The sequence below is a fragment of the Mustela erminea genome, chromosome 19, assembly GCF_009829155.1.
Source record: "Mustela erminea isolate mMusErm1 chromosome 19, mMusErm1.Pri, whole genome shotgun sequence".
NCBI lineage: Eukaryota > Metazoa > Chordata > Mammalia > Carnivora > Mustelidae > Mustela > Mustela erminea.
Window position 1 is genome coordinate 18,585,377 of NC_045632.1, and position 52,390 is coordinate 18,637,766.

The 52,390-nt window shown below is 49.0% G+C and overlaps 3 protein-coding genes across 7 annotated transcripts; all 3 read right to left on the minus strand.

The window, feature by feature from the left end:
* Positions 1 to 20,404: 20,404 nt before the first annotated feature.
* Positions 20,405 to 25,685, minus strand: FFAR3 (free fatty acid receptor 3). Its single transcript, XM_032323714.1, is given in 4 exon segments — positions 20,405 to 21,002; positions 21,005 to 21,952; positions 22,190 to 22,238; positions 25,644 to 25,685. Coding segments are annotated over 2 exon segments (1,032 nt in total). The 5' UTR covers positions 21,942 to 21,952; positions 22,190 to 22,238; positions 25,644 to 25,685; the 3' UTR covers positions 20,405 to 20,907.
* Positions 25,686 to 25,826: 141 nt separating this feature from the next.
* Positions 25,827 to 28,384, minus strand: FFAR1 (free fatty acid receptor 1). Its single transcript, XM_032323723.1, has 2 exons — positions 27,483 to 28,384; positions 25,827 to 27,062 (listed from the first exon to the last, which is right to left on the minus strand). The coding sequence occupies exon 2, from the start codon at positions 26,741 to 26,743 to the stop codon at positions 25,844 to 25,846; it is 900 nt and encodes a 299-aa protein (XP_032179614.1). The 5' UTR covers positions 26,744 to 27,062; positions 27,483 to 28,384; the 3' UTR covers positions 25,827 to 25,843.
* A 2,115-nt stretch (positions 28,385 to 30,499) lies between these two features.
* Positions 30,500 to 42,174, minus strand: CD22 (CD22 molecule). Of its 5 annotated transcripts, none has more exons than XM_032323606.1 (14): positions 41,944 to 42,174; positions 39,610 to 39,683; positions 39,013 to 39,393; positions 37,568 to 37,885; positions 36,176 to 36,442; positions 35,801 to 36,064; positions 34,535 to 34,792; positions 34,069 to 34,332; positions 33,724 to 33,987; positions 32,453 to 32,549; positions 32,224 to 32,299; positions 31,928 to 32,052; positions 31,635 to 31,794; positions 30,500 to 31,321 (listed from the first exon to the last, which is right to left on the minus strand). In XM_032323606.1, the coding sequence occupies exons 2-14, from the start codon at positions 39,659 to 39,661 to the stop codon at positions 31,190 to 31,192; spliced, it is 2,658 nt and encodes an 885-aa protein (XP_032179497.1). In that variant the 5' UTR covers positions 39,662 to 39,683; positions 41,944 to 42,174; the 3' UTR covers positions 30,500 to 31,189. The 5 variants fall into 5 exon arrangements, with proteins under 5 accessions (XP_032179497.1, XP_032179498.1, XP_032179499.1 ...); XM_032323607.1 differs by having other exon boundaries at positions 31,635 to 31,719; positions 41,944 to 42,173; XM_032323608.1 differs by lacking the exon at positions 36,176 to 36,442.
* Between the last annotated feature and the right edge of the window lie 10,216 nt (positions 42,175 to 52,390).

Below are 52,390 nucleotides of genomic sequence, written 5' to 3' on the forward strand. Positions count from 1 at the left end.
GGTTTCCGAGCCCCAAACCAAGGGGAACCCATTCTTGGCTTCATCGCATCTCCCTTCCCTGCCTTACTGAGTGGTGATGGCTGGCCCCTCAAACTGAGTACTCTTCTGCTTTCTCTGTGTCACGGAGAAAGGAAGCCTCCTTGCTTCCCAACCAGATTGTTTCTGGAAGGAAGGAAGGAAGGAAGGAAGGGTCTCCTAACCATCTTGATGTCTTAGAAGCTCCCACAGGAAAGGTTTTGAGGTCTCTAAGTCCCCCCTAGAAAGGACACTTTGTGAGGACAGTGACACCCTCTGTCTTGTTCAGCACTCTGTCCCTAGGGCCTAGAACTCTGCCTGATGCATAGTTGGTGCTCCCATCTGCTGATAAAGGAACAGAGGGAAAGGAAACAGCTGCTTCGTCACCAAGAGGGACTAAGCCTGAGACTGCGTCTGAGTTTTTCCAAGTTTTATTTAGCCTGCTTGTGGCCCCCTGCTTCCTCCTTCCTTTCCTCCCTCCCTTCCTTTTCTCCTCTCTCTTCCTCCTTCCCTCCCCTCCCCTAACCTCCCCTCCCCCTCCTCCCGCCCTCCCTCCCTTCCTTCCTTCTTTCTTTTCTTCCTTCCATTTGTCTCTTTTTTCTTTCTTTTGTCATTGGGATTGAACACAAGACTCTCACCTTCACCCCTAAAAATGGGAATTTGGTTCAGCCTGAGGGATGGTCAGATTGAGCCCAAGGTGACTCCCAGATGCCCAGCTTCTTGATTCCACACTAAGCCATCCTAAGAAAACCTGTAGGTTTGTGGGGGAGGGGGTTGGTAGTAATGGAAATAGCCTGAGCTGGGCCCAGTCACCAGGATCCCATGCCTCATCTCAGTTGTGTGACTCTGGGAAGATCCCAGCAGCAGCGTGTTTTCCTCCATAGCACAGATAATCATGATTTTTCCCAAAGCACCACAGTTCCCAGTCTGCTGCCGCTAATGTTCCCTTTCTCGATGTCTGAAGAAAGCACATGTGTGTGAGATTTATGCTGGTGAAGAATAACTTTTCATCTCTTATTTATCATTAAAAGGTAGACATTTGAAATAAAACTTGAGTCCTCAACCTGTTACCGTTAGTGTATTAATTGTCACCGACCTATAAATCTCATTCCCAAACTAGAGAATCTCAGAGGGCCCGGTGAACGGGGAGATTCCCACCTAGTCGGGGCTGAGCTCACCATTGTTTTCCTGCCCCTCTCGCCTGCACCAGGCCCTCACCAGAACAAGCTCGCCGTTGGCTTATTCTGGCTCCTTTCCCATCTCTGTGACCTCTTGCCTTATCTCCTTGGAGAGTAAAGCCCATACTCTGTCCCCCTTCATAAGTTTGTCTATACTCACTCCTTCCCTAGGTTTGTGTTCCCAATGGCCTCTTCCTGAGCACAGCGAAGTTGGGTGTCTTGCCTTTTCCTGGAGACAGGCAGCTTTTCAAGTTTGTTGGGTCTCAGGAGCAAGGGGAAGCTTATCTAACTGGATCACCTTTTTCTCTTCCACAAATGTGAGGGTTTTATGCCTGGAAGAGTCACATGGTCAAAGAGAGGAAGGTCAATAGGTGAGTTTTTCCCAACGCAGTGTGATCATCTGGATCGCCCACCAAATTCTGTCCCCACCAACTGATTCCTTTCAAAATCCAGATCACACCAGCTCTTTGGGGCTTCCTGCTTCTTCTGCATTTCAAATAATGCATTCTGTTTTCTTTTCCATGGGCAATTATTCCAAACAATTTTGCACATGCACCCACTTCCTGATCCTTCTGGTCTTTCTACACCTGTTCCTTCCCCATCTTTTCTCTCAAGGCCCCTGACCTAATCAGTTTCCTGTTTCTAGGAGGCTCCTCTGAGACTCATTAGTGTCTAAAGCATTGCCTGACTTCCTCTGGCCCATCAGGTCCCTTCTTATAAATGGTTTTCCTTGGACTTGGACTTTCCCAAGTCGATGTTGCTTCCAGGCAAGTAGGGTTCTGAGTCTTCCTCCCTGCTCAGTCCCTCTTCCGGTGGGCTGTGCCCTTCTGGGCCAAACTTCTTTTCACTGATCTCTCACCAACCTGTGTTGGTCTGCATTTCTCCCTGGGGGTGTCTTGAGATAGACCCAGGAAGACTTGGACACTCACTGGGGATGCATTGTTTCTCTTCAGGGAGTGTGTATGTTGTATGTCTTGCCACTGGCCACCTGACCCTGCCAACAGAGACCCTTATCCTTTCCCCTTGACCCCAGAAAAGAGAACCTTAGCCCAGTTTCTCCTCCAGAGAAGATCCATTGTTACTCATTTCTCCCCATGTTGGTAGCCCGGTGATCTCTCTATATCCCTGTAGGCTGCCTTCCCTAACCCACACAGTACCTGTCCTGTCCTGTGAAAGGCACACGAGAATTGGTTTTGATGCTTGAAACACATGGGACAAAGGCAACATTTTGTTCTCCACCAAGTTCATTTGTACCATTTTTGCTGTCTGCCTTTCATTGAGTAACAGAAATTTACCGGCAAGGTACAGATTGTCACATAAATCTTCTCTCATCCTAAAATGCCAGGGTAGGGTCTTCTTTTCTCGTGGGGCTTTTTTGGGAGACAGCCGTCAGGAGAGGCCCAGGCTGAACAGGGATGTTTGAACTGATGCAAGGTGGCAGCTGTGTGAAGGGCACTGCAGGTTGAGGGGACAGCAAACACCAGAGCCCTGCGGTGGGAACAGACTTGCTATGTCAGAGGAACAGAAAGGAGGCCAATTGTGGCTGGGCATAAGAGACAGGTCGGGCTGCTCAGCCTGTGGGCCACAAGAGAGGAGAGGACACAGGAGTGAGTTCGTGAGTGCTGACTGTCATCTGGAGTAGTTTGACTTGGGAGGACAGCTGTCTCATCTGTTGATCTTCTCTCTCTCTCTCCTGCTCTTTGGCATGTCTCGATAAGCTGCTGTTCCAGGCAGAGTCTGACAGCCCCCTTCTGTTCAGAGCCCTTCTCCCATCTTGACAACACTGTCCTCTTCAGCATCTGGCAATCACTGATCAGGGAAAGGCCAGATAGGAGGACACTAAACATGGGATCACTGGGAAACACTGTAAGAGATTAGGGAACAGAGGTGCCCAGCCACACATGCAGCAGCATGCAGCACCATAGGAAGTCAAGAGATGGAACACGGGCTCATCCAGGGAGTGGGGCTCAAAGTAGTCACTATCCCACTTGCCCTTGAACTAGACTGCTATACAGCTGAGCCCACTGCAGTTCCGCTGTACCCCCTTGAAACCACACAGTGTTAGATTGAGAAACCTCACCTGTTAGGAAATTAAGGTTTTCCAGCCCCCTCCCCTCCACCAGCTGCTACTGCTGCAGCCCTGACTCCCCACATCTCAGGGGTGGGACCCAGGTTACACAGACTTTGCCACCGCATCCTTCCAGCTGCTCAAACCAAAACCCCAAGAGAGATCCTTCACTCTTCTCTTACTCTGCCATTTATTCCTTCACCAAATGTCTTCTGCTCTATTTTCAAAATATATCCCCAACCAACATGTCTCAACAGGTCCACTGCCGCCCCCTAGGTTCAAGCTGTCATTCCCGTCACCTGGCCTGTGTTTCTGAGCAATGTTCTGTCTGGTCGCACTGCTTCTCTTGTTGCCCTGTTCAGTCTGTTCTCTCCACACAGCAGCCAGAGTGGTCCTTTTAAAACCTAAATAGGTCACATCTCTCCTCTATGCAAAACCCCTCGGTCTTCCCATCTCTTTTCGAGGCCACAGTCCTTACAGTGGCCTATAAGCTCTACTGTGTTGGCTTCCTGTCCCTGTCACTCTCTGACCTCAACCCCTATTCCTCTCTCTCCCCTTGTTACTTGGGACACTGCTCTAGGGGGTGCAATTTAACTGTATTTTTCTTTTCTTTTTTTTTTTTTTAAGATTTTATTTATTTATTTGACAGAGATCACAAGTAGGCAGAGAGGCAGGCAGAGAGAGAGGGGGAAGCAGGCTCCCCGCTGAGCAGAGAGCCCGATATGGGGCTCGATCCCAGAACCCTGAGATCATGACCTGAGCCGAAGGCAGAGGCTTAACCCACTGAGCCACCCAGGCGCCTCTGACTATATTTTTCAATATTCAAAATCCCATACCATCTGGTCCAACGAGCTGACATTGATGAGTTATTATATGGATATACTTTGCTGTGTGCATGAAGAAGTATATTCCTCACTGTGTTGTTTGTTTGTTCTGTGATAATAAAAGACTGGGGACAACCTATGTTCACCAGTAAGGATCTGGTTAAAAAAAAAAATGGGGCAACCAGTCAATAGAAATAGTATGCGTGTTATGAATAATAGGGCTGATCTCCAAAGGCCAGTGTAGATCAGACTCTGAGGTGTATTGTCAAAAGAAAAAAGCATGTTATAAGAATAGCAGGTTGTATAAGAAAAGGGAACATATACCCACACACTCGCTCAGTAAGGATTTCCTGAGCAGCCCCCACAGTCCAGCACTTGCAAGCTCTGGGGAAGAATCAGCAGCAAACGTGTCTTGCTTCACGGAGCTGACCTTCTGCCGAGCAGCAGATGGACATAACAGCATGCCCAGGGCTAGACTGGGGTTCAGGAGGAAGGCAGATACTGGGAAAACAGAGTAAGGGGCAGAGCACGAGGGCAGTCTGTGAAAGCCTCTCCAAGGAGGTGAGGTTTGAGCAGAGACGTGCAGGAACAAAGAGAGTGAGGTGCGAGACTGTTGTGGTTCTCCAGACACAGGGGCAGCAAGGCCCAAGGTGAGCCAGTATGTTGTTGCAAGAGGTCAGGGAGGCCAGAGTGGCAGCAAGGGGGCCGTGTGAGGGCGGAGTTGTGATAATGAGGTCAGGTGGTCGGCAGCCCCCCACCCCGCCCCAACCACGTTTCGGCCGTGGTCAGGATGTGGCATGACATCTGGAGTATGATGGGCAAAGGCATGATGTTTCACATTTCTAAAGGGCCCCTCTGGATGCTGGGTGAGAAATGGACTGTGGACAGGACAGCCGTGGACTGGTAGCAGTGGTTTGTCTCCAGGTGGGAGAACTGGGTGTTCTGGTGGGAGGGAGACTTACTTTTCTCCACGGTATCCTTTTGTGCTGTTAAAAAAAAAAAAATCCTTTTTCTGAGCGTGTGTAATCTTACTCAAAAAGTAATTTAAATCAAGAGAAACATTTGCAGCTAACATTCATTGAGCATTCATCACAAGCTGGACTGTGTATCCTGTGAACACTCGTGATTAAGCAGAGGTGGGTCCAGAGCACAGCCCACCCGGCCCCACCCCACCTGGCCCCAGCCTTCTCTTCTGTGGGGCTGCCCCAGCTGCAGGAGTGGATGGGACCAAAGTAGGTATAGAAAGAAAAAGGACAGAGCTACAGGTCTCACAGGCATTAGATCTCTGAGCCACATCCCCACCCATGCTTGGCCGTTATCCAGCTTCCGGGTTTTTGCCAGTCAAGTGGATATCAAGCGGTGTCTCTTTGCTGTTTTAATGCAGCCACATTTTATGGATTACTAATGGGTTTCGCATCTCTCACCAGAAGGCAGGCTTTCTCAGCCCCTAATCACTGTACTGGACAATCTCCCAGTGATGGCTCTTAATTGTAGCACCAGAGGCCAACTCAGATAATTTAGGGATCATATGTAACATGTTGGGTAGCTCAGAGATCTCCCAGGTAGCCTGGGGAACCAGGCTTGGAGAAGAAAGGGAGCCATGCAACCAGGACCACATTGAAAGTCATGCCACTGGCCCCGTCCAGTGAGGGGAGCCCCTCCTCCCAAACCCACACATGCTCAACACTGGGCCCGAGAGCCATGTTCTTCTGTTTGCTGTGACTGCTGCCACCACCCAGAGTCATTCCCTGCTGTCCTTCTCTGTACCACTTTGAAGCCCATGATTCTGAATTTGGGCAGGTGAACCTGATTAGCTAAACATAAGAGAGATGTGGGGGAAAATAAGTTCTCTGGTGGGAGCCGGTCTTAGTTCCCCAAGCATGGGCGGAGGTTCAGATGCTAGGAAACATAAGGACAGCCCAGGTTCTTACGCCAGGATCACTCAGTGTCAGGACAGCCCAGACCACTTCCATTTTTTGAGGTTCCCAGTATGTGAAAAAAAAAAAGAAAAGAAAGAAAAGAAAACTGGATGACATGCCCAAGTGGGATTGTAATGGTAGGGGAGCTTCTTCACATGAAATATGATGTGTAGTTGTACCACTCACAAAATAGTTTCAGGATGTTATTTATTTACTTTTTGGCAGAATTCACTAAAGTGTAGAACCAGAAATGAGCCATGGGGTTGAAATTTAGGTCCTGCCTGGGTATCTGTGTGAGGGGCACCTGGGTGGCTCAGCTGGTTGAGCATCTGCCTTCAGCTTATAGGTCATGATCCCAGGATTCTGCATCAGGCTCTCAGTGGAGAACCTGCTCCTCCCTTTCCCTCTGCCTGTCACTCCCCCTGCTTGTGCTCTCTTTCTCTGTCAAATAGATAAATAAAATCTTTATATATATATATACACACACACACACACACACACACCTTTGTGACCATATGTTTAACCTTATCTGGGAATCATGTCCTGAGAGTAACTGTGAGGCCTGGGCCAGATGCCCTGCTGGCAGCACTGGGGTGAGCCGATGGCCTAGGGCTGCCTTGCTCTGAGTCAGGATCTGCCCTGGGCAGCAGCCCCTGCCTGCACAGAAATAAATCTGCTTATACAAGAGCCAAGAACAGCTATAGACCTTGTGCAGAGGCTGAATGCCAGGGAGGTAACTTACTACACTCTGAGCCACCTAAGATGGACTATAACTGCTGCGGAGTGAACTGGATTTGGCAGGTACAAGTGAACCCCGTTTCTTCTTCCTATGGTAGGGCCATGGCCTCTTTGGGTATGCTTAGACCCTAAAAGTCTGGTGGTGTCATGACGTAGCTCCAGCCCAGTGTAATATCAGAATTCCCAATTCTGTTCCAAGGAGCGCTTCTCCCTCCCAGCTCTGCAATGCCTTGGACTCCCAGCCTGCAGAGGGGGGCACGTGGCATGGTGCCATTTCTCTGTCTTTGCTCTACCTTATCTCCTGTGCTCTCCCACTCATTAGCCCCAGGTTTCAGCCCTGCCCTGTGGGCAGAGAGGAAGAGTGAAGGGCCAGGAATGTCTAGCTGGCCTGATATAGTTATGACCTGGGGTTGGATGCCCTCCGAGTGGGATATATCTAATGCTGACTCATTCTCCCGAGGGGACTTCTTGCGGGTCCTTAGTCTTCCCCAGCTGGAACCTCAGGACACAGAGCGCCTCCTCGGCCTGGTCACCCAGTCCAGTCTCTTTCCCTGGGCCTCCCCGCTTGGGATTGCACTGCTTCTCCAGGCTGACTCTTGGGTGGGGTCATTCATGAAAGGACTTTAGGCTGGCTTGTCTAGGCAGGCTTTGCTCCAAGGGGGCCAAGGACCTTATTAATACCATTGTTAGTGGGACAGCAGCCCACACCTGCCCTATTTTGATTTCTCCCAGCAAGCATCTGGCACCAGGCCTTGTGTCCTCTAAACTTCAGGGACATGTCCAGCCTGCTCGTGGCTGTCTTCAAGTCCTTCTATTGTACATTATCTGTGAGCAAGAAGAGCTCCCCGTTTTCTTCCCACTGAGGCCCCAGTGGTCCAGAACAGTCCTCAGTGTCTCTTCTTCCACTTTGCAGCTCCTCAGATTTGGCCTAGAGGTGAGTCTTGAGCCAGTGCTGATAAAACCAGTTTTTAGAGGGATGGCCTAATGCCTCCCATGAGGTCAGGATGCGGTGGCACTTGGTATCTGTTGATCTTTTTTCTAAGTTACCCTTTTAATTTTTATTTTATTATTTACTTTGTTTGGATATAGTTGATACACAATGTGACATTAGTTTCAGATATACAGCATGGTGATTCCACAGGTTTACACATAGATGCTGTCTATCCTGTGCTGATGCGTCCATATGTCCCTGTTACGATCTCATTGACTGCACATCACTGTTATGAAGTCATGTGTTCCTTTTCCGGTGCCTTTTATCCGCATGACTTATTCATTCCCTAACTAGAAGCCTGTACTTCTTGCTCCCCTTCACCCATTTTGCCCATCCCCCCACCCCTAAGTTACCATTTTTAAGTTCCTCTCTCTGGTTGTTGTGGTAGGAGTTTTTCCCCAAAAGGGTGTGACACTGTTTGTACATCAGAGGCTGCTGCCGAATGTCCCAAGAGCTCCCAGGAGCCCTCTAATTTGGGGAAAATCCCATGCCTGCTTTAGCGGGGGTGGGGGTGGGGGGGTCTGAAGATCAGTCCAGGGAGACACAGAGCAATCTGATTGCTTGTTAAAGTCACTGCTGCTGATTCTGTGTGACAGGTTCATCGGCGATCACTCAGAGCTCTCTGTGGGAGTGATTATCCTGGTAGTCACCCTTTGGGGGTCACGTTGTCTACCTCCTATCAGTGGGAGAAGTAGTAGTGTCCAAGGGCATGTGCTGCCCTCCACGAACGGCAGGTATTGAGACTCCCACAGGTGTCTCCTGGGTCATTTCTGAATGGCCAGTCTTGCTCACATTTCTGCATTTCTCAGGGATAACACACTTCAGTTTTCTTAGAGAAAACCCTCTACCTGTTTTTAATGCCTGAGGTTTGAGAAAATTAAACCCCTCCCAGCTCCTAGGGTGGGGACAGGGAGGCCTGACTGTGAAATGATTTATCCCTGTTATCCCAGCTAACCTCACAATGGCCTTGTGAGTTTTCAGGCAACTGGAATTTCTGTTGCCCTTTTCTCTCTTCTAACTTGGTCACAAGCAAGGTAGTGAGTGTTCTTCCACTATTATTATTATTTTTTTTTAATTTAAAAAATGACATAATAGGAGCGCCTGGGTGGCTCAGTGGCTTAAGCCTCTGTCTTCAGCTCAGGTCATGATCTCTGGGTCCTGGGATCGAGCCCCGCATCTGGCTCTCTACTTGGTGGGGAGCCTGCTTCCCCCTCTGCCTCTCTCTGCCTCTCTCCCTACTTGTGATCTCTGTCTGTCAAATAAATAAAATCTTTTAAAAAAAAATGGCATGATAATGTGAGAATATATCCTTACTGTAGGAGAATTCAACAATACAGAAGTGAAATGTGAAATGCTACTTCCCTTCTTCCTGACACTTCTTCCTTTCCAGAAGCAATCTCTCTTTGGTTTATACCCATATATGTACATATATGAACGTGTAGTTTTAAAAAGTGCATAGATGGAGTAATAACATATATATTGCTCTGAAACTTCATTTTTCACTATTTACTATGCCTGGTGACCTTCCATGTCATCATAGTTTCCAGTGTTTTTGTTATGACAAACAGGGCTGCAGTGAATATCGGGTATGAAAGACGGGTACATCCGTCTGTCTTTTTATCTGTCTATCTATGTAAATATGTGTGAGAGTATTTGGGTTAGGTGGATTTTAGATATGTAGTTGATACCATTACTGAGTCAAAGAGATATCCTTTAAAATTTTTGATAGAGGGACACCTGAGTGGTTCAGTCACTGACGCGTCTGCCTTCGGCTCAGGTCATGATTTCGGGGTCCTGGCATGGAGCCCCTCATCAGGCTCCCTGCTCAGTGGGGAGCCTGCTTCTCCCTCCCCTGCTCCCCCTGCTCATGCTCTCTCTCTCCCTCTCTCTCTCTCAAATAAATAGATAAAATCTTTAAAAAATAATAAAAATAAAATTTTTGATAGGTATTTCTGTATTACCTTCCTGAAAATGTTCAGCAATTTACATTCTTACCAACTAGGTATAAAAGTACCCATTTCTGTGTACCTTCTCCAATGTTGGATGTTTTGAATCTTTAATATTCTTTGCTAATGAGATAGGTAAAAATGATGATATCTTTCTGTTATAATGTATTACAGTTGATTACAGTGTAATGGATTGCACTGATTGTATTTTGAGGCTTCTTTCTAATTAAGTGATCAAAACCCATTTCAAATCAGTGGGAAGGGACTGGTTATTCAGTTAATTATGCTGGGACAGTTGGAAGAGTTTGGAAGAGTGGCAATTAGAAAACAAAAGTAAAATCCAGGTGTATTAAAGATCAGTTATGTCTTTAAAGACTATAGAAGTTATATTAAGGTATTAATTAAGTTGTGTAGAAGGTATTATATGAGATCATTTTTAAGCCCCGTAAATGAGAAGGCTTTTTTTCGAGCATGACATAAATGTAGAAGTCTTAGAAGAAATGATAAATTTTAGCACATCAAAATCTAAAGCTCTGGGGGTACCTGGGTGGCTCAGTTGGTTGAGCGGCCTACTCTTGATTTCTGCTCAGGTCATGATCCTAGGGTCCTGAGATCAAGCCCAACATCAGGCTCTGCACTCAGCAGGGAGTCTGCGTCCGGATTCTCGCTCCCTCTGCCCCCTCCCTGTTTGCACCGTGTGTGTATGCTATGTCTCTCTAAAATAATTAAATAAATATTTAAAAAATATATAAAGCTATGGAAAAAGTTATGAACAAACTGAAAGACACACTTTCTACATATGTAACTGATAAAGGGTTTGTATGCAGACTCAAAGATATGCAAGTATCCCACAAAGTAAATAAGAAAAAGGCAACTCTATGAAGAAATATACATGCATGTTTTCAATATGCAGATATTGGCTACCTTAATTTTTATCCAAGAAATTAAAGTTAAATTAGTTCTGAATGGATGTTTAATTTTGTGCATCAGCTTGGCTGGGGCGCAGTGCCCATATATTTGGTCAACCGTTATTCCAGATGTTTCTCTGAGGATGTTTTTGGATGAGATTTACATTTAAATTCTTAGACTTTTGAGTAAAGCAGATTTCTTTCCATAATGTGGGTGGGTCTCATCCAATCAGTTGAAGACCTAAATAGAAAGCTGACCTTCCCTGAGTCAGAGGGAATTCTCCAGCAGACTGCCTTCAGATTTCAGTTGTAAACTTGACTCCTGACTCTCAGCAAAGACTGCCTTTGGACTTGAATTGAACTACAACCCTTTGGACCTGAGCCTCCAGCCTGCCAGCCTCCTCCATCAGATTCTGGGCTCGCAAATCACCATAATCACATGAGCCAATTTCTGAAATAAATCTCTTTCTATGTATACACACATTCTACTGGTTCTTTCTCTGGATCACCCTAATACACTGAGTTACTACAACTTAAATGTCAACTTAAAGGGACTCCTGTGTAGCTCAGTTGGTTAACTGTCTGACTCTGAATCTCAACGCAGGTCTTGATCTTGGGATTATGAATTTGCGCCCCTATGTTGGGCGCCACCCTGGGTATGGAGCCTATTTAAAAAAATTAAATGTCAACTTAAAAAAATGAAAAATGATATTTCCCCTTGTTGGCAAGGTTATGAAGTCTCCTACTGATGGTTAAGGAACAGAGAATTGATTCATCTGGGGAAGGTAATTTGTCAGTACTTATAAAAAATCAAATATATATACTATGTAATATTGCAGTACCCCTTAGGAAATGTATAGATGCACTAGCATTTATGGAAAAGGATGTTCCTTATAGCATTATTTATAATAGTAGAAAATCAGAGATACTTATTATTATTTACTCATTTATTTATCAAAAACCAAATGCTTACTCTGTGCTAGGTACTATTTGATTGAGGCCAGGCCAGCACAGCAATGTCCATGAAGGTGGCCCCCCAGGAGCTTAGAAACGCTGAGAGGTGGGGCCGGATGCACAGGGCCTGGGAGGGGAGAGGAATGAATAGTTGACAATGACCTGATCCAATTAGTGTCCTTCAGCCGGCCCTCTGGCTGTGGTGTGGACTTAATGGGGTTAAGGGCAAGAAGAAAAACCAGGTTGGAAGCTTCTGTAGTCCAGGTGAGACAGATAATGGTTGCCCTGCGTTCTGCCGAGGAGCAGATTCATGCAAAAGGAGCGGATTCATGCAAGGCGTGATCTGGAGGTAGAAGCAGTAGGACTTGATGATAAATTGCCTGTGGGCTGTAAGGAGCAGGCATCAAGGATGGCTGCCTGCCCACCAGACACCTGTCTGAATGGCCAAAATAGAAACACCACCTCACATGTGCTGTAAGGTTGTGCAGCAACCGGATCTCTCGTATTGCTGGAAGGAATGCAGAATGGCACAGCCACCAACACATAGGCTGAAGTTCTCTTTAAAAGTTAAACATACAATTACCAGATGACTCAGCTGTCCGTCTCCTGGATGTCTGACCTCGAGAAATGAAAACTTGAGTCCGCACAGACATCGTATGTGAACGTTTCAAGCAGCTCTATCCATCACTGCCTTAACCAGCAAGCACGTCGATGTCCTTTGGCAGGTGTGTAGATGGGCACATCATGGTAGAGCCAGATAATGGAACAAACCGTGATGCTCACAGAAACCAAGGTGAATTTCAAGGACATTGTGCCCAGTAAGAGAAGCCAATGTCAAAAGTTTAGCGACTGTTTCATTCCCTTTAGGGGGCATGTTTGAAAAGATAGAACTATGATAGGTCTGTGGTTGTTAAGTGGTCAGGAGCCGGGGGGGATGTGACTAGAGCAGTTCTTTATCTTGCTTGCAGTGGTGGTTACAGGAATCCATGAGTGTTCAAATTCACAGAACTGTGGAGTCCTCCCTGAAAAAGTTCCTTTTTTTAATTATATGATCATTTTAAACGTAAGAAAAGAAACCTTTAATAATAATTAAAAAAACCAAAGCAATTCCTGGGTTTCTGGCATGGGCAGATAGGTAGATGATGTTGCTGCTGTCTGTGTTCTTCAGAGACATCTCTCTAACGTGGGAAAGGGGGATAGGGAATGGGAGGGGGCGGGGAGCGGAGAGGGGTAGGAGGGGCAGCTCTCAGAGCCAGGCTGCTAGGCTGCTGGGGCGGAGGGAGTACTTGGGAATACTGAGAATGATTTTAGAAAGTCAGCAGATCTCTGCAACTGTTTGCCAGCTGATCTGGGCAAAGTTATCTCCAAGCTGCCCTTGTGGCAAAATGACACTTCCTCCTACTTCTTTCCCCACCCATTCCCAGTAGACGAACCCTCCTCAGCCTCCCCTGCTGCAAGGCCACAGACTGAATCCAAGCCCAGGCGCCAGACCACAACCCTCAGGTTTGTCTCAGGTTCACCACACACAACACAAACGTTAACATTGTATCGGCTTCAAAAAAGATAAGATTTCAAAACCAGCAGCAGCTTCTGGGTTTTCAACTAGAAGAATGGGAAGGTATGGCAGCCCCAAACGTACAGCCCTTCTTGGCAACAAGACTGGAGTTGAGTTGTGACGAGTGGTACATTCCCTTGTCAGCCTCGTCCCTGCTACACCCCGTGGGTCTCCAGCACCAAGATAAGAGCCGGTTGCCATTTTCTCACCTGTTTGTACCATGGTTTAGGGCCTTTTCCTGCAATCTGGGTCACCCTCTAGCTGTCACTTCAGCAGAGTGGCACCACAAAGGCAGAGACCTGCGTGGCTCGTCAAAACGGGGGAGGGTATATGGCCGACACTATGTACACACATAACATGAAGTGACCCAGAGAGGCAGGGCGATGTGACTTTTGTAACCGTTTTTAGAAAGGCTAAATTTACACACAGTAAAATGCATCCATTTAAAGCATAGAGTTGGATTCGTTTTGACAAATTTAGAAATCTGTGTCACCCCCATCCCAATCAAGTTATAGAATACTTCCATCCCTCTCAAGTGCCACTCAGTCCTCTTCCCCTTTCCTCCCATCCCTGGTTCCTGGCAACCATTCATCTGCTTTCTGTCAGTGTAGGGTTTTGGTACCAATTCTAACCAGGAGTGGGACTGCCCCCCACCCCACACCACCAAGCAATTCTCTGGACACTAGCTGGGTGTCTTGTGAGTCGACTTAATACTGACGCTGTCTCCCTACAGGTAATGTCACATTCCACAGGTTAGGGGGCTTAGTCCTAGAAGACTACCCTCCCCCGCTGGTCCTTCCCCCACCATCCCACCTGTCCCATGCCCCACCATCACTCAAGACACCAATTGCTGGTCCAGCTTGTCCACTTGTGCTTCTGACCCGATGGAGGTTCCCACCATCCCCTTCTAGGATCCGATTAATTTGCTAGAGTGGTTTGCAGAACTCACAGAAACATTTTACTTGCTAGATCACCCATCTATTGTAAAAGGCTATAACTCAGGAATAGCTGGATGGAAGAGACACACAGGGCAAGCGATGGGATGGGGAAGGGGTGCAGAGCTTCCATGCCCTCTCCTAGCATGCTGCTCTCCCCAAATCTCGACGTATTCACCAACTGGAAGCACCTCAGTTGCAGTTCTGCACCCACCCTTTTGAGTTAATATGGAGGCTTCATTACAGAGGCAGGATTGATGAAATCACTAGCCACTGGGATTGATTCAGCCTCTAGCCCCTGTTCCTTCTCCAACCCTCTCATCCCTCAGCTGGTCCCGCTGGCAACCAGTCCCCATCCTTAAGTGGGGGTCCAAGAGTCACCTCAGTATAACAAAAGACCCCTTTGTCACTCTTATCACTTAGGAAATCCCAAGGGTTTGAGGAGCTCTATGGCAGGAATGGGCCGCCGAGCATCCAAGACCCTTGGATGAAGACCAAATCTATTTGTTATTATAAATCGCAGTATCAGAGTCAGAGGCTACATATTGTTACCTAGGTCAGCAGTTCATTACTTTTATTGCCTGGAGGTATTCCGTTGCATGGCTACCTCACAGTTTTTAAATTCATTCTCTCCTGATGGACACCTGCACCATTTTCCATTTGGGGCTATGGTGATTAAAGCCGCTATGAATATTTGTGTACCGTCTGTGCGCACAGAGTTGCTCTCATCCTCCAGAGTAACACCTGGGAGGACATTGCTGCGTTGTGAGGTCACAAGTAATGCCTCCAAAGCCTGTGCTTTTCTCTTCTATTCTCCCACGTCCTGGCCTGATGCCTTATCAGGCTGGCTGGGGTATGGTGGGAGGGCATGCAACAGCAGGAACACTGTCCGCATCCTCAACCGGGCCCAAGCTTGCTGGCCTGTTTGTTCAGTCCACTCTGCAGTGAACTTTCCCGTTTATGTGTTCTCCAGCTGACCTTTTGAGTCACAGCATATAATTTGATGGTTTTCCAGAGGATGAGCAAACAAGGAGTTATTCCAAAAGAGGTTTCTAGGGTGTCAGAAAGATGTGCTCTGAGCACTGAGAACCACTAGGCAACAATTATTAGAAGGGGGGGGCAGGGACAAGGTAAGCCACAAACTCCTGACCATGTACACACATTGTTAAGTGGTGAATTAGGCATCCAGGAAGACACCTTGTCATCGTCATGTCGCCATTATGTGTGTGACAGTGACTCCGCAGGCAAGAAGACTGTGTAGCCCTCCTGTTTCTAAGAACACTGAGGATATCGTTCATGATCCCTCCACCCCATTCAACCCTCTCTTGTTTCCATGGCAATCTGTGTCCCATAACAAGCATGGGAATTTTTATCAATAAAAGGAGAGGTGCTTGCAACGCAGACTATCAGTCAGATGATATTCAGCCTCAAAAAAGGTCCCATCCAGTAAGTTTGGGTTTTTTGTCTTGTAATGCTGTATCCTCACAGACCCAACCAATCAATTCTCATAGGCCTTCGAATGAGGGAGTCCCAACATCGTGGTACCAGAGCTACTTGTTGGGATCCATAAGAAATCTCCCTCGAGTCCAACTCTGATAAGTAAGATAAAACACTAGGATTTCATAGTTCCTCCAAAGTAAATAGTCAGAATTTAGAAATTCCAGGATCGCTAAACAAGTTAGAAGATGAGAAGATGTCACCAAGTGGACTCTAGTAGGACATAGGATGTTTAGATAGAGTCTTGTTTAGAGAGAGGCTTATCTGTTACAGTTAAGATGCATTTGCTACAAGTTAGAGAGACTCTCTAGCTAATAGTGAGTCAGCCATAGGAGTGTTTATTGACAATGAGTGTGGAGGTAGGGATCCCAGCTCAACAAGACCTTTTTATCCTTCTCCTTTGCCACCCTTAGCTTGTTAGCTTCCTTCCTCAAGTTTGTGGCCTTATGGCCCCCAAATAGCTGCCACAGCTCCAAGTATCACATCTTCATGTAAAAGGTTTCCTGGTTTCCAAACCAGGAAGGGGGAGGGCAGCTCCTCACACAGCTATCTCTTTCAGTATGGAGAAAAATCTTTCCCAGACATCCTCCTTCTCCTGCAGACTTTTTACCTTTTGCCATCTAGAATTGGGTCACTGTGTGTACATTCTGAGAGCAGTCGCCAGTAAAGGGGAATGATATCGTCGTGATTAGTGCCAATTGCAATTTAATGCTGGAACTGGGGGTTCTGCACCAGGGGATGGTTGGTTGATCTGCTTGTCTAAATTCAGTGAAATGAGTCTAAATTCAGCGAAATCACCTCCCTTCCAAAAACATTTCTGGAACCCATTTCCTCTTCTACAACATTTTCTCTCCCCTTGCTCCATGCTTCCATGGTTGGGAGGGGGGCGGTGAGCTCTGTGCACCACCCCATGCCCACCCACTTTCTCAGACTTCATTTCTTCTCTCCTATTCTTTTCTGGAATGTGATCCCAGCATCCTTTTCCCAGATTGCTGGCCTGCATATTGATGCCTTGATCTCCCTCCATTCAAATGGTTTTTCAGAACTGGCCTTAAAGGGAAGTCAGCAGGCTTCTCATAGACTGTGCAGTATTAAGGGCTGCAACTACCTATATTGCCTTGGGTTCTTTTTTTTAAACCGGAGAGGTCATATCAGAGAGAGGAAGGTAAAAAGTTGAGCACTTTCTCACACTACTTCACTTTATTTTTTTCCTCCACAGCAGACTCTGTGTCCCACTTATTTCTCATCTCCCGGAATCCATGGCCCGAGGTCTTCCACATTCTCTTACCTTTATTGCTGCTCTGCTTCCTGCTTTGGGATGAGTTTTGCAACCAGTTTTTCAGAGTCCCAAGCTTCTTGCTCACTCCCGTCTGTCCTTCCCCTCTTTTCTTGATCCCCCAACCCTGACCAGCACCCTGCTGAGGCAGACTGACCTCTCGGCCCTGCATCACAGCTTCCTTGTACCCTGCCAGGCACGTTCACTGGCTGAGAGGCCACTTGCTAGAACAGCGAAAGGCTCTGGTCACAGGTGGTGTCTTCAACTTAGGAAAAGACAGCGAGTCAGCCTGCCTCGCGGTACCATTGTCCCTCTGCTTTCCTGCCTGCCCCCTGCCCTCCTCTGATGGACACTGGTCTACAGAGAGTTTGAACTTGTAGCACAACCCTGCAACACTCACGGCCATCAGCCAAGCTGTACTGAACTGTCTCTGCCCGTCTCTCTCTCTTTTTTTCTTTAAAGATTAGTTAGTTCGTTAGTTATTTGAGAGGGAGAGAGAGAAAGCACGAGCACAGCCGGGGGAGTGGCAGGCAGAGGGAGAGGGAGAAGCAGACTCCCCGCTGAGCAAGGAGCCTGATGTGGGGCTCCATCCCAGAACCCTGAGACCATGACCCAAGTCGAAGGCAATTACTTAGCCGACTGAGCCACCCCGCCTCCCCTCTCTGCCAGTTTCTTAATGACTTTGTGAATAGCCTCCCTCAGTTTCTGGTGCACTTGGAAATTTAAAACCTCTGGCCTCCTTTCTGTTCCCTATATGCTGAGACCTGACCTGCGGCCCAGAGAACCTGTGGCAGGGATGGGTCATGTCTGTCCTTCCTCTCCTCCTTCTGGGTTGTGCTGCAGGGGGACCCTTCCTACTACTAGGAAAGAAAATCTCCTCCTCCATCATGGCCATCAATGAGTTCCTTTTGTAAACCTTGAAGAACTTAGTTTTTTTAATTAACAAAATTATATTGCTGAGAACCCTTACTTCCTAAAATCCCGCTGTCAGAAAATTGGCTGTTTAAAATCCGGTCAGTGAAGAACTGAACATTCCCCTTGCTGCTCTGAGAGTCTGAGCGGGAGCGTGTGACACCGAGAAGCAGCCCAGCTTTTCAATCCCCAGAGCTTCAGAACAAGGGTTTTCAGACACAGAATCCTGCCTTTACCTTTTCTTCATATTTTCCAGAAGAACAGGACCCGGAGTCCACTTCTCAGCCGGGACCTGACATTGACCTCGTTGCAAACAGGTGCCTTTGCTCTGAGCTTGTCAAGCACTGCTTCACTGGAAGTTCACCCAAATATTCCTCTCACCCTGAATCCTAAAATACCTTTGTCTCTTCTCTGGTGAGGCACCCACGCTTCCTCTGGAATGTGCTCTCCTTTGCTCTGGCAGCCTAGTAAACGTCACTTCGTTGGGCTACCGTTGTGTGAGATGGGCCTTATCACTCTGTGAGGTAGAACTGCTTCTCTAGCTCGTGCATTCTCCTTTTCTTCCCCAAAGAGGAGAAAATGAGCCACAGGGGAGCAATGGTTTGTGGCCTTCCAAATGGCCATACCCATAAACAGGTATCTAGTGTGTGTGTTGTATTAAAATTTCACGGGCAGGGCAGAAGAAGGTGATGAATAGGAAAAAATGCCCAACAAGGTTCCTTGAAGGCATGGAGACACAAAAAAAATTTGGGCAACAGTGCTTTAGCTAAATACCAAGTAGCCTTTGGTGTCCACTGTGCATTGGAAGCCCACTTACTGGCTTTCTGTTGTAGCTAGAATTGAGTTCTTCTGACCTCTGTCTTGGGAGAGCCAACCTGGTTTGACCTCTTCCAGCATCTAGAATTTCCACTTCACCCATGGGGAGCTCTCACCTGCTTGCTCGGCTGGCTGGTGAGAGAGCACGGTGCTCGTCACGCACACAGATGCTCCCATGCCACCTGTCTGCTGGTCTCATTTCTCTGCCTGGACAGGCACAGGGCAACAGTCGCAGAAGACACCTGCCCTGCCATTCCCTGAGCACCCCTGTCCCTTGGCTTCCGCAAGATATGGAAAATGCCACCACAGTCCCCTCACCATGGCCCAGACAACCACCCAGCCTCTGATGACTTTTCGCTCTCCCCACCCCTAGCCTTTTGCTTATACAGACTGGGAACGAATTAGTGCTGGGGGATAGTTGGAAGCAGCAAAGCCCTCAAAGCTGCCTCTTCTTCCTCATTGTAAACTCTGGGAGAGGAGTCAGGTTCCTGTTCTTCGCGGCTCTCTCTAGAACATAGGATTTCCAATTCCTTTTTGTTCTGAGTTGGGTCCTTGTTACCAAAGCTGGAGTTAATAGAACTCCATGTCAACCTTTGTTCCCTATCTGAACCATGTAGACTTATGTTTTTATTAAGTTCTTAGCTGTCACCAGGGCTGAGTGCCTTGGGACAGAAGATGAGTCACAGTCAGAGAGACAGCGCATGCCTCCATCTCGGCGCTGAGATAATGTCTCTCCCCTTCCATCTGAAACCCAGCCCTGCACCCACAGCCAGCTGTGGTTCTCCAGTGACCTTCACCCCAGGAGAAAAGCAGATGCTAAAGACGTTCATATTAAAAGCCCTTGCAGTTCTCAGCCCAGCCAGCTGCACACAGTAGGTGCACAACAAATGTTTTTGAACTAGAGCAGAGTGAGTACAAACAGGTGCCCGTGTTGCTCTGGTCGCCTTGCTGGTAGAGGAGGCTCTAACCCACGCTTTCTCATGCACCACCCCTCAGTAGGAAAGGAAAGCTTACTAAATGGTCCTATCTTATAAAAATAGCTCTTAAGAACATACATCCATCTGTCTTTGAAGTCAACTGTGCTGACTGATAAGCTTTGTTTTTTCGAGTGGGTTTCTAATAATAAGGGAAGAGGACTTAGCAACAGCCGAGCTGCTTTGCATGTCATTCCAGTTGTCCTCATGGCCTGTTTACATCTGTCCTGGGCAGACTGTCTCGCTGGCTCTGGAAGCCAGACTTGGCCCCCTCTCTGCAGATGACACAGCTGGAGGCAAAAGAGGAGAATGGGTGGGGGACATGGGAGTCGGGGTCAGCTAATTCTGGCCTCCAGGCCTGCTGCAATCACTTACGGACTGTAGGATCTCAGGTAGGAGATTTCAGCTTCTTGGCCCATCCCTTCACCTGCAAAGTGGGAATAATAATAGTATCTTCTGTGGTTAGTGAGAGGATGGAAGAAGCTAGTGGGTGAGGCCAAGTCCTTCCCATAGAGTAGCTGTTACTTTTATTCCTCCGACGCAGATCCTCTCCTGACATTTAGGGATTTTAGCTCTTTTCCTTCGGAGTCTAGGTGTTTTATGCTTCCATGCACCAATCCCATTTGGCCTAGATATACCATAAGAAAAAGACAGGGTGGCGGTTGAGCATCCAACTCTTGATTTCTTGATTTCAGCTCATGTCGTGATCTCAGGGTTGTGAGATCAAGCCCTGTGTCAGGCTCTGCACTGGGTGTAGAGTCTGCTTGAGATTCTCTCTCTCTCTCTTTCTGCATCCCCCCCAGCCCCACTTGCACGTGTATGCATGTTCTCTCTCTCTCTCAAAAATAATAATAATAATAATAATAATAATAATAATAATGAAAGACCATTCTCTTTTACTTGCTACCAGATTTATTTAGGTAATTTTTCTTCTATTATTTTCCATAAATGTCCCCGAAAATCTGAATTTACTGAACAATGGAAACTTTCTGGAAAAAATCCGCATGAGAGCAGGATGCTCCCTCAAGCCTGGGGTTTTGTGTACCCACTCTTGACCTGCGAGTAGGAGCAGCTCTGGAGGGTGACTTCTTCCCCCTCCTGTCCCAAGCCACCAGGCAGCTCCCTCAGTCCCTGGTCACTGCTCTCAACTCCTCCTTTACCTTCCAAAAAGCATGGGAGCCGCCCTGCTGCCATGGGAGGTCATTTTTCTCCAGAGCATGCTCTCATCCCGACTGTCTCCCAGGGCTCAATCCACAGCTTCAGGGGTGGGGGGCAGAGGGGGAATATAAAAGGAGGGCAGTTGGGTGAGGCCGAGAGCTAGGCTTGGGTGAGCATCCTTGGGGAGGCTGGATGCCTGCTCCGTCCCAGCTGTATCAACCCCCGGCTCCCCCATCTCACTCCCTAGTCCTGCCTGACTCCAGCTAGGAACTGCCTGGCCACTGCCAGAGTCCGCTCCCTGTTCCCTACGTTGGACAGCTCCCATGGCTGCCCCCCTCCTCACTCTTCTTTAGCTTCATGCTGCCCTCCTGCTTCCAAGGGCCCCTGCCCCCCGTCAGCCTTCTCAGCAGCTCGTGAAAGTCAGCCTGGAATCCGGATGATGAGAAGTAGTAGACAAGGGGGTCGACACAGGAATTCAAGGTGCTAAGAAGCAGCACATAACTTCTCCACGCTGGGCTTTCACCCTTGATGTAGCCCACGACATGAGACACGTTGTAGGGCCCGAAGCAGACAAGGAAGTTGAGCAGGGTGGCTGCCACAAGCCCAACCACACGCCGCTTCCTTCGGTGGTTGGTTCCCCTGCTGAGCACCCACACCAGGCGGCCATAGCAGTAGCTGGTGATGAGCAGGGGCACCCCAAAAAGGACCACAGCCATCTCCAGCCTGACGGGGAGGAGGACAGCCAGCTGGGCCTCCTCGAATTCCAAGTAGCAGGTGCTGTTCGTAGTCTGGCTGTAGGAGGAGTTCCCTGAGAATTCGATGACGTAGACCACACTGCAGTGAGCACTGGCCAAGAGCCAGCAGGCCCCGCTGACCAGGCTGGCCTGTCCAGGCCTGGGCCGGGCCTTGTACCATATCGGGTAGGCCACGCTCAGGAAGCGCTCAATGCTTACAGTTGTCAGGAAGAGGGAGGTCAGATAGATGGTGGTGAAGAAGAGGAATCCAGAGAGGGGGCAGAAGACTAAGGGCAGGGGCCAGTGCATGGCACTGGCGGCCTCCACCATGCGGAATGGCAGGAAGAGCAGCAGGAGCAGGTCGGAGAGGGTCAGGTTGAGCAAAAGCACGTCCACGGCCACCGGGCGCCGCCGCAGCTTGCCCACGAAGATCACCAGGGCCATCATGTTGAGGGGGAGCCCCACGATGAAGGTGAAGAGGTACACGGAGAAGTAGAGCCAGTGATCGCCGGGGAAGAAGGACCATTTTGGACTTGTGCCCATGGTGATGGCCACTGGAGAAAGAGACAGCTAGATGGAGGGGACAGGCTCGGGGGTAGGGGGACTTCATGCCCCGTGCCAGCAGCATCTCAACCATTGGCAGGGAACACCCGCCCCTCCACGCAGCCCCTTCATGCCCTCTGATGCTTTCTCCAAAACGGTAAGCCTGCCTGTCTTCCTGGTTGTACCCTATTCCCTGTCCCTTTCCACCAAGGGGCCCCCTCCCAAGCCCCTCAAGGCCCCATGCTTACCTGCTTATTTGAGAACTCAGCTGCTCTGCGCCCAGCTCTTTGCCAGCTTCTGGAGAACAGTGTAAGTTAGCTATTATCTGGCAGAACTGATAAAGACCCGTGACATCATTCACCACTGAGCAATCGCACAAAAGATGCGTTTAGCTCCTTTATCAGCTCCAAGCCAGTATAGTATGCAAAATGAGGAGCAAATTCCACTACTCCGTGCCTTGCTCTCAGGCTATCTCCGAGGGGATGCCTGAGACAACCCTGAGCCAACCTCATCTTCCCCTCTGGATCCCCCACCTGATTCTTATTTGCTTCTCTGGAATGGCAGCTATCTAATTTGCCTAATAAGGGCAGGCAGCCTAAGGCAGTGATGGGGAGCCTGGGGATCTGGAGCCAGTGGCCTGGCTGTGCTGTCAGCTCTGTCACTGACTCTGATTTCGGGCAAGTGACCTAAACTCTGTCTCCGCTTCTCCATCTGCAAAGGAGGGACCATCCCAGTACCAATTTCATAGGGTTGTCGTTAGATGAGAGCATTAGTATGTCAGGGGCTGAGAAGGGAACCTGGCGTGTGGTGGTGGGTACCTAACAGATGGTGGCTGCCATCATCCCGGTCACTGGTGTGGGCTTGTCTCCGGGGTGATGGTAATAATGAGAAGACTAATGATGGTAATGATGATTTAGGGGTCACATAATCAGTAGCAGACACTCTGCCCATGAGGGCATCGCCATTCTGTCTTCGGGCTCCTCGGTGGTGACATGACTCATTCCAGGCAACACAGCTTGTTAAGGATCACCCCTGGGGTTCAAACCCCAGTTCTGTCTGACTTCAGAGATTATGGGTTTATTCATTCAAATATTTATGGAGTACAGTGAGATAACCCTTTTATGCCCGCTGGAATGGCTATAGGCAAAAAATCGGACAAGATGGTTGGCAGGACGCTAAGGAGTGGGAATCCTGTCATACGTTGCTGGTAAGAATATGAAATGGTAAAGTAACCTTGGAAAGCAGTTTCTTAAAACAGTTAATATCAGTTTACTGTGTGATCCAGCTCCACTGCTTCAGCAGTGTTCACAATAGCATTATTCATAATAGCCAGAAAGTAGGAACCCCCCCCCCGACCGGTAGTCCATCAGCTGCTGAAAGGATGGATCGTGGCCTATCCCTACGATGGGATACTATTTGCCCGTAAGATGGAATGAAATATCTATGAGTACTAGAACCCCAAAAACATGCCAAGTGAAACAAGTGAGACATAAAAGGCCATACACTGTATGTTTCCATGTATATGAAATGTCCAGAATGGGCCAATTTGTATCTATAGAAAATAGATTACTTGTTGCCCCGGGGACTTAGGGGGATTTACTGTAAATGACCAGGGCGGGGTCTTACTGGGCAGATGAAAATGTTCTAAACTGAATGAAAGTGAGAGTTGCCTACCTTAGTAAATTTGCTGAAAAGCATTGACTTGTACACTTAAAATGGGTGAATTTTATGAGGTATCGATTTTATCCCAAATAAGTTGTTGAAAATAGTTTTTGCTGTCGTGGGTTTCATGGGAGTGAGATCTCAGGGAATGGAGTGGTCAGAGGGTAATAAAACCTCAGCGTCACAAAGGCAGAGAGCCATGGTGGAAGCACTTAAGGCAAGCAGAATGACAGGTGCACGGACTGACCTGCTGGGAGAACATGTAGGAGCCTTCGGGCTTAAGGGGCAAGGGTCATGAGGGTGCTTGTGGCAGATCACATGGGGTTTCAGGGACCCTAAATTCCACCCTTAGAAGGAGCAGGTACAATTCTCCAGAAGAAGTGGTCCAGAAGCAGCAGGTGCTCCCAAGCGGTGGGAGAGAGAGCGGTCCCTGGCTTCCTGGGAGGAGGGGAGTGAGGCCACTTGGGCTAGAGGTCAGCTTACACTGAAATTCGTTGGTCTCACCACTGTGCAGGGAATAAACTTGTTTCTCACTTCTGCAGAGCCTCAGGCAAGTTTCATAACTTCTCTGGTCTGTTTTAGTTATACAACAGGAAATAATGTTTTCCTTGGAAGGCTATTGTGAACCTTCATTCATGCAGTAAACATTGAATGAAAGCCTGCTATGTGCCAAGCTCCCCTCTAGGTGCTGGGAATATATCAGCAAATAAAATGCCTTGCCCTTGTGGACATTTATGCATAAAAAGAAATAGCTTGTATAAACTGGTTCGTGCATGCCAGGTATGCAGCTTGACTTCCTGTGTCTTATATGTCCGTGGCATTATCGTCTTTAAAGGAACAAGTCTGTTTCCTGCACCTCGCCTCATCAGAGCAGATGCCCAGATGTTTGTCTCCTCCATGGCCACTCTCCTCTACCCACTCTCTCACAGATTGAGGGTGCCACCATTCACCTTCGCAAAGTGGACCACAAGGACAGGCGTTCACCCTGATACCCAGTTTTTCAAATGCCCCTGCTCTTTGGAGGTCCTGCCTTGAAGTATCGCATCCCACATCCACCCTTTCCTTGCTGTAGGGCCTTGGGAACATTTCTTTTTTTTTAAATTTTTTAAAATAAACATATAATGTATTATTAGCCCCAGGAGTACAGGTCTGCAAATCACCAGGTTTACACACTTCATAGCACTCCCCATATCACATACCCTCCCCAATGTCTATAACCTCTCTCTGCTCCACCTGCTCCCCTCCCCCTGGTCACCCTCATTTTGTTTTGTGACAGTAAGAGTCTCTTATGGTTTGTCCTTGGGAACATTTCTTAACCTGCAAAATGAAGATGGTGATAAGACTTGTTCTAGGACTGTAGCTAACTTACATAGTGCCTCTGTACAAATGAGGAAAAGGCACCCCCCTCCAGGTGGCAGCACCCTCCACCAGGGTGCACCGCTTGAGGAGTAAGCAGCAACTTTGTTCAGATTAGAATAACATATTCTTTCCTTCGGATGGAAACAGCCCCATGCCAGGCACATGGCCTGGTGAGCAAAGCTCAGGTTAGAGTTTAATCAATGTTTGCCCCTCTGCCTGGCACCCTTGTGCAATGAACCACCTGCCCATGTGTACAGCAGCTGCATGGCCATATCAAAGGATTGTGTGAAATGGGACACTTTTAAAGTGCTCGATGTGGTGACTGTCACGTCTCAGAGACTCTGTGTTTGTTCATGACTATTTCTGGTGTAGTATTTTTTCTCGCTGCTGAGGCAGCTTTTCCTACCAACTTCCCATTCACAGATCGAATGGTGCCCTCTTGTGAGTTCCAGATGGTATAACAGCATCAGTATCTTGCTCCTGCGTCTTCTCTTACTGGGAAATTTAAACTGTTCTCTCCAAGGAAATATTTTGGGAGTAGCGTCTCCCAAAGTGTATCATCAGAGTGGCATTTCCTCTATATTGGAAGAAAACTTCCATAGCACTGGCAGGTGGGGCATGAGGAGAAAAGAGACAGGCAGAGGTAGGGAGTCATGCTGATGTGTACAGACACAAGCTTACCTTCTTGCTGTGACCTAGCTCCCAGCCTCTGTTCTGCCCTCCAGCTGGGATGCAGTCTTCTGCCAGGCTCAGTTCTTTCCATAAGCAGGTCCAAGGATGCTCCCAGTCCACGCTGCCCTGCAGTTTCTTTTGCTCTGGGCTCCAGGGGCCCAGACAAGCAACCAGCTCTCTTCCATACCCCTTCTCCCCAGCAGGGGCTACTACTTCTGGGATGTCCCTCCTTTTGTTCTTGCCACACTTGTCACCCTCCCGGTAGCCCCTCCCAAGTAGCCAGTCACCAGCGGGTTGAGCACCACACTCCAAGCCCCTGTGATGAGCCCCAGTTTCCGCCAGCAGCCTCCCATGTTGGGGCGCAGGAAGCCAGCCACATTGGAGGCATTGTAAGGTCCTAAGCAGAGCAGCAGTGTGAGCAGGGCCCCCCCGGCCACCCAGGCTGCCCTTAGCTTCCGTCTGTGGCTCAGGCCTGAGCGGACCAGTGCCCGAAGGCAGCCCACGTAACAGAAGGCTGTAATGCTCAGAGGCAGGAAGAAGAGCAGGAGAGAGAGGCTGAGGCGAGCGGGGCCCGCTGAAGCTGGGTCCCAGGCCTCCAGGCAGACTGGAGAGCCATTGACTGGTGTGTTGATGCCCAGGGAGCTGGTGGTATTGTTCATCCAGCCTCCCGGAGCCTCCAACCCAAACACCAGCCCCAGGTGACAGAGGACAAGGGCCCATATGGCCGCACACACCCCCCAGGAATAGCACGGTCTCCGGGCAGCTTGGTAGCCCAGGGGGAAAGCAGCCCCTAGGTAGCGGCCGACGCTCAGGGCAGCCAGGAAGCCCCCACCGGCATAGAGCGGAGCGAAGTGGGCAAGAGCAAAGGCAGGACAGAGTGGGGCCGGCAGAGGCCAGGCACCCAAGGCCAGGGCCTCCACCGCCTTCAGGGGCAGAGAGGCTGCCAGCAAGAGGTCAGAGCAGCCCAGATGGAGGGCATAGACAAGGCTAGGGGTGAGGCGGAGCCGGGCGTGGGACACGGCACCCCCAATGGCCAGGGCGTTGAGTGGGAAGCCCAACGCAAAGGCGGCCGCATAGAGGGCAAAGGAGAGCTGCGGGGGCAGGTCCATGGGGCCGGGGCTGGCCTCCACGCTCCTGAGCTCTACTTCCTCCCCACCCTTGGATAGGCCTGGGGTAAGGTGAGGGGTGGTGCTCGGGGGCTCCTGGGGTCACAGACTGCTCAGGGTGTTAGAAGTCATCTAGTGGGATGACAACTATCTCAAGCAGAGAGGCCCATGAGAGAGCTGGTGCCAGTACGACGGTGAGTCTGGATTCGAAGTGAGGACGGCTCGCCCTCAGTCCTCTGCTTCTTTTCCACCATGTCCTCTCTTAAAACACAATGGAAAGCGTGCACGTCCCATTACAGGAAAAGCCTCCTAATTTCTGAGACTGGGGAGAGAAAGGGTAGAAAATTAGTACATAGTTGGGCCCCAAGGGGTGTATGTTTTTCCTAGGATGGGAAGTTAGAGTCCTGTGTCCACTCCCCACCCCCACTTCTCTGGGAAGGGAAGCAGCTGCCCCCCTCCTCCCAAAAGGGATGGCTGAGAGTCTGCATCGCAGTCAGTGAGGGTTGCAGGCAACTCCTAGTTGGGGTGGTGGGTGGAGGGAATGTCAGGATTTGGGTAAGGTAGAGGCTGTGGCCAAGGGCAGGCACGGGGGGTGGCAGGGCAGAGCCTGAGGGGAAGCCAGGTCCCATCAGTGCCAAAGGTAATGAGCTTAGCCAACTTCGGGGGCACCCTAAGTGGGTAAATGGAGGAGTCTGGGGGAATAATCGCCATGGAGAGAGGAGCCACAGAAAGACGGACTCACCTCTTGGCATTGCCAGATGTCTCTGAGGCTCAGGAGTCCCCCTGGCCCGGCTGAGGGAGGGTGTCCGGGATGGGCAGTGAGCCGGAAGGGAGAGGAGGGCGGGGTGGCAGGCCATTAGCCCGAGGCATCAGCAGCCTGGGTGAGCAGCTAATGAGGCATCTCGAGCAGGAGCTGAGGCAAGGAGGTGAGGGTCCAAACAGATGATGCAAACACAGGAAGGGACAGGGTAGCAACCAGGGTTTTGCCCCTAGGCAGCAGGAGGAGTGTGTAGCTAGTCCCTTAAAGGAGCAGGGTTGTCGGGGTACGACCAGAGCACAGCTCAATCCCACCCCACCCCAGCCCGTTCAGACCTGCTCTGGGCACTGTTTTCTCTCCTCCCAGATGAGCCCATGGGCAGGCCCTGGCTAGTGGGCAGCACTCACTCATAGGTAACAAGCTTGGGTGACCCACACCATATCCATCTGGTGACTGATGTGGGGACGATGAAGTCATCATTCCAAGGTGTTGCCTCTGCGACAGGCTGTGGGCGCGTTTTGGGAGGAGAAGGTTTTCCCTCTCCTCTGCCCTCTGGCTCAGTGACAGTAGTTTCTGACCCTGCCTTCTGGCGCTGACGGGAATGGGGAGGAGGACAGACCAAGGATGGGTCTCCTTTGGTGGCACGAAGGTGCCAGGCTTCTCTCTGGGGCACATGGAGGGACACTGAGCGGCTCTCAGTAAAGCATAGATGGTGCAAGACTCCAGCTGCCTGCTTCGGTTTCTTCTCAGCCTCTCAGAATTTAGCTGTTTACCCCCTACTGGGGTCACCCTGCCTCTCTAGGAAGACCCGAGTGGGATTTAAAATGGCCACAGCCTGTCTCTATGATTCTGTCTCTCTGTCTCTGACTATGCCTGTCTCTCTCTCTCTCTCTCTCTCTCTCTCTCTCTCTCTCTCTCTCTGCCTGTCTGTCTCTCCCTCAAATGGACAAGACAGCCTCTCTCTGGACTTTTTTTTTGGGTGTGTGTGTCAGTCATCAGGCTGCCACGTTCTCCCAGATTCCACGTCACCCAGGACGAGATTCGCTAGTGGTTTCCCGAAGTGCTCCCCACCAGGCTTCTGGTGGAGGCAGCAAGGGATTCTCAGCATACCAACCACGGCCTCCAAAGACACGATTGGATCCCCGTTTTCTACTTCATTCACTCAACTGAGTCTTGGTTGCCTCCCTTCCCTGTCCTACATAGGTGGTCCAGCACCTCCCCTGGACTGTAGAAGAACTTGCCATCTGTGTTTAATATTTTATCTTCGGAAACTGACAGAACCCAGGAAAAGTCAAAAGAAGGGCCATTTCACCTCCTGTAACAAGCATTTGGAAGAAGAGAAAAGCAGGTTGTGAGGGGGAGACCCTGGATCTTCAAGATCTCTGCCTCAGCACCATGCCTCTGCCGGCTCAGGTCTCTGCCCAGTGTCACCTGAGGGCCTTCCTCAAACCCTCTCCAGATGGGTCCCTCCCCCACTCCAGTCTATCTTCATCTTACGCTGTGTTTATTCCTAGCATTCATGAGTCTGTGATATCAGATTTGCTGGCTCCTCTGCTGGGATGTTGGTCAGTGAGGCCCAAGATTTCTGTCTGCTTTATCCTCTGCTTGTTGTGTCCATAGTAGGACTCAGTAAGTGAATGAATGGCTGGTTGTCTGGGCCCTGAGAGGACAGGGTGATCTGGGGCCGTGTGGATTGCTGCCTGGGTTCTGGAGGCCCTGGCTTCAGAGCTGTCTGAATTCTGTTGGCCTGTTGACAGCCACATCTCTCGGTCAGTTGGTCACGAAGTAGGTTAATGTCGGCAGCTGGGCTCAAACAGGAAGGCAGGGCACATGCTGGTTGCCAGGGAGCCCGTGCCAGGCCTCATCAGGTTCAGGGCTGCCTCCAGCTCCTTAGAGGGGATCATGCCCTAAAACCTTATGGGTACCCTAGACTAGAGGTCCCCAAGATGAGGCTGATGTCCTTTCTTTTTTGTACCCCCAACAACTGCTCTATACGGGATGCTGGACAAGCTGACAGGTGTTCGGTAAATTTTTCCTGAATACACAGTTGAATGGGCGAATGATCCTGGACCTTATTCTAGAGACAGAAAACCTAAACCCTTACCTTCTGCCTGAGACAGTTCTGGCTGTCCCCCCTTCGTCCAGAAGGGCTAACTCACACTGGGGACAAAGTGGATTGGTGGGGGAAATGAGTGCCTTGTTCTGGCACAATTCCAAGAATGACCAGAACGTCGTCTGCTCAGAGAGTAGATTCCGGTCTCGAGCAGATGGGAAGGGAGCACAGGGGAGGAAGGTGGAATTTGTGCAGCGCCCACCACGGGCCAGGAACTTGCGTCCCCTTGTTTCTGCTTTTAAGAATAGGTGGAGAAAGGTCAAACCTGAACATGGTGGGGAAACTGGGAGGACCGAACTGGAAAGTCCGAATTAGCGAACGTGACAGGGAGCGGGTAAAGGTGACGGTGGGTCAAGAGGCAAGTGATGAGATTTCTCAAGGCAGCTGGCTTTCGAGAAGTTCTTGGGCAACTGTGGGGTGTGACCAAGCTTGGCAGTGGGACTTTTGAGAAAAGCTGCGAGTGATGAATCGGGTTCCCCTTCTTACATTCTTCAAGAGTGGCAAACAAGATGGCAATCTGGTTTTTAGGGACGTCAGGCTGTTGTGTTAGGTTTCTGATAAGTGACTCCAATATATGTCCTCACTTCCTGTCTTGAGCTGCCTGCCGCGTAGGGGGCGGCATCTCCATTTTGCAGATGAAGAAACTGAGGCTCAGGTGGGCTGGTGAGCTTGCCCAAGATCACTGAGCTTGTTAGCAGAAGCGTCAGGACTCAGACTCGTGCTGGTCTGCCTGCAGGGTCAGTGCACCCTTTGCAACACGACAACGGACTCCCCAGGCTGCTGATTTGACCTTGAGGTTGCCTCAACCACTTTCCCTTCTCCCCAGGTCCCACGAGGCCCTCCTGCATCTCCCCATTCTCACTCTCACCCCACAGATGGGAATCGTTCATGGGTTCTTTGAGGTGGTATCTGAGCCATCTTTATTATGCAGCTCTGTGTGTGTTACACGTCTGTCCACACCAGTGTATGTCTCAGCCCACCAGACCCCCATGGGGAGGGGCTGCAGCAGCGTAATGGAATGCCTTGCCGACCCTTGGAGAACGCAGCTCAGGACAGCCGCTCTATCCCTGTGCTTTGCCCCAGAGGCAGAAATTAGGCACAGGACCAGTGAGTGCGGCTTTCAGAGCAGGAGTGAGAGGTCCAAACGGATGGAGAGGGAAAGGAAAAAATACAGTCACAAGCTGACCCCAGCAGGGATGCCGGCCCGCTGGGGATGGGGTTTGGGGGTGGGGGATGGGAGTAGGCGGCAGGTGGCCAGGAAGGGGCAGGGGGATGTGTGCAGTGCAGGATCGGGATTTAGAGGACTTTCCCAGTGGGAAGGAGAGCAGACAAGGAAGGTCTTTGGGAAGGTCAGGGTCACCAGCATGGAGAAGGAAGCCCATCCCTGGGCCACATACGAAGTTCTGGGCGCTGACCAGGGCACGAGTGATGGTGTGTGTGCGCGCGTGCGTGTGCTTGGATGTGGAAGGGAGGTTGTGTGGCTTTGCAGCTGAGCAGCAGGGGTGGGGCCAGCTCCTCTGTCCCTGGTCTCTCCCTCTGGTCTCTTCCTCGGTGCCTCTGCTCCAGTGGGTGTGGCCCCTCAGTGCTTGAGGGTCACGTATTCCACGGCTTCCTGGGCCTGAGGCCGCTCCCCCACCCCAAGATGAACCAGCTCCGAGTAGTGTATCCCCTCATCTTCTGGACTGTTTGGAAGCACGTTCTCATAGTCGCCCTGAGAAAGCCACACAGTGTGAGGTGGGCCTCATGGCCGCCGGCCTCCCGGTCTGTGTCCCCGGCCTTCTCCCTCCCTGGCTCCTCCAGAGGGTCCAGGAGCCCGAGCGGAAGTCCTCTTGCCCCCATGCTGGTGCAGTCAGCATCTCAGACTGGGCCATCCACCCTGGCTCCCACCACACCTGTGTCTGAGCAGCCCCCTGCCCCCCACCAGCCCTTGCCACGGCAGAGGTCGCCAAGTCCTTCCGATCTGGGGTTCCCAGCTGAGGCCAGGTCCCCCTGCACCCCCTCCTTCCCCAGCCCAGTCCCCTTACCACTCGACACTTCTTCAAGACAGAGTAAGTGACGGTGTCATCCGTGTTTGGAGAAGGTCCCTCTGTCTCCAGGGTCCTTGCATCTCTGAAGGAGGGTGGGTGGATGGCCGCAGATGAAGACTTTTGCGTGAACTCTTCCTGTTTCGAACTCCCCGAGCCCCTGAGAGCACCCCAGAGCGGAGCCTGGCTCATGGGCCTGCCGCAAAGAGGGCAGGCAGGACACGAGCCGAGCTGTTCCTCCCACAGCCCTCCCTGGGTTCACGTGTCCCCATCCCAGGACCCTCACTCGGTACCCAGTTCTTGGTGTGTCATTGTCGCCGACAGGAAAGCGCAAGGCAGCATAACTGACGGCATCTTCCATCACAGGATTGTAGCACCCCAGGGAGTTGGGCTCTTCGGAGAGTGGGGCCCTTCTAACCTGGGAGAGAGACAAGGCCTCAGCTTTCGCCACTCCTTTCTCCACCCGAGTCCCCCTCCCCTGGCCTCTGACCCCTGACCTCCCCTCCGACTATGCTCTGCATCCCCCCTTCCCTCTGTTTCCACTTGACTTCTGAGTCTGCCCTCCTGGTCATCTTTTTCCATTTCTTACCTTTTGCTTCCTCACAAAGAAGCTCTGGCCACTGGAACTTTCCTGGAGCCCCTGCTGGCTCCGTATCCTCTTCCAGCTAATAAATAAAGCCCCACTCTGTGAGGATCGGGGAGTGGGGACAGGACCCCTTGCAGTGGGCATGCTGGGGGGGCTCCAGGATGGCCAACCAGAGTCACTCCAGGAAAGGTATCAGGGAGAGCCCAGGATGTGGCCCTTGGGAGGAGCTTACCTTCGCTGAAGCTTGACTCCCCAGAACGCCAGGAGGAGGGTGGCCAGGCAGAACCCCACTCCCACAGCCACTCGCCTGCCGATGGTTTCTGGGCTGTCTGGTGGGAGAAGGAGTAACCATGAGTTGGGGATACTGCTTCTCGGATCATGGCCAGCAATGCTTTGTAACATTTGCCCAGGAGGCATCCTCAGCTTCTCTGCATGGCCGCTGTCATTGCATGGGCAACTTCTCCATACGCAGGGGCCAAGATATAGAAAAAGGAAGAAGCTGACCCCTGCCCACTGGGGCCTGGGTGGGGGAAGGGCTAACTTTCAGGAAAGCACCTGTTCTGTGACAGACACAGGTACACACTGGACACACAGTACAAGCTACAACTTCTTTAGCGGCTGCTTGGCCATACTTATCAGAACTTCTCCTGCAACTGTCTTTCAGTGGGACCAGAGCTGGAGACAGCGCAGGGCTATGGGGAAGGCTCAGGGTGGATAGGGTTTATCGCTTCTGTGCACGGGAAGACAATGACAATGCAGCCCTGAGGGGAAAAGGCAGGTCTCCAGGGTGTCTGCAAAGTGGAGACCCCAGACACAGGTGTTTATACAATATGTCGCATTTCCAAAGTTCAGGCATCCAGCTTTGCAGGCCACGATCCTCTAAATCTAAAGCCATAGCTCCACGTTTAATCTGAAAAAGTCAATTAAATATCTTCCCTATTGTTTCCAGACTCTTTATACACCCTGTATGTATATCCACACATGGATATAGCACAGTCTCCGAGTGGTATTGTTATGTGGGAAGAAAAGAACGTCCAAGACAACGTGTGCACGTGATGGAGGGTGTACAGACATAGACCTACTTATGGTATTGTGCAGAATATGGTATTGTGTACAGAATAGTTCTGTAATGGCATTCAACCAGCTGCCAGTGCTGAAGGCCTTCAGAGAGAGGATAGAGTCCTCAGGGAGAAAGAAAGGAGAGGTGTCTTTCTACTATTTACTTTTTCATGCTATTTTATTTTACCTTATCTTTAAAAAAAATACTGAAATCTCAAGATAAAGATGAGCAGCCTATCAGGGGTGAGACAGAGAAAGACAGAGCCCAGGATGTCTGGCAGGTAGGGGCAGCCCTAGAGGGAACCCTCCTAGAAAGAGTCGGGAGAAGTCTCGAGAGAAGGAGGCAGACAGGTGAGCCTGTGTGGGGCAGGAAGTGACCTGCTGGGCCACCCCACAGGATGGCGGGGGAGGGGCCAGGAGAGGAGGGGCCAGGAGGAGACTTACAGTAGACAGTGAGGGTGCTGGGGGGTGACTGGACCCTGCCCAGCTGGTTGGTGGCCTCGCACCGGTAGGCGCCTGAGTGCTGGATCTTCACAGGATCCAATCTCAGCATCTGATCATAATGGTGGAGGTTTTGGTTTTTCCAGTCAAACCAGGTGTACTGGAGGACAGGAGGGTTGGCATCATTCTCACACGTCAGGATGGCCTTCTTCCCCTCCATCACTTGGTCCTTCGGGCTGATGGCCACATGCAGCATCCTTGGTGCATCTATAAGGAGAAGCAAAATCAGGATCCAGGTAGCTGACCATGGGCTCTTCGGCCTGTCTCCAGCCCCAGCCACGCACTCACACAGCACTTGGAGCGTCCTGGCCTCAGACATGGTCTGACCTATGGAATTGTTGACAAAGCAATTGTAATTGCCAGCATCTTCTGGAGAGACGGAGTTGAAGCTCAGTTCTTTTCCTTCCTTCAGAAAGATTCCATTTTTCTTCCAGAAGAAGCGGACGTCTCTGGGGCGGCTACTTGAGAAGTTACATTCAAGGCGGACTCGGTTCCCAGAGCGAATCTCAGAAGAGGGGATGATCTGCTGGACCCTGACATCCTTGGGGGCATCTGGAGAGCAAGGGCCTCAGGCTGGCCTCTTGGGTCCCTTTCCCTCTTCCCGTCCCCATGATTTCCTCTCCCCTTGGCCCTGAGGCCAGATTCTCAGCCCTTAATTCTCTGTGAAGGTTCCGGCCCAGGCCCCAGACCCCTCGCCCTGAGAGCCCATATCACAGCTGGGCTACCTCTTGGGTCCCCTTGCCCAGTCACTCACACTGGACATCCAGGTTGACAATGGGAGCCCACGAACACCACTGGTTACATGCTGCACAGGTGATTGGCCTGGGGTTCCAGGCAACTTTTTGAATTATCAGCACCTCGTGTGGTTGTTTCATCTGAGAGCCTTGGAAGTTCCATACATATTGGGTAACTCTGGGATTGCTGGAGCTGTAGTTACAGGACAGGGTCACAGTATCTCCTTCTTGAATCCGCGTGGGGTTTTCAATCACTGTGGTTACCTCTTTGGGAGCATCTGGGAGAAAACCAGACAGATGGGCGAGGAAAAGTCTGTTGTCCAGGCTACCTTTCCCAGGGCCTTCTCCACCACGCCCCGCCCCAGCATATCCCCTGCATTCACACAATTCCTAAATCAACCAAAGGAAGGCTTGTGCTTCCCTCCTGGGTCTGTACGAGGACCAGAGCCCTGGCTGTGGTCTGAGGCGTGGTGACTAGAGCAGAGCTCAAGCAGAGAATGCATGGGGTATGCAAGGTAGAAGTGCCCCGTCTGTGGGTCTCCTCGGGGGCCTGGGGCACAGCGCTAGTCTGCTGTAGTGCAGGCATTAAGGGGGGAGGGGGGAGTGCGGAGCACAGCCCTGGAGCCGGATGGGCTGAGAGCTGAGTGATGGTGGGCTGTGGGACTCAGTGTGCTCTCCATCAGATGGGGTCCTAAGAACACCTGACCTGGTAGAGTCCCTGCCAGGGGGACCTGGGATGAAGCCCTCAGAGAGGAGTAAACAGTCTGGAAACGTGGCTGTTGCTGCTGCTTCACACACCCACTGTCTAGATGTTCAGGGTTCGAGCATCCCCATCAGAGTGAGTATCTGACTCAGACTCGGACATCTCGGGGTCCAAGGCTCAAACTTAGGGATTCTCTTGGTCCCGGGCTTGACTGACGGACGAGACTGTGCTAAACAGGGTCTGACCTCTGATGAGAGGCGTGAGACATTTTGCTCCAGTTCTCGAAACTTCAGGCCCCCTTCTGGAGCTCCAGCACTGTCTAAGTGACACCAAGTTCTCCGCGTCCCTCACGGGCCCTGGCATCTTGCTGCTCATTCATTCAGCAAACATCTACTGAGCACCTGTTACGAGCCAGACCCTGTTCTGGCGCTGGGTATACAACTCAGAACAGTAGTGAGGCACCTGCCCAAGGAGCGTACGTGTCGGGAGACCCCCTGCTTGCCAGGGGGATCCAGGACTCTCCTTCACCCCATTGGCCTGCCTCCTTCTCCCGCTAGATCCCAGAGGCTCTGTGACTACTCACACTGGACGTCTAACTCAGTCTCCTGGCCAATTTGACTAGAACCAAGTCTGTTTTCTGCCATGCATGAGTATTTCCCAGCTTGGCTGAGGAGAACCGCTGGGATCTGGAAGCTCTTGCTTGTCCTTCCCGGCACTGCCACCCCGTTGTGATACCAGGTGTAATTGGTTGGAGGAGGATTGGCCAGTGACATACAAGTCATCACTACTTGATCCCCCTCCTTAGCTGTCGAGGAGAAGATCTCAACCCTGGAAGGTTCTGGAGCATCTGCAGAGGCAGAAGAGGGAGGTGAACAGAGGCCCCTGTTGCTCCAGGGCCTCGGTTCCACGCCCTGCTAACTCCCTGCCTGCACCACCCCCCAGCTCCCAGGAGGCTCACAATACACTTGGAGGACCACTGCATCCGACCGTCCTGAGCCTACGTCATTGAAGGCCTCACACTGGTACTTTCCACTCATCTTCTTGGTCACAGAGAACAGAGTTAGCGTGGATGTCTTCTGCTCCCTCAGCTGGGTGCCGTCTTTGAGCCAGGCTACGTTCCGGACCTCTGGGTTGCTGCTAATGACCTGGCACGTCACGGTCACAGACTCTCCCTCTGTTACATTGACTTCTTTGGGACTGCCCTCAATCTTCAACTTTGGGACATCTGGAGGAGCAGAGGGGCAGCGGGAGAGGGGGGCGGAGACTTCTCAGAGGGGGCCACGTCGGGTGGGACGTTACAGGGCTTTGATTCAGATAAAGCAGCGGCCTATACATAGTGGGTGAGGGTGGGCGGAACTTGCTGTCCCCCTTGTCAACAAGGGTGGGCTGGTCCAAGCACCTGGTGACTGTCACCAGACTCCTAACCAGTCTCTGCTCTGTGCGCCACCCTATAACCTGTTCCCAGAGTTCTGGTCTCCACCAGCAGTCAGCTGTCTTCCTGATCCTGTCAATCAGACTTGGCCCCTCCCCTGCTTGAAACTGCTCAGTGGATTCCCCATGCAGAATAAAATCCAAAACTGCACTGCCACCCACCAGGTCTGGCGTTGGCCCTCCTTTCCTACTACTTGGCCCCTTGGACACAGGTCTGAGGCTCTCCGGCCCCTCACTCTGACCCAGGTGCACCAAGCTCCCGCCCCCAGGCCTTTGTCCTTCCCCTTTTCTTTTCCTGGGATCTTCTGGCAAATAGCTGCCTGTCTCAATCTTTCCCTCCACCCAAGCTCACTGTCCTCAGAGAGGCCTCTGTCCCTCCCTCTCTCTGTCCGAGCCCAGCTTTGCTTCCCTCTAATACACTTATCGCTGCCTACCCTTAAGATCGGCATTTCTTTGTTAATCTAGTCATTGTCTGTCTTCCCCAGCTGCAGCGCTAGCTCCTCAGTGGGCAAGAAGAGGCCTGGCACCTAGGAGGCTCGTAGTAAATATTACTGAATGAATGAATGAGGCATAAACAATGATGTGAAGACATTTCTTACCCCGCGCCTCCTCCACCCAAGGGAAGCAAAAAACCTAACCACATGATCTCAAATTCACACCATACCTCAAGGATATTATGTTATTCTCTTAGACCAAACCAGATGCTAAGACGAAGCTGTTCCCCCAAAACACTGGGCCTAAGAACGGGGGTGATGGAGGGACATAGCCCTGGCGGGACCTTTCCCAGCCATGGATGTCCCCGGACCCATTACGCGTCCTTCCGTGTCGGTACCCGCTACCCTTGGCACACTCTGAGGTGGAGGAGAAGAGACAAGACCCTCATCCTTCCCCTGGGGCCCTGGGGGGGGGGGGCACTCACGCTTCACATCTAGCAACACCGTTGCCTTGGAGAGCATCTGCTCTGCTTTGCCGTCCCAGAGCTGGCATGTCAGATTCTTGCCGTGTTGCGTCCACCGCGGCTGGAAGGTGAGCTTGCTCTGGGTGGAGATAGTCTTGGTGGTCAGGGAGGTCAAGGTGATGGCACGCTCCTTCAGGGACCCTCCAGGATCCCCTTCCAGGGACCACTGCAGCTGGATATTGTACCCAGGGCAGGAGAAATTCAGCAAGCAGGTCAGAGTGGCTTCCCGGAACTCCTGGATTTCTGGAGGGAGCTGAATTTGAAGTGGAAGCGGGGTCTCTGCAAGAGAGTAGGGGCCAAGCTGGAGGCCTGGGAGACCAGGTGCCTTCCTGCCGGCCTCTCACCCCTGGCTATAGATGCCCTGCCCCCAAATAAGCCCTCAGGCCCCCTTGCCAGTCCCTTCCATCTCTCTCTTCAGGCCTGCCTTTCTCTGCTTTGCATCGCTTTTGCTCAAGGTCCCGTGATCCCTGCTTCTCCTTAGGAATCCCGTTTTATATTTTATGCTTAACCTCGTTATCCTTCCCTGATGTTTGCTCTCTAAGCATTTTCAAGATCGCTCCCCTGCCCTGGGACAATTTTACCAGATTTGGTCACCATGCCTTTCCTGGCTCTGATGACAGACCTGCATTTGTAACGGCCTCAGTGCTGGGAGGCGCCCAACATGGCATTCCTTTAGGGAACCCCCGGCTCGGCCACCCCTACGACTGACGGTGTGAAGCTACATCCCTCATCGCAGTGTAGGGCTACTGGGCTTAGACCCCTCCAGCCCCTGCACTTTGAAGAAATAGGCTATGGGGCGGAGGTCCCAGGCCTAGGTTTTATTCGTCCCTGACCTGTGTCTCTTCTAGACATGGAGGCCTGATTAGAATGAATTGCCAATATTAAGGAACTGGGAGAATTCACTCAAACCAGATTTCCATCCTCCCTTGAAAAATCAGGCAAGCAGGAGCACCTGGGTTGCTCAGTTGGCTTAAATATCTCCCTTTGGCTCAGGTTATGATCCCGAGGTCCTGGGATCCAGCCCCGCATCAGGCTTCCTGCTCAGTGGGAAGCCCGCTTCTCCTTCTCCCTCTGCCTACCATCCCCCCCGCCCCATTTGTCCTCTTGTCTCTCTCCCTCTAATAAATAAATAAAGTCTTAAAAATAGAAAGAAAGAAAAATCAGGCAAACTGGAACCCAGATTCTAGCTAGGGTGGGAGCTGAGGGCCAGGTTCAATGCTTGAGGAGAGACAGGTGCTCAGGCTTTGGGCTCCATTATCTCGGGCTTGCCCGGGTCACTCACTGGCAGCTCCTGCCTGGCCTCCACAGGCAGCCTGGTTTGCATCCCCTGTCCCAGGAGTTGGGGGTTTCCCACCTCCCTCCTTGCCAGAAACCGAGGCAGAGGCCCCCATCCCCCAGGGCCTTACTAGAGACATTGAGGTCTATTCTCGCCATCCATTTGGAATTCTTCTTTATCATCCTCAGCCCCAGCCAGCCATCGTCTTCTTCCAGTACAGGGTTGATGTGTATGGTGCAGTTGGATCTTTGGTCTCCCAGGAACTGAACCCTCTCCAGGGGATCAGGACGCTTCCAAGGCTTTGTGTCGTTATACAGAATGAACCCCTCGAAGCTCTTGGTGGCTTCATCATATTTATAGTTTCTGTACACGATCAGTTCTTCCAGCTCATCTTTACTCCCAGAGTAAACTGTGTAGGTACAGGGAATCCAGACGCAGGCCCCCTCCCAGCTGTAGAGAGTGTGGGGGTGCTCAACCCTCCATTTAGATGAGTCAGAGAAGGCCAAGTATTCTGGAACCCACCACAGTGATCAAAAAGCATTATTGAGGGACATAAAGAGCTTTCAAATGAATAATGAATCCCCTCTGAAGCTAGAGGGAGAGAGGAAGGTACACAAAGAGAGAAGTGTACACACACACACACACACACACACACACACCCTGTCTGTCCCCACCCTCCCCAACTCTCCTCCTTTTCTAGCTCCCACAGACATCCCAGAACCCAAGCCTAGACCATAGTCCTTACCAAGGAGCAGGAGTGAGGGGCCGAGGAGATGCATGGTGCTGTGTCTAAGCAGGAACCTGGGCCGGGAAGAATTTGTCTTTGAGCCGTCTGGTCACTTACTTCTTTCAGATGACTTTCTTGCTCACCCACCAAGCTCCAACCCCTCTTCCCTGATCCCAGGAGGACCACATTGGGTTACATGGCAGGAACTGAATTCTGGATGTTCATGGGGCCTTTTGTGGGCATGCCATGTCTATTGTGTCAGCCTAAGAACTCTGTACAGAGAGCCTGCCTTCCTTCCTAGCCTTCCTTCCTTACTTCCATCCAACCAACCAACCATCCATCTACTTATCTATCCTTCCTTCCCTCCTTCTTTCCTTCTTTCCATCCATCCATCATCCATCCATCCATCCATCCATCCATCCATCCATCCCATCCTTCCTTCCATTCATCCATCTGTCCATCCATTCATAATTTTATAAACTTCTTGCCCAGCTCTCAGTCTTTGAGTGGCACCAGACCACTAGGTCGCCTTGAATCCCAGGCCCTGGGTAACTTGAAGCTCACCTTGAGACAAGTAGTTGGAGGGTTTTATGTAGGGCAGAACCATGCTCAAAACTTGATTTTAAAGACCAAGAACAAAATTACTCTAAAACGAATAATTAAGTGTGATTCCAGGAGAACATATAGAGGGGACTGAAAGAACTTAGGAGAATGTGGTCCAAGGGTCCCACTCAGAGAAGCCTGGTGGCTGGGAAGAAAACATAAATCAACCAGGTGGGGACAGAGGTCATGCTTTGGGTTAAGACAATGACACGCTAGTCCCAGCCAATTGTTGCCAGTTGGGAACATGGAGCTCAGTACTGCCTGACCTTCCAGTTTTAAGAGAAGTAAGAAGCCAGATTTTCATGTGAAATGTCCTGCTTTCAGAAACAAACAAACACGGTGCTGGCCAAACCCAACCTATCTGTGGGCCGGAGGCAGTCAAGGGCCCCCAGTTTGCAGCCACGACCCGTCTGTCTCTCTTTGAGACACTAGTGAGCTTCTCCACCACCTTACTAGACTTTTACATAGAGTTACATTTACAGAGAGTTAAATTTAAGTGCCAATTTGCATGGCTGGGCCCCTCTGTGCTGGTCCCTCTGGAGTTAGCAGGATGTGTGACAGAGTGTGTCTCCGGTCTCAGTACAGACCTGCACCCATCCCACCTGCGCAGCCAACATTTCCCACGCACCAAGGGCCCCTCACCCCCTCGGGCTGCTCATCTTCTCAGGCTGCGTGGCTCGTGCCAGCTGCTGTTGGGGGCCCAGTACCCAGCATGGGGAAAGCGAGGCCGCTTGCTGAGCAGGAAGGGGGCCTGTCCCCAGGAGTAGAGGCTGTGCCAGCCTGGGCTGGGCCTAGGTTAGGAGTGAGGACTGTGAATGCGGGCAGACTCTCCAGGCAGAACAGATGCCAGCTGTGCGGGCGCTAACAGTGCTACACACAAAAACGTCTTCAAGGCCACATCCACTTGAGAAAACTTGGGTTAAAAAGGTAAATCAATTCCCAAATGTGTGTCTTTTTGGTCCCTTTCATCAGCTGGGTGCACATCATATGTCTCCCAGCATGGGGGCCAGAGTACAGTCCATTGTCCCACACTTCTTTAGTCATGCGACTGATTTTACTTTTCAGTCACAGGACTGATTTTGGCAAGGTCGCAGGGTCAGTGTTTTGAGGGATGCGCTGGAAGTCCCTTTGTGTTTCCACAAGAGCTGTGGCAAGGGCTAGAGCCCCCTCTCTGTGGCAAAGACTAGCCTCTAGTAGCTGGACACTTGCGCCCCATCTGCCACCAGCCGCCCTCATGGGGGAATGGCTTGAGGACACCAGGACGAGTGGGAGAGGACACGCCTCAGAGCAGGGCTGTGTGCTCACCCCCAGCAGCTCCAGGCCGTCTCTGGGCCATAAGAAGTGGGACCACAGACCTAGAACTGGAAGGCTGCTGAGACTAGGCAGGAGGCTGGTGGGGGGGGTGGCAGAGATAGGCATTAGGCACAAAGGCTCAGCATAAGGTCACACTACCAAACCCCTGGTCTCTCAAAACAGGCCAGTTGAGGGCCTTGCCGGATCTCAGAGCCAGCCTCCCCGAGGCCATTCTTCCCTCCCGGGGAATCTGGTGACCCATCTTACTCTCAGAAGACCATCAAGCCCGTCAGCGGCCATGCTCAAAGACAGGGGTCTGTGTCCTGTTAGAACACAGACAAGAAGGAGGACAACTAGCCACTGTGCTCCCAGGCCTGGCACACAGAAGCTGCTCCACACTGACTTGCCGAATGCAAAAGACAGCAAAATGGTTTTTACCTGTTTCCTCGTGTCTTCCTTCTTCGGCGACCCTGGGCGCATCTGAGAGTGAAAGGGGAAGCAGAGTGAAGGATTTTCACCCTCCTCGGCCACACCCCCTACCCTTCTGTGACTCGCAGGGCAACCAAGAGGCATGGCGAAGTGGAGAGGTGGGAAAAGAGGGTATAAGGGCCATGTGGGTCAGAGGCAGATTGGAGGGAACACTCGAGTACCCACGGTCAGTTTTTAGTTTCAGTATGTGGAGTTTCTACATCAGAAAGTTAGAGCTAGTTCCTCCACCACTTCCTCCCCATCCAGCTCTCAGGAAACGCTGATAATTCAAGCCAGGCCGTCAGAACTGCCAGCCTGCTCCTAAAAGGCACAGGGCAATCTGAAAATATTTGTAGTTTAGTACTACCATCCAGTTATTCTCATTCCCATGCTTTTCCTCCAAAGGCAAGAATGGTGGGGCGTCTGGTCACTTACCTGGATGCTTCAGCAGCTCCCAAGGGTTGAGGGAAGAGCACACAGGTATCAGGAAGAAGAAAGGTAACTTACATGAAGTTACATGAAATGTTAGTGAACGGGCAAGTCATGAGACTGGAACCTTTCTATATGGTCGGGCTTCTAATCAGTGTCTTGAGACCAGAACCAGACATCAGGCAGAGCCGTCCAGATCCTACAGGGATTTGAATAGGTAAGTCTTTGAGGAATCTGCATCCTGACATCACCAAGCTCTACTGACTGTCACCATTGAGAAGGAAAAGGGAAAGGACAGTTTGTTCAAAAAACAGTAATGTTCTAGGAAGGTGTGTTCTTCCCTATTTCTTTTGCTCAGAACCACTAAAACCCTGGATTTTATAAAACAAGCATAAGAAGACATTGAAAGTTTGAGAGAAGACACACTGGTTAGGAACCTTGGGACCTGAGGAATGGTAGGATGGTGAATTCCTGGGCTGTCACTGGATACTAAAGAAGCAAGAAACTAGAAATGCCAATGGGCACAGACAAAAAGAGTTCAGCAAAACTGATCTTCTAGCCAAAGAACCAAGAAAGGGGAAACCCAGAAAGACAGAAGTCTTTCAGGCAGTAACTGCTCTGCCTCAGCTAAATATCACAGAAAAACCTGCTGCTTCACTCCCACCCCTGACAGCAAAGGCTGTGTGGGACCCTAGGTTTCCAACTTTGCTAGGCCGTAATGAAGAACCCAGGCCAGTCCCCCATACCACATCTGCGTGGTGCCAGAGAAGGCTGAGTGTGGAGCTGGACTCCATCCCCACTGGACTATTCCTTCCCACAGGGTCAGTGGAGACCACCTGGGGAGCCTGAACATCCACACACACATACCCCAGGAGTGATGAGGCATCATTTCCTTACTAGAGTGGTGTAAGAGGAGGTTTAGAGGAGAGTCAGCGCTTTCACCGTCACTCAGTGGTCATAAGCCCACCTCCTACTGTGGAATCTACGTGGAAGCGATGCGGAAAACAGCAACGGATTGACCCTCCCTCTCCCAGCCAGGGTGGTATTAGTGAATGCATAATGGGGAACCTGTTCTTCTATCCCTGCCTAGCAATGATAAGAAAGCTACACACACACACACACACACGCACACACACACCAGATGTCAGGAGGGGCTGAGTGGTGAACCTGAACGTCTACCCCCACTTTGCAATAATGAGGCAGTACCCCCATTCATTTCACTGGAGCAGTGAAAAACTAAAGCATAGTTGTTGTTGTTTTTTTAAGATTTTATTTTTTTCTTTGACAGAGACACAGCGAGAGAGGGAACACTAGCACAGGAAGTGGGAGAGGGAGAACCGGGCTTCCTGCCGAGCAGGGAGCCCAATGTGGGGCTCGATCCCAGGTCCCTGGGATCATGACCCGAGCCAAAGGCAGACGCTTAACAACTGAGCCACCCAGGTGCCCCTAAATAGCACAAATTTAAATAAGATCCAGTCCCATAAATAATACCCCAAATGGCCAGGTTTCAATTGTAAATCACTTGGCACACTAAGAACCAGGAAGTTCTCAAACTGAATGTGGGAATATAATCAACAGACATAAACACCAAGATGACACAGATGTTGGAATTATCTGACAAAGATTTTAAAGCAGCCATTATAAAAATGCTTCAGTGAGCAATTACAAACATACTTGAAACAAGTGAAAAAATAGAGTGTCAGCAAAGAAAGAAGACATAAAGAAGAATCAAAAGGAAATTTTAGAACTAAAAAAATACGACGAGTGAAATGAAAACCTTAACGAATGGGCTCTACAGCAGAATGGGGATTATAGAAATAACATCACTGAAATGGGACATAGACCAATAGGATTTAACCAATTTGAACAAGAGAGAGAAAATAAACTAAAAAAAAAAAATAATAATAATAATAAATGAACAGAGCCTCAGGGGCATGTGTGGCTAGTATGACAGAAGATCTAACATTAAAGTCATTGGAGTCTCAGAAGGAGAGGAGAAAGGGTGAGGCTGAGAAAACATTTGAAGAACTAATATCCCTCATTCGATGAAACAAACAAACAAACCCATCATCAGATTCAAGAAGCTGAAATAATCTCAAACAAGATAAGCCCAAAGAAATCTATGACAAGACACATAACAGTCAATATGTATGTAGGGATAGAAACAAAAACTTAAAATTTTTGAAAATTTTAAAATTTAAAAATTTTGAAATAATTAAAGTCTTATAGAGTATATTCTTTAACTACAATGGAATCAAACTAGAAATCAATAACAGGAAAATCTCCAAAGCGTTGGAAACTAAACAGCACAATTTTAAATAATCTATGGGTCAAAGAGGAAGTCTCAAGAGAAATGTTAAAAAAAAAATTGAACTGAAAGAAAATGAAAATAGAACTTATCAAATTTTGTAAGGCACAGCTAAGTTCAGGAGGGAAATTTATAGCATCGAATGCTTACATTAAAAGACGAAAAGCTTCAGGGGCACCTGCTTAAGTAGGCTCAGTAGGTTAAGCTTCTGAATCTTGATTTCAGTTCAAGTCATGATCTCAGGGTCATGGTATTGATCCTACGTCAGGCTCCACACTCAGTAGGGAGTTTGCTTCAGATTCTCTCTCTCTACCTCTCCCTTTGACCCTCCTCCGGCTTCCACGCTCTCTCTTTCAAATAAATAAATCTTTTAAAAAAAGAAGAAGAAGAAAAGCCTCAAATGAACAATATAAGGTTCCATCTCTAGAAGCTAGAAAATAAGAGAAAAATAAACCCAAAGCAAGCATAAGAAAGGAAATAATAAGTACAAAGGCATAAATCAATGAAACAGAAAACAGAGAAATAATAGAGATAATTAAATGTCTATTTCATGAAAAGACCAATAAAGCTGACAAATCTCTAGCAAGACTGACAAAAAAAGAGAGAAGACAAATTGTTAACATCAATTCGTCATGACAGGTCCTGCAGACATCAAAAAGATAATAAGGGAATACTATGAACAAGTCTATGCACATAAATTCCAAAATAAAGATTAAATGGATCAATTCCTCAAAAAATACAAACTACCACAACTCACCAAATGTCAATTAGGTAATTTTTGTGTTTTTTAAAGATTTTATTTATTTATTTGAGAGATAAAAAGCACAAGCAGGGCAGAGGGAGAGGAACAAGCAGATTCCCAGCTGAGCAGAAAACCTAATGCAGGGCTTGATCCCAGGACCCCAGGATCACGACCCGAGCCAAAGGCAGATTAATTACCAACAGAGCCAGCCAGGTGCCCCTCAGTTAGGTAATTTGAATAGCCCTATAACTACTGAGATAATTTAAAATGTGAAAAAAAAAATCTCCAGGCACATATGGCTTTACTGGAGAATTCAAGCTAATGTTTGAAGAAGTAACACCAATTCAACATAATCTCTTCCAGAAAATAGGAGAGGGAACACTTCTTAACTCATTCTCTGAAGCCAGGATTACCCTGATACAAACAAACAAATATAAAAGACAAAGCAGTATAAAGGAAAACTACAGACCAATATTCCTCATGAATATGGGGGACAAAAAATTTTACCAAATACTAGCAGATAGAATTCAGCAATATATGAAAAGAATTATACACTATGACCAAGTGACTATTATTCTAGGGACACAAAACTGATTCACTATTTGAAAATCAAACAATGTAATATGTTAATAGGATAAAGAAGAAAAATCAGATGATCATATAAATTGTTGTAGGAAAAAAACATTTGACAAAATTCAACAGCTGTTTATGAAAAGAACTCTCTGGAAACCAGGAACAGAGAGGAAATTCCTCAACTTGACCATCTATAACTAACCTTAAAAAAAAAACAAAAAACCTGAAGGTGATATGTCAACACTAAAAGACTGAATACTTTCCCCCTGCAGATTGGGAACAAGGCTAGGATGCCCACTGTCACCACTCTACTCAGTATAGTACTGGAAGTTTAGCCAGGTTACAGAATACACAATCAACACAAAAATTAGTAACTTTTTAAATATTGACAATGAGCACATGAAAGCTAAAATGTAAAATACACTTCCATTTATAATGGCTTTTTAAAAAGAAATAATTAGATGTAATAAATTTAACAAAACCTATATAAGACTTGTATACTGAAAATGATAAAACAATGCTGAAACAATAAAAGAAAACCTAAATAAATACCAGATTCATGAACTGGAAGACTAAATACAATAAAGATGTCAATTCTCCCAAAGTTGACAAGCAGATTTCATGCAACTACTTTCAAAATCCCAGCAAACATTTGTGTAGCTATAGACAAGATTACTCTGAAGTTTATATAGAAAGAGAACTAGAATAGATTATTTTTTAAAAGATTAATTCATTTATTTTAGAGAAAGAACATGTGCATGAGCAGGGGAGAGGCAGAGGGAGAGAATCCTCAAGCAGACTCACTGCTGAGCATGGAGCCTGATAGGGGGCTCGATCCCAGGACCCTGAGATCATGACTTGAGCTGAAATCAAGAGTCAGTCGTTCAACTGACTGAGCCACTGAAGCGCTCCTAGATAGAACATTTCTGAAGAAGAATAATGGGGTGGTCACTCTACCCTGATTTCAAAGCTTATTTTAAAGTAAATCCAGTAATCAAAACTGTGTGGTACTGGTGGGGGGAATAAATACATAGGTCAGCTGAATGAACTAGAGAACACACATGTGGCCAACTAATTTTTTAAAAAGAAGCAAAAGGAATCCAGTGGAAGAAATGTAAGTCTTTTCAACAAATGTTGCTGGAGCAATTGGCTATATCCATAAGCAAAACATGAACCTCAACCCAAATCTCACACTTTATACAAAAAGGAGTTCAAAGTGTGGATCACAGATTTGTGTACAAAACAGCTAACTATAAAACTTTTAGAAGGTAACATGGGGGGAAATCTTTGGGAAAAGGGCCTGATGAAGCATTCCTAGACATGACACCAAAAGCATAACCCCAAAAATCTATAAATTGAACTTCATCAAAATTGAAAATTTGTTTGGTTTTTGTTTTGTTTTGCTCTGTAAAAGACCTTGTTAAGACAATGAAAGACCAACTACAGACTGGAAGAGAATATGTGCATATCTAGAATGCATATATATAAAGAACTCTCAAAACTCAACATTAAAAAAAAATCAATCAAATTAGAAGATGGTGTTAATCCCCCAAATAAACCAGTAAGTTGTTTTACCAGCAAAAATTAGTTTATTCGGGAATAACAGAATTGCAGTGTACAAGCAAGCTATGGTAAAACCACAGGTAAATGCAACAAAGGAGAGGAACGTTATTTTATGGACAAGGAAGAAGTTAAAAGGAGTTGTTGGGAACAAAAGTCTGTTGGAGAAAAACACAAGTCCAGGGTGATAAGTGTTTCTCATAGGATGAGTTGCAGTGGTCGTTGATTTCTTATAGGAGGTGAAATGCTCATCTTTTCTCCACTTGGGGCCTGTAAATTGAAGATTCTTACCTGTTGAGAATTCTTTTTTGGGGGTTTGTAGTTAACCATGTTTCATGTAATTGACATTGAGTTGTATGGCTCCCCCTTTCAATTTCCCCTTCTAGCCTCCCTGCTCCATTTTAGTGAGATTTTTCTTCAATAATTTTCACAATGGGCGAAAGACATGAGGAGACATTTCCATGAAGATGGATATATAGATGGAAAATAATCATATAAAAGATGTTCACACTGGGTGTTGAATGCAACTGAAGAATCACTGAATTCTACCCCTGAAACTAATAATAAAAAATAAATACATAAAATAAAAAGATGCTCAAGAATCACTAGCCTTTAGAGAAATGCAAATTATGACCACAATGAGGTAATAGTACCACACACCTATTATTGTTAGCTAAAATAAAAAACAGTGGCAATATAAAATGCTGGAAAGGATGTGCTGTAATTGAATCTTTTATATATTGCTGGTAGGAGTGTAAAATTCTCCACCCACTTTGGAAAACAATCTCAAAACAGTTCCTCAGAAGGTTAAATGTAGAATTGCTGTATAACTCTGCACTTCCACTCCTTGGTATATGCCCAAGAGAAAAACATAACCATCCAGAAATTTGAACACAAATGTGCATAGTGGCGTTATTCATAAAAGGCAAAAAATAGGAAAAGCCCGGGTGTCCTTCAAATGATGAATGGATAAAGAAAACGTGGTAAATCCACATAATAAATTTTTTGACAATAAAAAGAAATAAAGTACTGATAGATACTACCACACAGCTGAACATGGAAACATTAAGTGAAAGAAGCTGATCACAAAAGACCACATATTGTGCGATTCCATTTATATGAAATGTCTAGAAGAGGAAAATCTATAGAGATGCAAAGTAGATTTAATGATTGCCTAGAGCTGGGGTGGGGGTCCTGGGAGGAAATGGGAGGTGACTGCTAATGCGCATGGGTTTATTTTGGGGGTGCTGAAATGTTTTAAAATTGATTGTGGTTGGAGGTGCCTGACTGGCTCAGTTGATTGTGTTGATGTTTGCACAACTTTGTGAATATAAACCACTGTGAGCATAAAACCACTGAAGTGTACACTGTAAGTAAGTGGATTGTATGGGCAATTAGAAAATGGGCTAAAGTCCTGAAGAGACATTTCATCAAAGGGGATACACAGATGGCTAATAAATACATAAAGAGATGATCAACATCACTAGCCATCAGTGAAATGCAAATCAAGACCATGGTAAGATATCACTACATAGCTATTAGAACAGCCAAAATAAAAAACTAGCAACGATACCACGTATCAGTGACAGATACAGTGAAACTGGATCATTTATACGTTGCTGCTAAGAATATAAATGCTACAGCCACTCCAGAACATTAGGTTGTGGGTTTTTTGAAAAATGAACAAAATACATCTATCATATGACTCATCAATTGCATTCCTAGGTGTTTATCCCCCCAAAATGAAAACTTATGTCCACACACAAACCTTTACACAATTGTTCACAGCAGCTTTATTTGTAATAGCCAAAAACTGGAAACAACCAGCATGTCCCTTAGTAAGTGAAGAGTTAAATTGTGATCCATCCATACCATGGAGCAGCAAGAGCAGGGCACAATATAGGTAATGATTCTGAAGGGCATTATACTAAGGAAAAAAAAGTCAACCTCAAAAGGTCATGCACCATTTGATTCCTTTTATATAACATTCCTGAAATGACAAAATGATAGAGATGGAAAACAGATTGCTGGTTGCCAGGGGCAAAAGGAAGTAGGTTTGACTATAAGGAAAAGCCTTGTAGTAAGGGACAAATTCTGGATCTTGCTGGCAGTGATAGTCACATACATCTAGACATGTGATCAAAGGACTTGGAACTGTACCCACACTGTACTAATGCCACATTCCTGGTTTTCATACTATACCATCATTGTGTAAGACATCGTGTAAGACATGGGCACACCAGAACTCTATTCTATCTGTGCAACTTCCTGTGAATCTATAATTATTTCGAAATTAAAAGTACTATTTTTGCAACTTCCTGTGATTCTATAATTATTTCAAAATCAATAGTTAAAATCCCCAGCAATCTCAATGGGGACTCCAGCTGGGGAACAGGGTCCCAAAGGTCTCTGACAGGAGACCCACTTGGGACTTAAATCCCTAATCATCACCTAGAAGGAGGGCCTAAAGTCTCTGCTGGCATAACTCCAGGCATTGCTCAGTCTTCTAACAAGAGGAAACTGGGCAATAGGCTCACAGATGTGCCTTGATTTCTGGAGGCCAAGGGCTAATGGAAGAGGCCAGGGTGGAAGCAGGACTCTGTAACTTTGGTGCCTTTACTCATCCTTCCATCTTTTCCTCCAAAGATGTAGATGGTCTCCATTTTGGGTGACCAAGTGTTCTAAAATCCTTTCTGCAATCGGTGATTCCTTCCTGTTGATGATTCTTCCACTGAGGCCTGTAATTGACAATTCTTCCTGTAATTGACATTGGGTGGTATGCCTACTCTTCTATGGTGGGTGACCACCATTTTGGGTGACATCCCCTCCCACTGGGGAAGCAGTGGAACCAGGCAACTAGGTGCCCCCTGTGAGCCATGGGACCCCTCTGAGCCCCCTCCCCAGGACGCAGTTTGAACCCAGGAGATGGGTTCAGGCTTGGCTGAACCCAGGCTTGGCTGCTCCGGAGCAGTGCTGTGAGTCCCTCACCCTGGCCCAGAGAGAGGCTTTGGAATAGCCGGCCCTGGCCTGGAGCCCTTTCATCATGAGGATAAGAGAGGTGCCTGCCACAGACACTGTCCTCAGGATGGGACTGGGGGCCACCAATGGCTTGTCTCAGCCAGGGGGCACCTGGGAGGTTGGCGGGAGAAAAGGGAAAGGAGATCCATATTGTCATGACCCTGGCCTGGTGCCCGGGCATCCTCCTTCCTACACAGGGTGGCCTGTCTCTGCCAACACAAGACCTGCTCACCTCTACTCAAGCCCAGACAGATGTCCTCTTGTGCCCCTGTCCCCACCTCTCTGAAGCACTGTACCATGGGTTCTGACTCTTCCTCGGCTCATCATTTCCCAAGGGAGAGGTGCCAGCCAGGAGAACCAGCAAGGGAGAAGGACTGGAGTAGAGCACACTTGTATTCTCCACAACATTGTTCCTTCCACCATCTTTGGCAGCTGAGGAAGTGGCTATCTTGGACTTCTTCTTTCCCTCCCTCCAGCTTTAGCAAGCTCCATCAGTTCCTCTTACAAAAGAGGTCCTGACCTGTCCCCTCTCACCATCTCCACTTCCTCTCTCTTGGCCTTCTGATCCCTCTGCCTGCACCTGCTGAGCTCATTATCCCCACAGCTACAAGCAGGGTCCTAGAAACCTCAGCCCCTCCGAAACATTCCTGCACGTATCATCCTCCCTGACAGCCCAGTTCACTCTGAGTAAAAGCCTGAGTCCTAACCTACAGGGCCTTCTGTGATCAGGCACCCTTGGGCAACTGCTCTGTTTACCAGCCACCTCCAGGCATGCTGGTTCCCTCCTTGTTCCTGAGCATATCAAGTACCTTCCCATCATGGGCCTTTGCACCTGATCTTGGCTTTTCTACATTCTCCAGAAAGGGACAGAATTCCCTCCCTTGCTTCCTTCTGCTCTCTACTCAAATGCTCTAAAACAGCAGCCTTGCCGAGCGCTTTCCTTTCTCGCCTGCTTAATTTCCTTCTTAGCACACTCACTATCTGACCAACACTTGTTTATCTGATTGTCATCTGTCCGTTCCACAGAATGTCAGCTCCACAAGGTCAGAGAGTGTTTCTTCTTGGCCCCTGTGATAGCCCTAGAGCCCAGCATAGTCCTGGCACAGAGTAGGTGCTCAATAAACATGTTTTGCTGGAACAGATGAATTCTGGGGGAGTCCAGGAGAGGGGTGGAATGTGATACTCCTGAATTTTGGTCCTCCTCGTATGTCATCACCAAAAATTTGTCCCTCCTATGAGATGATCTTGCCTCAGATCACTTCATTTTTCCTAAACTTTAGAGGTTTGCCTATGATTTTCAGGACTTTTGTCCTATCTGTGAAACTTTATTTCATACATCTCTTTAAATCAATCACTTGACTTATTTTTTTTTAAACATTTTTTATTGTCTTATTTCTTTTTTTTTTTTTTTTTTTTGAGAGAAGACAGTGAGACAGAGCATGAGAGGCAAGAAGGTCAGAGGGAGAAGCAGACTCCCCATGGAGCTGGGAGCCCGATGTGGGACTCGATCCCGGGACTCCGGGACCGTGACCTGAGCTGAAGGCAGTTGCTTAACCAACTGAGCCACCCAGGCGCCCACTTGACTTATTTTTAAGCTTAGTCTCCTCCTAAGTTTTTATTTAAAAAAAAAAAAAATCACCCTTTTGGCATGCAGGTGTCCTTTTGTTCCTGTAAGTGCTGAGTTGAACATATGTATGCAGGTAAAAGTTGCTCTGCCCTCCTCCCGGGATCAGCGGGCTCATCATCATCGGGTGGCGCTTTGAGCAGCACAGGGTTACCGGAGTCTC

Bases quoted from the DNA above. Each gene is read 5' to 3' on its own strand.
- FFAR1 (XM_032323723.1), bottom strand. From the start codon at position 26,743: ATGGACCTGCCCCCGCAGCTCTCCTTTGCCCTCTATGCGGCCGCCTTT.
- CD22 (XM_032323606.1), bottom strand. From the start codon at position 39,661: ATGCATCTCCTCGGCCCCTCACTCCTGCTCCTTGGTAAGGACTATGGT. The intron at 33,988-34,068 runs GTGAGTGCGTGG...TTCTCCTTATAG, and splicing joins CAGGACGCTCCAAGTGCTGT to ATGCACCAAGGATGCTGCAT. The intron at 32,053-32,223 runs GTAAGAAATGGA...TCTCTCTCCCAG, and splicing joins TCTTTGTGAGGAAGCAAAAG to GTTAGAAGGGCCCCACTCTC.